Here is a 72,089-nt window from a genome sequence, read left to right on the forward strand (position 1 = left end):
ACCTGCCTCCCCACGAATTATCCTATCGTTTAGCAATGCGCAACAATACATTCATCCGTATGTTACATCATTCTCACCAGACCAGCAATGCCACCAATTGCTGGGTATGTGGCCGACTCACTCCCTATCAGAAGTACAAGGGAGCTCTGCCCCTCTTTCCTTATCCGTTCACACATTATGGTTCGTGTGGTGCATGGTTTACTTTAATGTATTCCCTAGATAGTAAGTCCAAGGTTTCCCAAGGCAATTGGATTTGGGGGAACCTGAATACAGTCATGAATAAAATATGTTTCCCCGACCAGGAAGGTCTTCCCCAAAGGACAGGGACCGATCTAGAAAACGAAGTGTATGGATTAGGTAATTTCACACTTAACTTCATGATCCTGAATGTGCAGTCTGAGACTAATTCGGACTTGCCGTCTATTACAGTTTTGCCAGTAAAAGGTGAATTATGCGTCAGAAATAATGGTTCAGTACATCTAGGACACAGTGACTGTAATACTGTGGTCGGATTCAGTGATAAAGGAAAGTCTACTTTCAAAGCCTCACGCCATTCTTATTTCATTTGTGGTCAGACAGCCTATGTACGTCTGCCATTAGATTGGGATGGGACGTGCTATATTGCATTCCTATTGCCACCTGTTTTCCTAGCCCCGCCTGATTATCATCGAAATCCACATCTTGTACACGTAAGACATAGAAGGGAGATCAAGACCCCGATTGTCGACCAGACTGAAACAACATTGGAGCAATATACAGATTTCAATAAAGGATTCTTTTTCTTTATAGGACCTGTCCAGAACAGTAAATTGATACGTAGATTAACACGAACATTGGAAGCAGTAGTGAATGAGACTACTTCTGCTTTAGGTAACCTGACCGAGGAGCAGTCGGCTATAAGACTTGTTGTTCTTCAAAATCGCCTTGTCCTTGACGTCATACTGGCCGATAGGGGCGGGGCTTGTAGAGTCATCGGATCTAGTTGTTGCGTTTTCATTCCAAATAACGCACCGTCAGTATACAAAGCCATCACAAGGCTTCATGAAATTGCTCACCTGATACACCAGAATCCAGGCTCCTGGACTTGGTCTGGTTGGTTCTGGAGTGTAATATCAGCTTGGGGATGGAAATTGTTATCATTCCTAGGAATTATATTGGTCATAGTATTCAGTTGTTGTCTCTGTCTGCAATGTGGGCCAGCGATTTGCGGCTTGTGCGCCACAGCTTGTATTCCCCGTCCAAGTACACGTTCCCGTTCCCGAATAAAGAAAGAAGAGCAAATGATACTTTACGAACAGATAGATGGTCTTATGAATATAGATATATCCTAAAGGGTGTAGTAGGGTCCAAGGAGGGAATGAGGTAATAGAAATTTTCAGGTAGCTAATGTGTCCCCCACTCGCACCCTATCCATGCACCCATGTTCCTTGTATGTTGTGTAACTTCTGTTCCGTACATGCTAGAAAGACGCATATGCATTTGCGTCCATCCTTAACATGTCAGCTATCCAGTCCTGCAAGAAAATCCCGTTAATTAGGCTTCTAGACCTATGGTGCCAACGTCTTTACATAGTGCACTTCTGAATCTCGCACACGTTTTTCTCCATGTTTCCTGGCCCAGTCGAGCTAGGCCCTTAAACGAGGCCCCAAGTCTCATCTCTCTTGTCTCCAAAAGCTGTATGCATCCCTGACCCCTGCCTTACTTCCTGCCAGCGAAGCGGTGCCCGGCTCGGCCTGGACTTGCCTGCCAAAATCGTATTTTGCCTACAAGTTATCTGCTCAGCCTCCTCGAAAACACATTCGAGTCTAGTGAAATAGGTAAACATATTCCCGGCTGCAGAGCAAAGGGCCCTGCCTTCCTGTCTCCATGCAAGTAAATTACTGCTCCCGTTACCATGGTAGGCCCATGGCCCCCGCACTCTACATGAAGATTCATATGCACGCACTAGCATTCAGTGATGAACGGCCTCTGCCCGAGAGACCTTTTCCTTCAGACACTACACCCTCCAAACATGAGATACCAGATATGTTATAGGTACAGGTTGCCCTGACATTCCAGACACCAGTCTCCTCCACTAGTGCTAAAGTCAAAGCCCCCAGTTCTCCCCAGTTCCACGTCATGCTCGGTTGCGCGCGCATTCAGGTCATAGGTTTCTGCTGATTCTGCAACTTTCTCTATGCATCCACCCACATGTGACGTTTCTTATGACGTTTCTCTGACATGTACAGTGCACGCCCATGTGTACGCCTTTTTACACGCCTCCTGTTACGCACATGTGTTCTTATCTCTCTCTTTTCACCTGTTACGCCTACTGTATTGGTTTCAATCGAACTGTTTTACTATATATAATGTGTAACTTTTTTAAATACTCATGGGGGCGCACCAAAATGAAAGTCCAAAAAGAATTTAGTAGAAAAATGTTCTTTATTTATCTTTGTCCAGCTAAAAAGTACATCAATAAAATATGTAGCGAGTTCAGCCAACGCGTTTCACTCCCTACCAAGAGAAATGCTAGTGTGATTACACAGGGAACTCTCAAACGCAACACAGCAAAAATATCTGCAGCGCCCTGAAGAAACTCCTTGGTAGGGAGTGAAACGCGTTGGCTGAACTCGCTACATATATTATTGATGTACTTTTTAGCTGGACAAAGATAAATAAAGAACATTTTTCTACTAAATTCTTTTTGGACTTTCATTTTGGTGCGCCCCCATGAGTATTTAAAAAAGTATTCAACTGATCTGGAGAGCACAGCGACGCCAAACAGCAGCTGGTGTCGGGGTTGGCAGCACAACAACAAATCTACTTGAACATTGACTCATTGGCACTGGAGTTTAGGTGCGGCACTCTAAGGCCCACTGCTGCTTTTTCGTATAAATATATATAATGTGTAATGTTAATAAAACGTTGAATGTCCCTTCCTGAACCTTAGTGGTGATGGAACATGATATCCAATCCTCGAGGATTTTCCATTAAAGCCCGTATGACTCAGATCCCACGGACTCTGCCTCTCATTTGAATGAGCTGTCTTTTATTAATAATTATATGGAAAAATGATACGGTAAAATTAATTTACCACAGCACAATGCAGAAGGGCCCCACGCAGATCGTGGAGATGCTGGGGGGCGGATCTTCGGTGCAAGGGCTGCTCAGTGGTGGGGGTTCTCAGTCCCCAAAGCACAACATCGAGGATGCCTCGGTTGCTGCACAGTCAGCTTTTCGAGTGTCTTCCAAGAGGTCCGGTCCCACGTCACTCGGTGCCTCCACGGGTCCCTTCTTTGCAGGGACTGTGGATCGGGCTGTGAGAGGTCTGGGAGTCTGGGTCTTGTCGGGCTCCGGGCTCGGGCTCCGGCGGGAGGCGGCGGCAAAGCAGATGTCGAGTTGCTGGTTGGTGCCTGTATTCACAGGGTGGCCACTCCTAGGCCACAAGGGAGATCCTCTTCAGTCTTCTGAGCAGCAGAATGTCGAAGTCCAGTCTTCTTCTTTATTTCAAGTTGATTCAGGATGATCTGCTGCACTGCTCCCACTCTTATTCCCAATCTGAGGGGTGGATCACCTACTAGGTCCCTCCTCTGGGAGGAACCAGGAAGGGGGGCGGTTACACCCCCTTTCCTTTGTCCAGCTCCTCGCCAGGCCTGGGTCTGGAAAGTCCCAGGACCGGTTTGGACTGGCCTATGCACGGGGACACCTTGTGTGCCCCGGGCATGTCTGATTCTATTCAGCCCTGTCCTACCCAATACACAAAACCCTGTCTGGGGTGGTGCTCGCATCTCCCAAGGCAGTAAACCCTTTGTCCAGGCCACCATCTGCCGAGTTTCGGTCAGCAGCAGGAGGCCAGACTCGTGTCTGTGGTGGCAGCATCCATTTTGTGATGCTGAGGCTCTGGTTAACTTTAACCGGGGTTAAGGCTACACACATGTCGTGTCCCTCTAGAAGGGTGGAATGCTATCCCCGTCGACAGAACTGTCGAGGGGATAGTATTCCAATTCGTATGACACCTTACTCGACATGTTTTGATAAAGCCAAACCAAAGATAGCATTTAACCGCGAGGATTATAATGCACTTAAGAGTATATGGTATGGCAATATCCCGGAACAGCTTAGGGAGTGGTTCCCGACAGCTGCAGACAGCTGCAGACAGGCTCAGCTCATGCTAGAGCACCTTCTCACATATTTCCAAGCACTCTGCCTCCAGGATTGACGAGGCCTTCCATAGGAGTGGCTGATAGGAACATATGTGTCCAGTTTAGGGTTAGGCACAGGCATACTGTACCTAAGTAAGAGGTGATTACACCAACTTACCCCAGCTGAGTGATCAGCCAGTTGTGTCAAATATGGAGGCCAGACCAGGGGTGGCACAATTCATGCTGCAGCCCCTGGTAGGCCTTGGAAACACCTATGCCCTGGGTACCTAGGGTACACTGTTACAGGGGCCAATAAGGTGAACCAGTTCCAATTCGTAATGCACCTAAAGTGCATTTGCAGTAATTTAGAGAGAGAACAGCAGGCTGTGGGTCTGATTAGCAGACCCACAGCCACATTGAGTCATAAACCAGTGAAGCAAAAAGCAAAAATGTGGGGTGACCATAGGATAGCAGACCCTACTCTCCTACATAACCCCCCCCAAACGCAGGGACATTAGACTAACCTTGACCAGTTGTGTCTTCATGTTCTAAGTGGAAGTACCTGGAGAGACCATCTGCGTTGCCATGGTCAGTCCCTGGGCGGTGCTCCACTGTAAAGTCCGTCCCCTGTAGGGAAATGGACCACCTGAGTAGTTTGGGGTTTTCACCCTTCATCTGATTAAGCCATAAGAGGGGCTTATGGTCGGTCTGAATCTTGAAGTGAGTGCCAAATAAGTATGGTCTCAACTTCTTCAGGGCCCACACCACAGCAAAGGCCTCCCTCTCAATAGCTGACCAACGCTTCTCTCTGGGGGTCAGCCTTCTGCTAATAAAAGCAATGGGCTGGTCCTGGACATCTACATTAAGCTGTGAAAGCACTGCTCCCACTCCCAACTCAGGAGCATCTGTTTGGACAATGAACTCTCTTGAGTAGTCAGGACTCTCAGGATAGGTGCAGAGCACATGGCCTTCTTCAGGTCATCAAATGCCTTTTGACAGTTTTCTGTCCACTGAAACTTTTTGGGCATCTTCTTAGATGTCAGATCATTAAGAGGAGTCACAATGGACCCATAGTTCTTAACAAACTTCCTGTAGTACCCAGTCAGGCCCAAGAAAGCTCTGAGTCTGGGTAGTTGGAGGGGACCAGTCCTTTATGGTCTGGATCTTACTCTCCAGTGGTTGAACTTGGCCTCCACCTACAAGGTGGTCCAGGTATACAACCTTGCTCTGCCCTATCTGGCACTTTGTTGCCTTGATAGTGAGGCCTGCCTTTTGCAGAGCCTCAAGCACTTCCTTCAGGTGGACCAGGTGATCCTCCCAGGTGGAGCTAAAGACAGCAATATCATCCAGATAAGCTGCACAAAAGTCATTCAACCCAGTGAGGACTTGATTCACCAACCTTTGGAAGGTGGCAGGTGCATTTTTCAAACCAAAGGGCATCACCACAAATTGATAATGCCCACTAGGGGTAGAAAATGCTGTCTTGGCTTTAGACTCCTCAGCTAACCTGATTTGCCAGTAGCCAGCTGTCAAGTCAAATGTGCTCAAATATTTGGCAGAAGCCAACTTGTCAATGAGCTCATCTGCCCTTGGAATAGGGTGTGCATCTGTCCTGGTGACAGCATTGAGTCCTCTGTAATCCACACAGAACCTCATCTCTCTCTTGCCATCTTTGGTGTGAGGTTTGGGGACCAGAACCACTGGGCTAGCCCAGGTGCTCTCTGAAGGCTCAATAACACCTAATTCCAGCATCTTTTGCACCTCAGTCTTTATACAGTCCCTGACGTGGTCAGGTTGCCTGTAAATCTTGCTCTTTACAGGAAGACTGTCACCAATGTCCACCACATGGGTACACCAGTTATTCTGACTGGGTGTCAATGAGAACATATGCCTGTATGCCTGTAGAACTTGTCTACAGTCATTTTGCTGATGTTCAGTGAGGCTGCCATCTAAGGCCACACCATCAACTGAGCCATCCTCAGGGTTCTGAGTGAGCAGGTCTGGGAGAGGGTCACTCTCTTCCTCCTGTCCCTCATCTGTAGCCATGAGCAAGCCCATGTCTTCCCTGTTGACATATGCCTTCAATCTGTTGACATGGAGCACCCTGTGGGGGCTCCTGGGAGTTCCTAGGTCCACCAAGTAGGTAACCTCTCCCTTCTTCTCCAGAATTGTATGGGGTCCAGACCATTTGTCTTGGAGTGCTGCTGGGGCCACTGGCTCCAACACCCATACCTTCTGTCCAGGCTGAAACTCAACAAGGACAGCCTTTTGGTCAGGCTAAGCTTTCTGTAATTCTTGGCTAGCCTCAAGGTTTTTGGATGCCTTTTCCATGTACTCTGCCATCCTGGAGCGGAGACCAAGTACATAGTCCACTATGTTTTGCTTAGGCTTTTTGAGAGGTAACTCCCATCCTTCCTTCACCAGACACAGGGGTCCTCTTACAGGGTGCCCAAACAACAATTCAAAGGGGCTGAAGCCAACCTCCTTTTGAGGGACCTCTCTTTAAGCAAACAAAAGGCAGGGCAGTAGGATATCCCATCTTCGCCTGAGCTTTTCAGGTAATCCTTTAATCATGCCCTTTAGGGTCTTGTTAAATCTCTCAACAAGCCCATTACATTGTGGATGATAAGGAGTGGTGAACTTGTAGTTGACACCACATTCCTTCCACATAGCTGTGAAATATCCTGACATGAAGTTGGCATCTCTATCAGATATTACCTCCTTAGGAAACCCCACTCTGGAGAAAACTCCAAGTAAGGCCCTGGCCACAACAGGAGCTGTTGTGGTCCTAAGTGGAATTGCCTCTGGGTACCTGGTGGCATGATCCAATACCACCAGTATGAATTTGTGCCCAGATGCTATAGGGGGATCGATTGGACCTACAATATCAATCCCCACTCTGTCAAAGGGAACCCCCACCACAGGTAGTGGTATCAGGGGGGCCTTTGTTGCTCCACCTGCTTTACCACTGGCTTGGCAGGTTTCACAGGAGCGACAAAACTCCTTGGTGTCTTCAGATATGTGGGGCCAGTGAAAGTGAGGGACAAGCCTGTCCCAGGTCTTATTCTGGCCTAAGTGTCCGGCTAGAGGAATATCATGGGCTAAGGTGAGAAGGAAACCCCTAAATTGCAGAGGTATAACCAACCTCCTGGTTGCACCATGCTTGGGGTCTCTACCCTCTGTGTAAAGGAGTCCTTCATCCCAATAAACTTTATGGGCACCTTGAGCATTCCCAGCAGCCTCAGCAGCAGCCTGCTGTCTGAGGGGTTCAAGAGAAGGACAGGCTAACTGAGCCTGCCCCAAGTCTGCCCTAGAAGGTCCCCCTGTCCCCAGAAACTCAACCTGATCAGGTTCAAGTTCTTCAGAGACAGTTCCTTCAGGGGTCTCAAGACCAGCTTCCTGTGAAGCTTGATCCTCACTTGCAGGCAGTTGGGAAGGCACAGCCTTAACCCTCCTGTTCTTCTTCTTGGAAGGTGCTTGGTCCATTGTTCCAGGATCCAAGACCTGAGGTTCAGAGAGGCACTTTTTGGCCTGTGACCTGGTCACAGCAAGGACATGTGATGATATCCCTAACATCTCTGCATGAGACCTGTACTCAACTTCTGACCATAGAGAGTTCTCCAGGTCATTGCCCAACAAACATTCCACTGGGAGATCAGCACTAACCACAACTCTTTTTAGGCCAGTTACCCCTCCCCAGGAAAAGTTAACAAGTGCCACACTATGTGTAGTAGTGACATTGCTGGCATTGGTCACCAGGTAATTATCACCTGGCATGTATTGTCCAGGGTCCACAAAGTGAGGTGTCACCATAGTGACACTGGCACATGTGTCCCTGTAAGCCTGAGCCACTTTGTTATTAATCAAAGGCGTCTGTCTGTATTTGCCCAGGTTACTGGGACTTATGTCAGGGGTCAAATCTATGTCCCCTTCACAAATCAGAACAGCCTGTGTAAGGGTTCTGACTAGGTCAGAATCTCCTTCAGTTCCCAAGGTGATACCCACTACCCCCTTGGTTTGTGGACCAGCACTGCTAGCTGTACTAGTGGGTGCAGTTGCCTTAGGGGCTGCAGTGCTGGGGGCTCTACCCTTTTTACACTCACTTGTCCAGTGAGAGGTGCTTTTACAAGTTTTACACCAGGGTTTCTTCTGACCTTCTTTCTTCTTCTTCTTGGAAGTTTGGGACCCACCCTCTGTATCATTTTGGGGCCCTTTTGAAGACTTCTGGTCTTTAGCTTTCTGCTCCCCACCCTTCTGGTCTGTTTTCTTCTGGTCACCACCCTGGTTCTGGTTCTGGTTCTTTTGCTTAACTCTGGTTCTTTCCCATTTATCTGCCCTATTTCCCAATTCTTGGGGAGAGGTCCAATCTGAGTCAACCAAATGTTGATGCAACTGCTGGTTCTGACAATTATTTAAAATTTGTTCTCTCATCAGCAAATTATACAATCCTTCATAGTCTGTAACCTTGCTTCCCAGCAACCATCCCTCCAGAGCCTTAGTGGCACACTCAACAAATTCAGACCAGTCCTGAGTCTGTGTCTTCTGGGTATCTCTGAACATTAACCTGTACTGTTCAGTGGTTAAGCCTAACCCATCAATCAGAGCACTCTTCAGGACCAGGTAGTTTCTAGAATCCCCATCACTAACTGTGAGGAGTCTGTCTCGGCCTCTACCTTCAAAGGAGAGCCACAAGATTGCTGCCCACTGCTCCTGAGGGATCTGCTGTACTCTGCAGGCTCTCTCCATTGCAGTGATCCATTTATGGATATCATCCCCAGCTTTGTAGGGGGGCACAATCTTACTCAGGTTTCTGTTATCAAAAGACCTGTCTTTATCCTTGTGGATATTGCTGCCACCAGTGGGTTCTATTACCCCACTCTCTCTAGGCTGTCTTGCTCTAGCAAGTTTCTCTTGGGCCAGGGCAACCTCTAACTCTTGTCTCTGGATCCTCAATTCAGCCTCTCTCATTTTGGCCTCATGTCCCCTTCTCTGAGGGCTAGTCATCTCCCTTCTGGAGTGACCATGAGAACCTCTAGAAGCATGGGAGTTGTTAGAGTCACCTGAGTGAGTCCTTCTCCTCCTAGGCTTCTGGTTAAGTCCACCTGGGGGTCTGAATAGGTTGTTACCTGATTCAGTCCCAAATAGGCTTAAGTTAGCCTGGTTCAGTCTACTGACCAGCACCTGACTATTTCTGTCATCATCCGACTCACTGCTCCCCCCTTCTGTCTCTTCTTCAAGTCAAGTCAAGTCAAGTCAAAGAATTTATATAGCGCACTACATACCCAGAGGGTCTCAAGGCGCTTAGGAAGGGGAGGAGGATTATTTGTCAAATATCCACGTTTTAAGTTGCTTTCTGAATGCTAGGTGGTTCTGGGTAAGGCGAAGGTAAGTAGGGAGTGAGTTCCATGTTTTAGCAGCCAGGTATGAGAAGGATCTGCCTCCCATGGTGGTCTTGTTGATGCGCGGTACGGTGGCGAGGGCTTGGCTGGAAGAACGTAGTTGGCGGGAGGGGGTGTAGAAGGACAGTCGTGAGTTGAGGCATTCTGGTCCGATGTCGTAGAGTGATTTGTGTGCGCGGGTTAGCAGTCGGAAAGTGATTCTCTTATTGACGGGTAGCCAGTGGAGGTCTTTCAGGTGACCAGAGATGTGTTCGTTGCGCGGGATGTCTAATATGATTCTGGCTGAGTTTTGGATTCGTTGGAGTTTCTTCTGGAGTTTAGCGGTAGTACCTGCGTAGAGGGTGTTTCCGTAGTCCAGTCGGCTCGTTACCAGAGCATGGGTGACTGTTTTCCTGGTGTCGGTGGGGATCCAGCGAAATGTTTTTTTGAGCATGCGAAGAATGTTGAAGCAGGATGAGGATACGGCGCTGACTTGTCTGTTCATTGAGAGTGAAGAATCCAGGATGACGCCTAGGTTCCGTGCGTGGTCTGTCGGGATGGGTGCTTTTCAAAGGGCTTCCGGCCACCAGGAGTCGTCCCATGCAGAGGGGGATGTACCTAATATGAGGACTTCTGTTTTATCTGAGTTCAGTTTCAGACGGCTGTGTTTCATCCATTCGGCAACTTCTTTCATTCCTTCGTGTAGGTTAGTTTTGGCGGTGCTGGGGTCATTGGTGAGAGAAAGGATTAGTTGAGTGTCATCCGCGTAAGAGATGATGTTGAGGTTGTGTTGGCGGGCGATGGTCGCGAGGGGGCTCATGTATACGTTGAAGAGGGTGGGGCTGAGTGAGGATCCTTGTGGTACGCCACAGATGACTTCAGTGGCCTCGGACTTGAATGGTGGAAGGCGGACTCTCTGGGTTCTTCCGGAGAGGAACGAGGTGATCCATTCAAGTGCTTTTCCTTGTATTCCGATGTTACTGAGGCGTTGTAAAAGGGTGCTGTGGCAGACTGTGTCGAAGGCTGCAGAGAGGTCGAGGAGGATGAGGGCGACTGTGTCTCCATTGTCCAGTAGAGTTCGAATGTCGTCTGTTGCTGCGATGAGGGCGGTCTCAGTGCTGTGTTTAGCTCGGAAGCCAGATTGTGAGGAGTCGAGGGATTTGTTGGCTTCGAGGAAAGCGGCGAGCTGGCTGTTGACAGCTTTCTCGATTACTTTTGCCGGGAATGGAAGGAGCGAGATGGGGCGGTAATTTTTGAGTTCGGTGGGGTCCGCTGTGGGTTTTTTCAGAAGGGCGGTGAGTTCAGCGTGTTTCCAGCTCTCAGGGAAGGTTGCGGAGTTGAAGGAGCAGTTGATGACGTCTCGGAGGTGCGGTGCTATGACGGAGTCTGCTTTGTTGAAGATGTGGTGAGGACATGGGTCTGTGGGGGATCCTGAGTGGATGGAGTTCATCAGGCGGATGGTGTCCTCAGTGGAGATTGGGTTCCAGTCGTTAAGGGTGTTCACGGGGGAGAATGTTCAGCATATGGTTGGGCGGGTTGGTCTCCGGGTTGGTTGTCGAAGCTGTTGTGGATGTCTGCAATCTTGTTGTGGAAGAATGAGGCTAGGGAGTCGCAGAGGGCTTGAAAGGGGGTTATGTCGTTGGAGTTGGCCGAGGGATTGGAAAATTCCTTGACGATGTTGAAAAGTTCCTTGCTGTTGTGGGCGTTGTTGTCAAGTCGATCCTTGAATGCTGTTTTCTTGGCCTTTCGGATTAGTTGGTGGTGTGTGCGGGTGGCGTTTTTGAAGGCGTCCTTGGTGCTAGTAGTTGGGTCTTTTTTCCAGGCCTTTTCAAGGGAGCGGCAGAGTTTCTTGGACTTCTTAAGATCATCGTTGAACCATGAGGCCTTCTTGTTGCCAGGTTTGCTTTGACGTTTTTTCAGTGGTGCTAAGGTGTCGGCGGTGTTGGATAACCATAGGGTGAAGTTAGCGGCGGCTTGGTCTGGGTTAGAAGAGTGGGCTGGGGTGTTTAGAAGGAGCGAAGAGGAGATCTGGTCGATGGTGATTTTGTTCCAGTTTCTTTGCAGAGTTGGTTGGAGGTGGTTGATGGGTTTTGGCTTGTTGAAGGTGAAGTGAACGCAGCTGTGGTCAGTCCAGAGGAGATCCGTAGTGTGGCTGAAGGAGACATGATTGCTGGAGGTGAAGATGGGGTCGAGTGTGTGACCTGCGATGTGGGTGGGGGAAGTGACCAGTTGTTTAAGTCCGAGGTTGGCAAGGTTGTCCAAGAGGGTGGTGGTGTTGCGGTCGTTGATCTTTTAAAGGTGAAAGTTGAGGTCTCCCAGAAGGATGTAGTCTTTGGAGGGGAGCGCGTGTGGAGTGATGAAGTCCGTGATGTCTTCACTGAATTTTGCGCGGGGTCCTGGTGGTCTGTAGAGGAGGGTGCCTCTGAGTGTGGTCTTGGGGTCGATGTGGATCTGGAAGTGAAGGTGTTCGGAGTTGGCGAGGTTGGCGTCAGAGCTGGTTGAGATGCGGATTGATTTCTTATGGACGATAGCGATTCCTCCTCCTGTGTGGCCGGTACGGTCCTTGCGAGTGATCTTATAGTCTTCAGGGATGGCAATGGTGATGTCAGGGGCGGAGGAGGCGTTCATCCAAGTTTCCGTTAGGCAGGCGACGTCTGGAGAGATGGTGTCTAGTAGATTCCATAGGTCAATGGCGTGTCTGTGGACCGAGCGGGTGTTGAGAAGGATGCATTGTAGGTGGTTGGGGTCGGGAGTCTGTGGTGTGGTCGTAGCGGAGATGTTGTCGGTGCCGCTGAATTTGCAGGAGTAGCAGGAGAAAGGTCCATGGGTGTGTCCGGGAGCGGCTTGGACGCAGTTGGGGGCGCGACCGGGGTTAAGGGCTAGGAGCGTGGTGACATCGTAGGTAATGCGGGCGGGGTGGGAGGGAGGGGGGCCAGGGGGTCTGGCGCTGGGCGCGGTCCAGGCGCGGACGGGCGTAGACGGGCTTACCTTTGGCGCACCTTCGGCGCGGATTGGGCGCGGTCGCTGCGCGTGAACGCTACGCGCGGGAACTACTGTCATATATGGATAGTGGAGGGGGAGGGGCGAGGGCGACTCAGCTGGGAGGCGGGGCGGGCTGACCAAGACAACAACAACCAACAAAATGGAGGAGGGGGGAGCACAACAGAGCACTTGGGGAGAAACGCGCTAACACAGCAGCAGAAATGTAAAATTACAAGCCAAAGCGCGTTATAAGCAAAGCGGCAGCCAGGCAGAGCTATATGACACAGAGAGGAGGCAAAATCCACAAAAGCGCTGCTTCAACGATACCAGTACACGCCAGGGAGCACTGGGAGCGACCACTCCGGCCAAAGCGAAGAGCGAGTCACAGCGCTTCCAGGTAGGGAGGCGCTGTTTGTATTCTGTGGGAGGGCGACTCAGCTCGGAGGCGGGGCGGGCTGACCAAGACAACAACAACCAACAAAATGGAGGAGGGGGGAGCACAACAGAGCGCTTGGGGAGAAACGCGCTAACACAGCAGCAGAAATGTAAAATTACAAGCCAAAGCGCGTTATAAGCAAAGCGGCAGCCAGGCAGAGCTATATGACACAGAGAGGAGGCAAAATCCACAAAAGCGCTGCTTCAACGATACCAGTACACGCCAGGGAGCACTGGGAGCGACCACTCCGGCCAAAGCGAGGAGCTCCAGTGATGGGGGCTTCCTCATCTACCAGGATGATAGGGACAGGGGTGTCTACAGTGTCATCCTCAGAAGGATGGCCTCCTTCAGCATCCCCTGTGGGGTTTGCCTTAGAGGTCTTTAGAGTCTCAGACTGATCCAAGATCTCTCTAAGGTGGTCTGTGGTAGGGGAAGGCCCTGTCCTCAGACCCCTTAAGACACAAAGCTGTCTTAATTCCTTAAAGGAAAAAATAGCAAATTTGGATGGCGCCCTTGGAGGGTCACTCTCAACAGGGATGTTCCCAGTGGAACCCTCTGCTCCAGACATTGCTCTAGTGTGGGTGGATGTGTTGCAATCTACCTACACTGGTGTTTACCTACTAAACCTATCTAGTAGTTGTAGTGAGGGTGTGCTACTCCCTTTGCTCTACAACAACTAAGTTCAGTAGAACTTAAGTATACTAGTCTTGTTTTATATGTACCTAGCAGGTACCTGTATGATCTTTCAAATGATAATCTCAAAGATTGTAATGGTAAAACAACAGCAAGCTCAGATCCCAATCCGCTGCTCACCAATGTGAGAAGTTGGCCTGGTATATAATGCTCACTAATTCTAGTGATCACTTTGTACCATGCCAAGCAACCCTTATGATGATTGGTTGTAATTCAACCTTGTAGACCAGTTATCCTAGTGGTAACGTGGACAAAGCAGTCTTAGGCTAAACTCTGAAAGGCATGTGAAGCCAGCTGTATTACCATACACAACCCCCTTGAATACCAAATGAAAGGGACACCACACAGATATATATTGAAAATATATATTGATTTATTAACTATAAAATCCCCTGGACTCTTTATGAGCACAGAAGCACAAGCGTTAAATCACAAGACAGTTTAAAATACACAAAAGTTGCACAATATGGATGAGCCCTAGGGGCCACCTAAACCATATACTAAGAAAGTGGTATAAGAGATACCAAATGGAAAGGGAACAGGCCTAGGGCCTTGGGAATCGCTGGAGCTATTCGAGACTAGCAATGATTAAGTCAGGAAAGGCCAGCGGGACTCGGGTGCAGTGTCTAAAGTGCACGCACTTTCCAATGTAAAGTCTATGGTTCGTAAAAAGTACAAAGTTAGATAGTTCGGAACCTTCCGAGTGACCTAGAACGTTGAAACTTAAGACACAGGCCCTTGCGATGTGTACCAGTGTAGGAACACCGGCGGAGCTGAGTTACCTCACCCACAAGAAGCGGGTGCACAGGGTCGAAGTAGTGCCGGGTTTCGTCACGCTGGTCGATGGTGCTTGGAGCTGAAGATGCTGCAGGCGGCTCGATGTGAAGAGTTCCGGTGGATCCAAGGGTGGATCTGAAAATGTGAAGACCTGAAAGCAGAGGGGACAATGTTCAAAGTCACTAGCCAGTGACTACCGTGGAACCAGATTGGAACCAGGCGATGTCGGGTGCAAACAGGCGTTGAGGTGTAGCTTCTCTCTGCAGCCACGTGGACACCGGGGGTTGAGGACGTCCAGGAGTTGGTCACGATCTGTCCCACGCAGGCTTCATGCTGTTGGCGGTGTCGGCGACCTGATTGGAGCAAACAGGCCTTGGCTAATGCAGGCCACGCAGGAATCGAAAGATGCTTAACACTCGGACCAGCAAGGTCAGAGCGAGTGCCCCTTTTCACAGGAGCTTGGGCAAGTCTGGAGCAACCAGACCCGCAGTGTAGTTTGTCGGTTTTGTCACCAAGATGGCCGCTGACCACGTGGCTAGTGGCCGGGATGGCGCGTCGAGTGGCACAATGCAGAAGGGCCCCACGCAGATCGTGGAGATGCTAGGGGGCTGATCTTCGGTGCAAGGGCTGCTCGGTGGTGGGGGTTCTCAGTCCCCAAAGCACAACGTCGAGGATGCCTCGGTTGCTGCGCAGTCAGCTTTTCGAGTGTCTTCCAAGAGGTCCGGTCCCACGTCACTCGGTGCCTCCACGGGTCCCTTCTTTGCAGGGACTGTGGATCGGGCTGTGAGAGGTCTTGGAGTCTGGGTCTTGTTAGGCTCTGGGCTCCGGCGGGAGGCGGCGGCAAAGCAGACGTCGAGTTGCTGGTTGGTGCCTGTATTCACAGGGTGGCCACTCCTAGGCCACAAGGGAGATTCTCTTCAGTCTTCTGAGCAGCAGAATGTCGAAGTCCAGTCTTCTTCTTTATTTCAAGTTGATTCAGGATGATGTGCTGTGCAATGGCACTGCTCCCACTCTTATTCCCAATGTGAGGGGTGGATCACCTAGTAGGTCCCTCCTCTGGGAGGAACCAGGAAGGGGGGCGGTTACACCCCCTTTCCTTTGTCCAGCTCCTCGCCAGCCCTGGGTCTGGAAAGTCCCAGGACCGGTTTGGACTGGCCTATGCACGGGGACACCTTGTGTGCCCCGGGCATGTCTGATTCTATTCAGCCCTGTCCTACCCAATACACAAAACCCTGTCTGGGGTGGTGCTCGCACCTCCCAAGGCAGGAAACCCTTTGTCCAGGCCACCATCTGCCGAGTTTCGGTCAGCAGCAGGAGGCCAGACTCGTGTCTTTGGTGGCAGCATCTATTTTGTGATGCTGAGGCTCTGGTTAACTTTAACCGGGGTTAAGGCTACACACATGTCGTGTCCCTCTAGAAGGGTGGAATGCTATCCCCGTCAACAGAACTGTCGAGGGGATAGTATTCCAATTCGTATGACACCTTACTCGACATGTTTTGATAAAGCCAAACCAAAGATAGCATTTAACCGCGAGGATTATAATGCACTTAAGAGTATATGGTATGGCAATATCCCGGAACAGCTTAGGGAGTGGTTCCCGACAGCTGCAGACAGGCTCAGCTCATGCTAGAGCACCATCTCACATATTTCCAAGCACTCTGCCTCCAGGATTGACGAGGCCTTCCATAGGAGTGGCTGATAGGAACATATGAGTCCAGTTTAGGGTTAGGCACAGGCATACTGTACCTAAGTAAGAGGTGATTACACCAACTTACCCCAGCTGAGTGATCAGCCAGTTGTGTCAAATATGGAGGCCAGGCCAGGGGTGGCACAATACATGCTGCAGCCCCTGGTAGGCCTTGGAAACACCTATGCCCTGGGTACCTAGGGTACACTGTTACAGGGGCCAATAAGGTGAACCAGTTCCAATTCGTAATGCACCTAAAGTGCATTTGCAGTAATTTAGAGAGAGAACAGCAGGCTGTGGGTCTGATTAGCAGGCCCACAGCCACATTAAGTCATAAACCAGTGAAGCAAAAAGCAAAAATATGGGGTGACCATAGGATAGCAGACCCTACTCTCCTACATTTGGTATAATACAAAGGCTATTTTTACACATAACCTTGTGTAGAGTTTCCTTTGTGGAGGGCCTTGGGTGTTGTTGCTGAGTGTGTGCGCAAACTCTTTACACATCGCTCCGGGATAAGCCTGACTGCTCGTGCCAAGCTACCAAGGGGGTGAGCAGGGGTTATGTGGGTGGGTGACTTTCCTTGCCCTGACGTAGAATGGTGGTTTCTGCCTGGCTTTGGTGCAAGCCTTAGCCAACCGGAAATCCCCATTTCTAACACTTAGTTTTTATGCATTGTGGCGTAGGGTAGCGCAGCAAGTCATCTTTCTGTGCTGCCCTGCGTCACAGGGAAAGGGCAGGAATGTGCCACGTTTCTCCAATGCAGTGCTTTCTTGTCCTTTCCCCTGTGCTGGTGCCATTTTGGCACTCTAGCATCAATGCAGGTACGCTTGCTCCCTGGTGCTAGTGTGTCCGTGTTGTAGGAATGATTGCTTTAGTGCAGAAAGGTGCACCTTCCTGCACAAAAATCAAGCCAGAGAGGCTTTTTTAACTCCATGGCTGCTAAGGCAATTCCCCTCCTGTGCTGGAGATTGCTCTATTTCATTGTTTTATGACGAGCTGGGCTCGTCATCAGTGTACGAGGAGGCTACACCATGACGAGCCCAGCTCGTCATGAGTGTGGAAGGGGTTAATATAGAAATGGAAAAAAATGAGAAATAAAGCTGTTCTTCCTTGCTGAGCCTCTCCTGGGGTGGTGTATCCTTTTGGGGCATTCCCAGGTTTGGTAGATTTGGGAATATGCGTAAAAAAACATGAGAGTTGCTTGGGAACATGCACTGCAATGCCCAAGCAACGCATACCTTGCTCAGAGGAATGCAATGCAGCCATTTGAACTGTGTTGCATTACTCCATATTTTTAAGCCATTCAAAGCCATGCTGAGTGGCTTTGCATGGTTTCAGAAATGTGACCTCGAGGTATGCATAACACGTATACCACTTTGCGTAATGCAAAGCTCTCATAAATATACCCCTCAACGTCTGCCGGATCGTACCATGTGTTGCATGAAGCTGGCTGCTGACGTTATGTTGATTCCATTGTGAGCTGATATTGGGGACATAAACACCTCTTGAGTAATGCCTATGCCTTAGTTACAGCGGTATCAGAGGAGAAGCTGGCTGGTGAGATAAAGGTATCTGGAATTTAAGCTCAAAGAAATTAAGACACATTTTGCCTCAGTGGGCTGCAAGAATCTTTGTAGAAAGAAAGATAAAACACCTGCTTTTAACATACTGACTTTTTATCCCTGGAGTAGCATTTTTTTCTTTTTCATGTCCCTGGAGCATATTTTGCAGGTTTTGTCGCTTGACCTGGTGGCACATTGTGAATTACCGCAGGTTGGGGCCTCCCGCTTGCACGTTTTGTAGATAGCGCATGAATACATCATCGGCAGACATTTTAATCCCACCTTTGGTCCTGGCCTGCATCAGTGATCACAGGCTTATCACTTGTCCTGATAGAAAACTCCCAACGGGCCCACACTGGTGCTGGCGCTTCCGCCTGCTTCCTTGTACTGCTGCAGAAACAGAGCTGCAGTTTCAGTAGCGCCGCAGAATCCCTATGATGGTGATTAGAGCTCTCATTTATGGTTTTTTTTGGCATAGGGCAGCACAGCAAGTCACCTTGTGTCGCTGCCCTCCCTCAAAGTGAAAGGGCATGAATGCACCGTATTTATCCAATAATGTGCTTTCCTGTCCTTTCGCCCTGCGCTAGTGCCGTTTTGATGACCTAGCGCCAATACAGGCACACTTATATCATTGGACAAGGGTGCCTGTGTTGTCGGTAGTATTGGTTTTGTGTAGGAAGGGGTACCTTCATGCACAAAAACAATCATGGGCAGCTTTTCCCTCTTTCTATGTGTGCAGCACACATGGAAAGAGATAAAAACAAGGAGAAATAACGTTATTTTTCGTTGTTACTCCTAACCTCGAGAGGCGTATGGTTTTGGCGCTTCTCCAGGTTTACATGATCTTGTAAATCCATGGGTGTTGCATGAGAAAACCCACTGCAATGCCTACAGAACGCCTCCCAAGTGCAGAGTAAAGCAACACTGTGATTTGGGCTCCCTTGCCTTACTCCATAACTATGAGGCCATGCCAAGGCACGCAGGATGGCTTTGTGTGGCCTCATAGATATGATGTCACGGTCTGTGCCACCGCAGCATTACAAAAGTAACACTCCTGCAGCACAAAGGTCTCATAAACATGCCCGAGATGAGAAGAGGACAGAGCAGAGTTTGCCTTCCATATTATCTGCATGAGAAGGATTCATTCTTTGAGAGAACTGCCTAGGTGACTCTCCCACAGTGCAACATATTACGAAGATGCCTGCAATGCACCTAAATTGGGGTGCAGTCCAATAGCAATGGGGTACAGTTTGGAATCAATTGTGAGGCCAGACATCATTTCTAGCTCCTCAGCTGTTTTTTATTTTCAGCATCACAGTGTAATTATTTCTGTAGTGCAAAGGAGAGATACACTTGATACAATGCTGCAAGGATTAACTGGAAAGTCACTAGAGAAGTTTATTTATTCTGAAATATGCAGAAAAGTGCACCAAATAGTGAGATCACTGTCTGATTCACTCGCATCCAACAGAAGTTGTCCTGCTATGTGTATGGAAGTGTATCCGTGTTAATGGGGTGAGCCTGGTAGGTCGCCTCCTTGTGTTCTCAGTAAAAAGATACAAATACAATGAGCCCAGTGCTGAATCACTGACAGAATATCGTCGAAAATATCGACATAAAAAATATCGGAGGTTTAATATTGACATAAAAAATATCGAAGTCTTATCTACATTAAAAATTAAGGTAAGTACAAAAATATCGAAAAAAAATATCGTTGTTAAAATATCGTTGTAAAAAAAAACTTTTTTATATTTAAAAATAATATCAAATTAAATAAATAATACATATAATGAAAAGAAACATAGCTAAAAATATATTTAAAATTATAAGTAATACATATTGGGGTGGATTCCAATTTGGGAAAAACCGCTCCGAATAGCCGTACGGAGGGTTTTTCCCATACTAATCGTACCCTGCAGCGTCCCCCGTACGTACGACGAAGTACGATTCGTACCAGGAGCTGTACTCCGTATGAATCGTACAGAGACCGTACAAATCAAATCCCCATACTAATGTCCCTTGGAGCCCGATGTACGCGACATCGGTATGGTTCGAGGCTGCTTTTTCCGACCCAGCAAGTACGATTCGTGTGGGGTACACACCATACACCGCTTTTTCTACGGGAGCCGAAAACATCCGGAGAAGCAGAGTTCACCTCGAAACAGGTACGGAACACCCCCTCCCTTCCCCGGGTACGTATCCCTGCGATCATGGGATGTATGCACCGTACCCCATGTTCGCTGGGTGTGCGGTGCGTAGGGGCCGAGATACCACCTGGTCGAACCATTATCACCGCTATTGACAGTTCAATGGAGAATGTGTCAAAGTATATTGACTTCTTCCTTCAAGATTTTGTCAAGTCTTTCGACTCCTATGTAAAAGATTCTTTCTGTTTCTTGCACAAAGTTGAGCAATTTTCCTGGGGTCCAAATATGCTATTGATGAATCTTGATGTGTCGGCCCTATACACCTCCATAAGACACTGTGACGGATTGAAAGCCATGGAATTTTATCTTAACAAATGCCCCCCCAGTTCAGTGGCTCATAACAGGATGCTACTGGACATGCCAAAGATGTGTTTGGAACAAAACATCTTCATCTTTAATGGTGCCATCTACCAGCAGGTCAGAGGTGTGGCGATGGGGGCCTGCTTCTCACCCAGCTACGCGTGTTTACACGTTGGGCTGTGGGAGGAGCAGGTCCTCTTTGACCAACACCAGGAAATTGTTACCAACAATATTTTACTGCACCTGCGTTACATAGATAATTTGTTCCTTGTTTGGAGGGGCACCTTTGAAAGTGCCTTGGCTTTTGTAGAGGTAATTAATAAGAACTATATCAATTTGAATTTTACCTCCAATATCTGTTCCAGGTCACTGTGTTTTTTAGATGTAGAGGTATTTGCTGAGAATAACAGCCTAGCCACCAGATTATATAGGAAACCCAGTGCTGGCAACACAGTATTGCATGCCAGTAGCCATCATCCAGCACATCTGATCCGGAGCATTCCCTTCGGGGAAATGCTTCGGATCAAAAGAATTTGCAGCACGGAGGTGGAATGTGCAGCTGCGCAAGAGGCAAGCAGACTACGCTTCTTAGCCAGAGGCTATTCAAACACAAGCCTACTTAAAGCTATTCAACTGACCAAATCTATTACTAGACAGGAGGCTATGATTCCGAAGGATAGGGTTAGGGCAAGGGTAGCTCAACCGGTGGACAAGGTCCCTGAAGTACCCTCCCGCATTATACTGACTTATAATCGTCAGCACGGGGAACTGAGGAAGATCCTTTACAAAAATTGGAACCTTGTCCAAAGTGATCCAAATATTGGACATAGAGTGAAGAATAAACCTTTGCTCACTTTTCGTAGATCACCCTCCATGGCTAAGACGCTAGTTCGGAACACCTTAGAGCCTCAATTGTCTACCACTTGGTTGTCTCTCAGCAAGGGTTTTGAAACATGCCCCCAATGTAAGGCCTGCCGCTATGGTAGTAACCGGACACATTACGGTAGTCCTTTTCGTCAGGATCCCATTGCCATCACCAAGAGGTTGACTTGTAGGACTGATTATGCCATATATGTGTTGGAGTGTCCGTGTGGGTTGAAATATGTGGGCAGTACCCGACTGCCTGCCCACAAGCGGATACTCCAACACATACGGGTCATTGTGGGACATGACCAGACCTATCCGGTTGCCAGGCACTTTGAAGCCAAACATCTAGGCAGGCCTGATCAGCTCCAGTATTTTGTGATAGATACAGTAGAAGTATCAAGGAGAGGAGGGGACCGTGAGGGCAAACTCCGTCTCCTTGAGACTAGATATATATTGGAGCTGAACACAAAGAATCCTAATGGACTGAATGACAGGGAAGATCTGTATACCTGAATTTAGGATTTTCAGTAATTTGGCCTGTCCGGATAGAGATACCTACTGAATGGTTTTAGCTGATTTTATTAGGAATATGTGGCTTATGAGCATCTAGTAATCTATACACAAATTTGTGTCTTTTTAATTATCTGTTTTTCACATCATTTTTGGCACTTTAATCCTTTGAGCAGATATTTATTTATTGAATGGCCCACTTGGGCTTTATGCGTTTGAAATCAACTCAGTTAAAAAATTGTATCAGACAATGCTGGCATGGAAATATTTTTTAAATAATTGAGCTTTAAATTGTGTTTGCAATTTATTTGCAAAAGACAGAGGGACCATGGCATATTAGTTTGACCCTACAAAATACAATGCAAGGGCAGATTAGATTATTTTCCTATTTTCATTATGTTAGCCACTATGGTTTGTATAGGAAATCCTCTAAATACGCTACTACCCGTGATTTATTATCATGCAATCAATTTTAAACTTTTTACTGAGTTTATTGAAATACAGGTTGTTTTAAAATTTGAAAAAGGATTTATCTATTTATGTATTGGTCCAATTGACGCAAATTTGCACAATAATTCTTCCGTGTCTATTGCCTGCTGCTTCACACTGTCACTTTAAGTAGTCTGCTTCTGGGCTTGCAGTTTGTCATGTGATCAAGCCTCCTTTGGAGGCGAAACGCGTCATGCAGCAACTACAGGGTTCACTCGTCGTCATTTTGGACTTGGGCAGCGGCAGTCTGCAGTGTGGCGATTTTCCCCCCCCAAAAAAACAAAAAACAAAAATATATATATATATATATTTTTTTTTTATATATATATATTCAAGCTCGTCAGTCCCCCTCACAGCTTGCAAAAAGAAGACTTAAGCACTCCGGGTACGGCAACAGGGTTTATTCAACGCCTACGGCAGAGATGACAGACGCGTTTCAGACAACAGTCCTTCCTCAGTGTTAGTGACACGCTGCTCGCGGTTCATTTTTGTAAAAGCCCTCACTGAAACTGAGAGCAGACACAATTTCAGTGCATGCACATTCTGTTAGAAACACTGGTAAAACGTGGCAGCCGTTTTACATATTCTTAAATGCAATCATGTAAATAACATTTTTCATCCGGCTGATGCCTCAAGTCTGTGTATGCATATTATGTACAGTCTATGAAGGCTAATAACCACTGCCAGATAGCAATAAAATATCGCCGTATATCGGCATTGCACTGGCTAAGTTACCAAGGAAAAAGCGTTTCTCAAACATCAAACAGGTAACCCTTTGCACCATAAACTTAAACCGGGGGCAAATTACAATCCAGCCGTGTATCTGCATAGCTCCGGCATCACAAAGCATAATGTGTTCCGGAAATAAATTCACAAAAAATTCAATCGTGCTTCTAAAAGGCACAAAGTTAAGAGAGATACATAATCCATTAGTGTAAAGCAGAATAACAATTTTCATAATTCTTGTTTTTTAGGTATTCAATACTCACAATGTGAGTATACGTGTAAACATTTGAAAATGATAATGGAATAGAGAAAATTGAAAAGCAAAAGAAGAAAATGAAAGGCCTTATCTAGCAAAGACAAATTCGGAATCATATAAAGACATTTCATTACATCAATTTTGGATGTTTCGGACATGATCTATCACAGAAAAGACATAATTTAAGATGGAATTGAAGGATCATCTACCCAGGTGTACTGTTAGTTCTTCCCCTGTATTGAGCCCTGATGGATTTCTAGTTTGTAGGTCTATTATAAATCTAGACTCCAGTCTACGAAGACTCAACAATCTGTCTCCCCCTCTGGGATGCAGGGGCACATGATCGATGCCATAGTAACGCAGCAGTTCTCTGTTGCTGCCATGTACTTTGGCAAAGGGTCGAGCAACCGGGTAGGTTATGTCCTTGTTGGTGATTGCCCTTTGGTGTTCCAATATACGGAGTTTTACGTTGTTAATTGTACTCCCAATATAATGTAATCCGCATGGGCAGACCAAACAATACACTACATATGGGGTCGTGCAAGTGATGAATTTGTTAATCATTCTAGGTTTGCCAAGACCCGGAACATTGTACATTAATATCCGTCTGCTATTCTCACAGGCTTGACATTTTCCACAAGGAAAAAACCCCCTCATGTCTTTCAGAGTACCACCAGATTCAGATTGGAGCGGCATGAGGTAACTTTGTACAAGATTATCCTTTATTGACTTGGATTTCCTAAACGTCAACAAGGGTTTTGCTGGAACATCACTCCCTATTATGGGATCCGTACGGAGTATGTGCCAGTTTCTTGTAAGAATTTGTCATAGTTTGTTTGCCTCATCAGAATAGGTGGTAATCATATGGAATTTGGTGTTCAAATCGGATCACTGAAATAATATCGACCTCACAAATATCGAGTTGACAAAATATCGTTGACAAAATATCGATGGACAAAATATCGACTGGCTATCTTTAAACAGGTAAGTACAAAAATATCGACTCTAAAATATCGAGTTACTAAAATATAGACTGTAAAAAATATCGTTTTTTTTTTAAATGTCTTTAAATTAAGTTAATACTAATGTAGTAATATATATATTTAGTCTAAACTTACTTTAAATTATTAAAATAATGTTATATTAATAAATATTTATTTTAAAAAAAAAATATCAAAAAAAATAATACATATATATTTATATCATTTTTTTTATATTAAATAAACATATCTAATAATTTTACCGTAGCATAGCAAAATAGTTAACAATTATTGTAACAACTGTAGTGAATTCTACTATAGCTAAAGCGTTGGATAGCGTAGGGGTAAAATTTACTATTCCCACTCCAGTGGGTGCAACAGTAGGGAAAGCGCTGGATAGCGTAGGGGTAAAAATTACTATTCCCACTCCAGTGGGTGCAACAGTAGGGAAAGCATTGGATAGCGTAGGGGTTAAAATTACTATTCCCACTCCAGTGGGTGCTACAGTAGGGAAAGCGTTGGATAGCGTAGGGGTTACAATTACTATTCCCACTCCAGTGGGTGCAACAGTAGGGAAAGCGTTGGACAGCGTAGGGGTTAAAATTACTATTCCCACTCCAGTGGGTGCAACAGTAGGGAAAGCGTTGGATAGCGTAGAGGTTAAAATAACTATTCCCACTCCAAAGAGTGCAAAAGTAGGGAAAGCGTTGGATAGCTTAGGGGTTAAAATTACTATTCCCACTCCAGTGGGTGCAAAAGTAGGGAAAGCGCTGGATAGCGTAGGGGTAAAAATTACTATTCCCACTCCAGTGGGTGCAACAGTAGGGAAAGCGTTGGATAGCGTAGGGGTTAAAATTACTATTCCCACTCCAGTGGGTGCTACAGTAGGGAAAGCGTTGGATAGCGTAGGGGTTAAAATTACTATTCCCACTCCAGTGGGTGCAACAGTAGGGAAAGTGTTGGACAGCGTAGGGGTTAAAATTACTATTCCCACTCCAGTGGGTGCAACAGTAGGGAAAGCGTTGGATAGCGTAGAGGTTAAAATAACTATTCCCACTCCAAAGAGTGCAAAAGTAGGGAAAGCGTTGGATAGCGTAGGGGTTAAAATTACTATTCCCACTCCAGTGGGTGCAAAAGTAGGGAAAGCGTTGGATAGGGTAGGGGTTAAAATTACTATTCCCACTCCAGTGGGTGCAACAGTAGGGAAAGCGTTGGATAGCGGAGGGGTTAAAATTACTATTCCCACTCCAAAGAGTGCAACATTAGGGAAAGCGTTGGATAGCGTATGGGTTACAGTTACTATTCCCACTCCAAAGAGTGCAACAGTAGGGAAAGTGTTGGATAGCGTAGGGGTTAAAATTACTATTCCCACTCCAGTGGGTGCAACATTAGGGAAAGCGTTGGATAGCGTAGGGGTTAAAATTACTATTCCCACTCCAGTGGGTGCAACATTTGGGAAAGTGTTGGATAGCGTAGGGGTTAAAATTACTATTCCCACTCCAGTGGGTGCAACATTAGGGAAAGCGTTGGATAGCGTAGGGGTTAAAATTACTATTCCCACTCCAGTGGGTGCAACAGTAGGGAAAGCGTTGGATAGCGTAGGGGTTAAAATTACTATTCCAACTCCAGTGGGTGCAACAGTAAGGAAAGCGTTGGAAAGCGTAGGTGTAAAAATTACAATTCACACTCCAGAGAATACAACATTAGGGAAAGTAAATCTTTCATATATAAATCAAAAATCTAACAAGAAATATCTAATAATAATTCATACAAATTCAATAAAAATGGTATGTAATAGAATAAATAATAATTAACATTTAATAATTAACAATAATTCTTTTAATTATTCACCTATTAATACAAATTAATTAAACATAAACAATTAATTTTTTAATAATGAAAAATTATTTCACTATTATTTCCAAATAAATAACCTGTATTTTATTTTATTATTTAATTAATTATTAATATATTACTTTCCACCCTATGCCCCTATAAACTCACAACCCGCTACTGAAATTAAATTAGTAAAATTCACATGATAACCAATTAATCAATTAATATAAAATAATTAACAATTATTATTAAATTAACTAACACATATAAATTCATTAACAATTAATTACTAATTACTATCAATAAATATATTTACATATTTAATTATTTTTAATTAAATTACTTCCCACCCTATTCCCCTATAATCCCACAACCCACTACTGCATTAAATTAGTAAAATTTACATAATTACCAATTAATCAATTATTAATAATTATTTTGCAATTACTATTAAATTAATTGACACATATAAATTAATTAACAATTAATTACAAATTAATATCAATTAATAAATTTACATATTTAATTAATTATAATTAAATTACTTCCCACCCTATTCCCCTATAAACCCACAACCCGCTACAGAATTACATTACGCAATAATTATAAAAACTAAAATCATTTAATAAAATTATTTATAACATAAATACACACTTTTCACTTATATTATTACATAAAAATACACTATAAAATATTATATATTATTAAAAAATTGATATTTTTGCTATCTATATTTATTACAGTCGATATTACTTCACTTACCTTAAAAACGATATTTTTGTAGTCTATATTCTGTCCAGTCGATATTTTGTCCAGTCTATATTATTTACTCGATATTATGTCCAAACTATATTTTGGACTCGATATTATGTCTGTGCACCGTTCAAATCTGACTCATCACTGATCTTGGAAGTTTGTGCTAGTAGATGTTTCCTTGGAATTCTCAATACTCTCTTGAAAGTATCATCCAACAGAGCTTGATCATATCCTCTAACCAAAAATCTAGCTACACATTCCTTGGCTGCTAAGATGAAATCAGCTTCCAAGGAGCAATTTCGTCTTAGTCTTAGCAGTTCCCTGTAGGGGATGCTACGAATCAGACTAGGGGGGTGGCTGCTTCCAGCATGTAATATGCTGTTGCCGGCTGTCGGCTTTCTATATAGAGTCGTCTCCAGCCTGCCTTTGTGGACAAAATATATATATATATTTTTCAACGATTTGGTTCAGCGTATGGATTCTGCACGCATTCCACACAGCGAGGCCCATCTGTGGGCTTGAAAAGTTACCAACTGAACATTAGCGCAACGTGAGGCACTACAAGTCCCATAAGTCCCATCTAGGGCGTGCTTCTAAGCAAGAAGGGGTGTGGTGCCTCAAGCGCTCCTTCATAACTGCCAAAGCCTTTGAAGAGAAGTGGGAACACTTCGAAACGCGTCAGGTATCCAGGGCAGTTTGAACAGTCAAAGGATATCGTGGTGCTGGAGACGTGCTTACCATTTAGGGCTCCTTGTGTGCAGCTGAGGTCCGGGTGCTCCTTTGTACGTTGGGTACCTCGGAGCTCGAATACAAATATATATGTAAATATATATATATATATTTATCTATATATAATGTTCACAGAAAAAAAATAAGTTAAAGTGGCATTAATCAGGTGAAAATAGCAATTGCAACATACAGTTTTAAATTAACAAAATAATTTAAATTTACTAGCTATATTCATATCAAATAAATATAAATTGAGTTCTTGCCATGCACAGTGTTGTGAACACTAATGTAATTTCAGATGTTGCAATTAAGTTATCAATAATGTCAGAACATGCCATGGGTGATGTAATATAGGAAGTAATTAGCAGCGCATGGTGAGGGTGCAAGTTCTACTTATTTCAGGGCACTAATTATAGTTGTTTTTTTCTGTGAATTTTTATCTATTTTTACCATGAAGTAAGATGTCCTTTGCCATGGTGGCGTAGGGTTTGGTGCAGGGACTTGCCTGTGGCAAGGCCCTTTGTCCTACCTCCATAGGTCCTTATCCCACCCACGCCTAATTATGGCCTGATTTAGATCTTGAGGTATGTTACTCCATCACAACGGTGACGGATAGCCTGTCCGCTGAAATATAAATTCCATAGGATATGATGGGATTTGCATTTAGGCGGACGAGATATCTATCACTGTTGTGATGGAGTAACCTATCCACTGAGATCTAAATCATTTATTTTATTTTATTTATTTATTTGAAAAGTTTTATATAGCGCTGGCCAGACCCGGAGGTATCAGAGCGCTTTACATGAGGATCAGCCAGTTACAGGTTACATAGTTACATCAATTAAATCAAAGAATCACGGAGGGAGGGGGAGGGAGGGAAACACCAAGGGGAAACAAGGAAAACAATGTCAGATGACCAGCTGGGTAGGTGACGGCCGAGTGGGTGAAACCAGGGCCAGAGTCCTCCATAGCTGCATATGACAGCTCCACCGGGAATCGGCCAAGGTTGCTCGTGCACCGAGGTAAGTACAAACAGTTTTGGTATCTGACCAGGGGACATCGTCAAAGGACCATCGAAAGTTCCATCAAAGTTCCACCGGGCATGGGCTATGTTGATACGGCTCTGTGCTATGCAGGAAAGCAGACTGCCTTTTATCCTTGAGAACTGTTAAGAAACAATGGAGTGCAGCTTGAAGCACTACAAAAACAATATTATTATGAATAATAATAATAACATTATAAAAACAAGAGCCAGTCTAACCCATGTATTTTAAACAATTTGGATGTAAGAAGTTTAGATTCCTGAAGAAAACAGGAGGTATTATATTCCATTTGGGAACTGATGCTAGAGGTGATGTTCATGATGCCACAGGCATAAAATGTATGATGTTCCTGAACGTGTGAACCTGTCCAACGCCTTCACTTGGGGCAAAAAGGTCCTAGGTCAGTCTGAGGAACTGCAGGTTACAGCCAATAGTTGCACAAGAGCTATCATAATCAAAAGAATCTAGTACAGGAATATCAAGTGTAGAGTCTTGTCCAGTTTTAGTTTAGCAGATCGAAGGACAACTACCCTGGTCTTTTCTATATCACCCTGGACTCAACTACACTCCATCCAGCTTGTGGTTTGAAGGAGGCAGTCCCCAAGCTTCTCTTTACTAACTTGGAGACACAGCTACGTGTCATCAGCACAGACTTGTAACCTGAACCCGGACATGAGAATTGGTAGATCTCACAAACATACAAAAAAGTACCAGGAGAGAAGGGGACCTGTAGCATCCAGCGCTGCACTTGGAAAGAAGAGGGTGGACTGGTAAAAGCTCCCATTTTTCCCAGACCTCAACCGCTCAAGAGTCTTGGATGAGGTTTTGGCTACCGTCACATTGATAGCTCTAGACCTCTCCATCTCTGACCCCAATAAAACCACGTCATGCAATAATATGAAGGGTATCATTTTAAGTAAGTCAAACCTACTGGCTTTGTCAAAGTGTAAGTGGGCTTATTGGCTATATCAAGAGGTCAGCACATCAGCATATACAACACAGAGCTATTGGTTTTGTCAAAAAATCACCAACACCCATAACTAAATATATATTTAATAAATTGACACATTGCAATGTTTAATATTAGTGATTATATTTTCAATAAAGTATTATTAAAATACCCAGGGAACACTGGGGCATGTGGCTTGCGGTCTGGCAAGCACCAAAATCCATATGTTATGCCCCAATTTGAGGGCAAGACTGGTACTAATTATAACACCCGACAAATTTCGTACACATGGGTATCTCTTGTTGAGTAGCTACGATATTAAACCTTGAATGCTTATGACGAGCTCAGCCCGTCATGAGGCACAGTAGAGCTGAGCTCATCATAACTGCCACGGACGGCCCACGCGGGGCTAATTCCCCGCCAGTGCGGGCGTTCTAAAGTAAGTGGGCGGAGTCGTGACGAGCTCAGCTCATCATGAGCACAGCTCCAATGTGCAGCATGATGAGCTGGGCTCATCACATGCACTGTGGCGCCGCGCGCAGCCCCTCCCTCCCGCCCCCACGGCGGGGGTAATAACCCTGCATGGAAGTGGTTAACGCACCAAGCCGACAGCCAACCGTAAAGTGGGCCTAAGGAAATTAATAAGGGTCCCCAATTCAATCCTATAGGATTGTAAATTATTATTTCCCAGGGCAATAGCCAAATAAGAATAGAAACAAATTAGAAGTTCCTGCCACCATGAGCAGCCTGATGAAGAGTAATGCCTTGCCAGGCCCCACACTAAGAGCAGTCGAACTTTGAAATGTCATTACTTATTCATGGTTTGTGATCCAGCAGAATTGGGTTTTGATGATCTAACACACTGATAAACTTTACCAGTGGTCTGCCTCACAAAACCGCACCGGGTCAAGAGTGATGTTATTTTCAATCCTCCTTTAAACATTGAGTGGGGTTGTGGTCACAGCTATTGCAATTATGCAGCCATGGAGGCCCAAATTATGTTGCACGATTGACATAAGCATGCATCAAGAAAAGGCATATTATGTGGCTTAGTGCAGATAATTTGTGACACTATTATGCTGTTACTTTGACATGCCTACATTTATTAATACTCTAAGGGCAACGGTGCACATCATTACTACTACTTTAATACCTGAATACAGGAGATGGATACTGAAAGGTCATTAGTTAACTTTTGCAAAAATCAAATTTTTGGTGAATTTTTTAAAAACATGGCTCTGGATAAACTAGCGATTATTTTTGGGTTATCCCTGCAATTTATGAGACAACTGATGGATTATGTGGCAAATGTGGCAATTCCTAAGTTAATGCAGACCCGCCACTTCAGGAAATTCCAGTGTCCCAGAGTAAAAAAATATCTGATCCAAGGTACTGGCTTCTTCTCCACCTTCATACAAGAGAATGCATGAGCCCAGTCCTGCAATCACACAACTAGATACCTATAGGTAGAAGGGCAATGTTCAAAGCACTCTTAATTGTCCACTGACCCTTCAAGGAAACACTGTCCTGTAAGTTAAATTCAAGCAATACACACCAAACAGAACACCGCGCTCCAGGACTGTACCACTTAACATCAAACCACCTAACCATACAAAATCTGTAGGAGGCACTGCTTTCTCAGTACAAGATGCCAAACTCTGGAACTCTCTGTCAGCTAGCGTTAGAAGCACCCAGGAGTATATACACTTCCGAAGACAGTTGAAAACTTGGCTATCTGCTAGCTTACAACCCAGAAAATGCAAACAGTTCAACCAGCAAATTGATTCATAATGCAGGTAAACGCAAAAGGGTTTCTCTGTGGTTCGCAGTGGTATTACATACTTATGTACTTCCATATATAACTGTTAAGGCCCACAATCATACTGAAACCATAATATGCAGCATTCAGCAACAAATTATATCTTATACCTATTAAATTCATGTCATGTCATGTAATATATATCTGCTTTGAGAGTTGTCAATCACCAGCACTGTATAGGGAAAATATATTCAAGAAATATAGAGGCATGGAACAACCAAAGAGATCTGTCACCCATTGTTGGACAATTTTGGAGGACAATAACATAGTCCATTCCCTGAAGGTTCCAAATAGCTATTCAAACTGACCACTTCTTTACATCTCACATATACACTAAAATATGGTATGGTGAAAAATTGCCCGTCCCTACAGATCCCTCCACTTTTCTCTCCCTTCAACTGTGCTAGCTCAGGACTACAACTATGCACAAAGTCCTAGGGTCTGATCTAGATCTCGGGGGATGGAATACTCTGTCACAAACGTGATGGCTATCCTGTCCACCATACAACCATCTCCATGGAATGTATTGGGACTGTAAGGGATATCCATCACGTTGTGATGAAGTATTCCCCTCCATCAAGATCTGAATCAGGCCCTTAGATTGGACAACCCATCACAGCAACCAGCTAAGTAGACTATATCATATGAAAAACCATAAAGGAACCTGCAGAGCTGCTCAAACCTCATAGTATACTGAAAAGCATAAAACTGCACATCTATCTCTTTTACTTCATCATCCAACACACTGCCATATGCTGCATTCTATAACACGTAACGGTGGGCGTAGTAGGCGTAGTGGGCCTACTTCGCCCTTTGCAAAGTAGGCGAAGCAGGCAACACTACGCCCACTCCTTGGGTGTAGCGAAGTTGCCCGCCTCCCTCCCGCCCTCCCTAAATACTTGAATTACCTTTTAAAAATGAAAAAAAAAAACACTTACCTTGTACGCTGCATCCCCCGGGGCTCCCTCTCGTAACCGCGCCACCGTCTTGGATACTAATGCGCATTTCTCACGAGAAATGCGCATGCGCGGGCGGCCGTGCCTGCGCAGAAGTATCCGAGTGGGCATAGTGTTGCCTGCTTCGCCTACTTTGCAAAGGGCGAAGTAGGCAACACTACACCCACTCCGTGGGCGTAGCGAAGTACTTAGCCCTGGGTTAATAACATGATAAACGCACCACACACAATATGGAAACATTTCTACATGATTTCAAAATAAAAACAACAGCATACAAGCACATACCGTACATGGCGAGCAAGCTGCTCATGTAGGCAAGCACTTCAGTGCCCCACATACAAGTAGTAAGCTCTACATAAATGCTGCAATACAATACAATGCAATTCTTTAAATTATAAAATCAAACAATCCTTGGGTCTTTTGAAAAGTATGTTTCAGGCCACAAAGTATAGCCATGGAAACAACCACATGAGGTTGTTGCACTCCAGCTGCAGCGCATACAGCTTGTGCAGAGCGTTTTAACAAAATGCAGTTAGCTCTACTGAGTGCCTTGGATTTAATGACCCGGGAGACTTTCCGTGGTTTTTGTAGTGTTACTGGTGTGCTGCTGTGCTCCCTGCAGATCTCTAGAACATTTAAAAAAAAGGAGTGGACGTTCCCATGCCCCTCCTTTGGGCATCAGCAAGATCTAAACTTATTATTTCAAAAACCCTTGCAGGGAATAAATTATAAATTATAGAGCGCTCTATGCAATGACTAGTGAATAACATGAGGGACTCCTGCCAATCATTGATGATTCTTTTTCTATTTATCTTTTGGATGTCCCAGTGACCACCTGGGACATCTAAAACACTACTAGATGTGGTGGACAGAATAAGGAGCCCCAAGGACTGCAGCTCCAGCCAGCTCCAGGTCATCACCCACTGTGGTGCTGGTGTAAAGCTAACATTTATTTTTAAAAGTAGGTGCACAGATGCCTACTCAGGACACACATAAAATATACCATTGTTAGAAGCCCCAAGGCCCCCACAGCCCCTGATGCCTCCCTAGCCAGAACCCGTCGTGTTGCTTGTGTAATGAGTATTTTTTGTTTCAAATAGGTCCCCAGGTGCCTACCTGGGGCACTGAGAAGCAACTTTAGCTGGTGGACCATGGAGAGAGCACTTAGACTATCATGCCCCCAAGCTGGCTATTCAGCCAGCATCCATTGTAGTCCTAGCAAGAGCTGGCGATCTGACTTTGCTCCCACAGGAGCATCTTTTTCTGCTCATGCCCTGGTGGGGTCAAAGCTGCGTTCCCTGCCCAGGACAGTGAGGGCATGAAATAAAGCTTTTGTTCCCTGCCCCGCGCTTCTGGACAGAGAACAGCAGTACCCCGGGTGATGGAGTCCATAGGACACTGCAACATAATTGTGGCACCAGGAGAAGGGGTCCCCGGGCCAATCCACGGCTTGAAAAGGAGGACCGACACCCACTCTCTAAAAAAAAAGTGCCCTTGGGGATATATTTCTCAGGGCCTTGAAAAGTCTTAGGGGAGGCATGACACAACCCCATCCTCTAATAAAATTAGACTCTGGGGGATGGGGTCTCTGGGGACTCAAAAAGATCAGGGAGTGGGGGTGCAATGAATGGGGTGCCAGGGGCCTATCAAAGACTATGGGAGTGATGCCACACACCCACTCCCAAACAAAATGAAATGTATTGACCCCTGTTAGATTTGGGGGTCTCTAGTTGGCACAAGTAGGTACATGTGACAAATAGGGACCCTTGCCTCTAGTCAGGGTAAGGGGGTATACTCCTAAAATAACCCCTGCTCACCCCCTTGGTAGCTTGGCATGCGCAGGCAGGCTTATCTCAGAGGAAGTATTTAAAGCATTTGTGAACACAATCAGTAATGAAGTGACAACACTAGAGATGGACACCACACAGGTTTTATATAAAAAAATAAGTATTCTTTATATAGACTTATCACAAGACCACAAACAACAAAAATCCACAATACTGTACTTAAAATGGTAGAATTCGCTTAGTTCTCTTTAGATCTTAAAATGCGATACTTTGAGTCAATGTACCTTAAGATGCGACATGCAGGGCTATGAAAGTGTTGCAAGAAAGGTGATGCGATAGTCCCTGGCTCACAAGGACGGTGGTGCGTTGAAGATCTAGTGCAAAGAAATAAAGATGGCGCTTTCTCCTTGATGCGACATGCTTCCCGGTGATGCGGCGGCGTCTGCTGCGATGACGATTCTCTCCCCCGGCGATACGGGATGCTTTACACGATGCGAGGCACCACAGACCCTTCGACGCACTTCCCAATGATGCCGCGGCATCTGCTGTGACGTGGATCCTCTCTCCTGGTGATGCGAGTTGCTTCCACAATGATGCAAACCGCGACAGGCCCTGCGACACTCTTCCCGGCGATGTGGCGGAGTTTGCTGCGACGTCAATCCTCTTCTCCGGCGATAAGCCGCGACAGGCCCTGCAACATGCTTCTTGGAGGTACGGCGGCGTCTGATGTGACGTTGATCCTCTACTCCTGTGACACGCTTCCCGGTGATGTGGTGGTGTTTGCTGCGACGTTGATCCTCTCCTCCGGCGATGCGAGGCGCTTCGTGTTGTGAAGCGGTAGCAGCAGTTCGGCGACACGCTTCTTGACCTTGAGTCGCGTTTCCAGCTCCTTGCGACACGCAAGTCACCAAAAAGTCCAACACAACTGCGGGCACTTCAGGAGAACTCTTGAGCAGCAGGTGGGTGAAGTCTAATGCCCCTGAGACTTCAGCAGGAGGCAAGCTCTGTTCCAAGCCCTTGGAGATCTTTACACAAGTTGATGAAAGTACACACAAAGTTCCTCTCTTTGGCACTCAGGCTACCACTGCAGGCCAATCCCCCAAGCAGCACTTCAGCTTAGGAATAGTACTTCCTCAGTTTCTTCAGGTTCCTCTCCTCAGCAAAGGTTTCCTCTTGTTTGTCCAAAAGTGATCTAACTTCTTGGGATCACGGTCCCAATACTTATACCCCAAAATCCTTTGTCCTCTGAGGGCAGAGGAGCCTTTGCCTAGTCCAAACCAGTTCTGGTCAGTCCTGGAGCACTCTGTTTACATGACTCCTTCTTTCCTTTCACAGTACAGGGCAGAGACATCAGACACACCACAGGAGGTGGAGCCAGCATTGTGGAGGGAAGGCACAGTCCTCTTCAGGTGCAAATCCTCCCTCCCATCTAGATGCAGATCTCTCTATCCACCACAGGGGTTACTAACCCTGTCTCCTGAAATCTCCCAGCCCTGTAACACAAACTCCAGACACGGAATACACAAGCTAGAAGAGGCAGGCTTGGATAGTTAGACTAGAAAATATCTACTTTCTAAAAGTGGTATTTTCAAACACAGAGGGGCCGATTCCGATTTCGGTCGGAAGGGCTCCGAACGATGGTCGGAGCCCTTCTAACCGAACCGGAACGTGTCGCACGGATTCCATTCCAACCGAGCCATTCTGATGGGCTCGGTCAGAAAGGAATCTGAGTCGGATTTCCGGATTGCGGACTCCGCCATCCGGAAATCCCTCAGTACTTCCCCAGCTGCCTCTATGCGACCGAGGGAGTACGATGGCAGTTTCTCACTGCCTTTTCGTGCCGGAAAGTCGGCTGTCGGAAACTGTCTTTGGGGGGCCCCCAGTAGGGCCCCCATTGGTGCGAGATTGCCGAATGGTGGCCTGGGGGCACCTATGGTGCCCCTCTGAGGATCCCTGCATGCGGTGGCAGGCACCGTGGGGTGCCGGCCACAGGGTGCAGGGATGAACTGCACCCTGCTTTTCACATTGCAAGCATGCTTTCCGCTCGGAATGCATGCTTGCTTTGTGAAGTATACGAGTGCGACCGAACCCTGTTCGGTTCCATCGTACTAGCAGGGCCATAACCGACGACAGCAGGTCAGTTGGTTACGGCTCCTGACCGATGTTGGATGGACTCAGGTCCGTCCGACATCGGCCCCAGAATGTTAAAGTCAACTTCACTAAAATATGCATGTTATCATCCTGAGTTCAGGCATACTAAACTCAAATTTCTACCATGTTCCCTGAGTCAGTTAGGATTATAAGATATAATCCAACTGCCCATTCTGGCCTACGGAGGACAGGTAGCCTTACAATAGTGAAAAACAAAAATGGCTGTAATTTACTATTAGGACATGCCACTCACACCAGGGCTTGTCCTACCTTATACCTACAATGCACCCTGCCCTTGGGCCTACCATAGGGGTGTCTGATATGAAGAAAAGGGAAGGTTTAGGGACGGGCAAGTGGGTGCATGTGCTCAGTCAACATGGCAGTACCAGACTGCACACAGGCTCTTCAATGGCAGACCTGAGACACACTTTTACAGGCTGCTTCTGTGGGTGGCACAACCAGTGCTGCAAGCCCACCAGCTGCATTTGGTTTACAAGCCCTGGGCACACTCAGTGCACTGTACTAGGGTCTGACAAGTAAAACAAATCAGCCAATCATGGAATCACTAGTCCATACATCAATTTACAAAAGGGAGAGCATATGCACTTTAGCACTGATCTGCAGTGGTAAAGTGCCCAGAGTCATAAAACAGCCAACAACAGGTCAGAAAAAGTACAGGAGGAAGGCAAAAAGTTCAGGGATGACCCTGCAAAAAGGGCCAAGTCCAGCAACGCCCCTGGCCATGACCTATCCCGGGGCAGGAGGCCAAGATTTTTTAAAGGCAGGAGCCCATTTTTTGATTGAAGTTGTGAATCTAAAGATTATTCATGGATCAAAGGTGCTGATAGAAAAAATTACCCCTTTAGCCTTGGGGGCCTACCACCAGGCCTGGGGGGTGGGGGGAGGGGGGAGGCTATCTCTTCCCTGAGCCCTAAAAATGCTGCTGTTATATTTTTGATGATGTGGTGCAGCTTACCTGATCTTATCTAAAGAGATGTCAGCTTTGCCGAACCTCCGCAGTGTGAATTATCGATCTATATTGAACTTTAATTTCTCAAGAACTACTAAAAAGATTTAAGCACACTTACTGGACCATAATCTATGTTTCTGTCAAATTCGGTGGAATTTTGTTCTGCAGTTTTTACTGTATCGCTATTAAATTTCCGTATGGGAAACTTAGGGGGTCATTAGGATGACGGGCAGAAAACCACCCCGACCGCCATGGAGGCGGAAACCAACCGCCCGCCTGCACTGCGGATACACCGGCGGCCACATTAGGATCAATCGCCACTAAAGACCGACCGTGGCGGTAATGGGCCAAGCAAAGCCGTCCGACGCGGGCGATGACGGCCAAAAATCCACTGCGGTGGTCGGAAAAGCTGCGGAAAAGCTACAACCCGCTGCAAGGACAGCGGACACACCGCACGGGAAATTATGATAACCCCGAGGGTGTCGCGGTCAGAACCGCTGTTACCGACTGCCGCGGTCGCACACAGGAGTGAATGGGAAAAATAGCGGAAGAGCTGCAGCATAGAAACCACGATTCAGAAAAGGGGGTGGTGATGAACAGAGTGTCTGAATTGAGCAGACCACTCTTACCCAGTCTAAAGATCAGGGCTTGATCCATCACCGTTATTTATCTCACTGCCCCATCCCAGCTCAGAACCTGGCTATATGCAAATCAGTCTGTCCCTGGCCCAGTGCATCATGGGAACAGGGCAGACTAAACTACCAAGCCAATTCTTCACCAGAAAGGAAACAAGCTACCGGGGACCGGTTTCTGGCATTTCAGCCGTCTTCGGCCCGGCTTGCTTGAATCCTGATGGAGCAGTGAGAAAGGGACTCATGTCTGAGTATACCCTGCCACACCTATAGTGGCCAAAATCGATTCAGAAAAGGGGGTGGTGATGAACAGAGTGTCTGAATTGAGCAGACCACTCTTACCCAGTCTAAAGATCAGGGCTTGATCCATCACCGTTATTTATCTCACTGCCCCATCCCAGCTCAGAACCTGGCTATATGCAAATCAGTCTGTCCCTGGCCCAGTGCATCATGGGAACAGGGCAGACTAAACTACCAAGCCAATTCTTCACCAGAAAGGAAACAAGCTACCGGGGACCGGTTTCTGGCATTTCAGCCGTCTTCGGCCCGGCTTGCTTGAATCCTGATGGAGCAGTGAGAAAGGGACTCATGTCTGAGTATACCCTGCCACACCTATAGTGGCCAAAATCGATTCAGAAAAGGGGGTGGTGATGAACAGAGTGTCTGAATTGAGCAGACCACTCTTACCCAGTCTAAAGATCAGGGCTTGATCCATCACCGTTATTTATCTCACTGCCCCATCCCAGCTCAGAACCTGGCTATATGCAAATCAGTCTGTCCCTGGCCCAGTGCATCATGGGAACAGGGCAGACTAAACTACCAAGCCAATTCTTCACCAGAAAGGAAACAAGCTACCGGGGACCGGTTTCTGGCATTTCAGCCGTCTTCGGCCCGGCTTGCTTGAATCCTGATGGAGCAGTGAGAAAGGGACTCATGTCTGAGTATACCCTGCCACACCTATAGTGGCCAAAATCGATTCAGAAAAGGGGGTGGTGATGAACAGAGTGTCTGAATTGAGCAGACCACTCTTACCCAGTCTAAAGATCAGGGCTTGATCCATCACCGTTATTTATCTCACTGCCCCATCCCAGCTCAGAACCTGGCTATATGCAAATCAGTCTGTCCCTGGCCCAGTGCATCATGGGAACAGGGCAGACTAAACTACCAAGCCAATTCTTCACCAGAAAGGAAACAAGCTACCGGGGACCGGTTTCTGGCATTTCAGCCGTCTTCGGCCCGGCTTGCTTGAATCCTGATGGAGCAGTGAGAAAGGGACTCATGTCTGAGTATACCCTGCCACACCTATAGTGGCCAAAATCGATTCAGAAACCACAGCGGACGGGACATGAAAAACATGGCGGATGAAGCCAAAACACCGCAGTGATGGCAAACAGTGCACAAATAAAATCAGCCATGACCCCCAAATACATAGCACACATACAAATAAAGCAAATAAAGCTAAAATTAAAATAAAAACCCTGGACAACTCCCACGACACACCTGACACCCAAAATCCACTTGGACACACCCACACAGCCGACTATAAAGCCACCCCCTTCACAAACCACAATCCTTTGCAACACTCCAGATTAGAAGGCCATACCCCACATCTAACAGGAGAGGCAAAAGAGCACAGCACACACACACACATCCACCACCACCATCACCACCACCTTTACACCAGGACAAATAATCACACAGTACACAACACACCTCACAACTCAACACCATACCCTTGTACCCACACCCCTGCACCCACAAACACCTCAACCACCACACACCATGACAACACAAAAAATGCAAAAATTCACTGAGAGTGAGTTGACAGTCATGGTCAATGAGATTGTAAGAGTAGAGCCACAACTGTTTGGTAGCCTGGTCCAACAGACATCATTAGCCACAAGGACACAAATGTGGGAAAGGATAGTCCAAAGGGTGAATGCAGTAGGGACCACCTCAAGATCCAAGAAGGAGATCATGAAGCGGTGGCATGATCTCAAGAAGGTTTTCGAGGCACGGAGGAGTAAGAACTGGACGCTGGCGAACGTGACAGGCAGTGGCCCACCCATCTCACAGAAAACATTCACACCATGGGAGGTGAAGGTGCTTGCCATACTGCTTCCTGAGAGTCTCGCAGGAGTAGCCTGGGGAGCGGAGGCTGGTAAGTACAAACAAATGCCAAACAACACACTGAGAAGTACTTCCTTGCAATACCTAAACACCATTACACTGTCCACTCTCACACAACAGGTAGCTAGCCATCTTGCTCAGGAGGCCTGTATGGGGGAGGGAGGCCTGCACTACCACTCCCACCATGCCCCCTGTCCCACAGCTGAGCAGGAGAGAGGCCTCCCCACCCAGAAGCATGTGTTAGCCATTGCACTGTTCCTTTCACCTAACAGGTAGGTAGCTATCTTTCTTGTGATGTCTGTCTGTTGGAGGGAGGCCTGCACTACCACTCCCACCATGACCCCTGTCGCACAGCTGAGCAGGAGAGAGGCCTCCCCACCCAGAAGCATTTGTTAGCCATTGCACTCTTGCCTTCACCTAACAGGTAGGTAGCTATCTTTCTTGTGATGTCTGTCTGTTGGAGGGAGGCCTGCACTACCACTCCCACCATGACCCCTGTCCCACAGCTGACCAGGAGAGAGGCCTCCCCACCCAGAAGCATGTGTTAGCCATTGCACTGTTCCCTTCCCCTAACAGGTAGGTAGCTATCTTTCTTGTGATATCTGTCTGTTGGAGGGAGGCCTGCACTACCACTACCACCATGCCCCCTGTCCCACAGCTGAGCAGGAGAGAGGCCTCCCCACCCAGAAGCATGTGTTAGCCATTGCACTGTTTCCTTCACCTAACAGGTAGGTAGCTATCTTTCTTGTGATATCTGTCTGTGGGAGGTAAGCCTGCACTACCACTACCACCATGCCCCCTGTCCCACAGCTGAGCAGGATAGAGGCCTCCCTACCCAGAAGCACGTGTTAGCCATTGCACTGTTCCCTTCACCTAACAGGTAGGTAGCTATCTTTCTTGTGATGTCTGTCTGTTGGAGGGAGGCCTGCACTACCACTCCCACCATGCCCCCTGTCCCAGAGCTGAGCAGGAGAGAGGCCTCCCCACCCTGGAGCAAGTGTCAGCCATTGCACAGTTCAACAAACAGACTTACAAGTCGGTATCCATCTTGTATTGGAGCAAAGTCTGGGGGTGGGAGGCCCTACATCACCACTCCCAGCATGCCCCCTGTCCCACACTCCAGCAACATGGAGGCCTCCCCTACCCAGGAGAAAGTGTCAGCCATTGCACAGTTCAACAAACAGACTTAAAGGTCGGTATCCATCTTGTATCGGAGCACAGTCTGGGGGTGGTTGACCCTAAATCACCACTCCCAGTATGCCCCCTGTCCCACACTCCAGCAGCATGGAGGCCTCCCCCACCCAGGAGCAAGTATCAGCCATTGCACAGTTCAAAAAACAGACTTACAGGTCGGTATCCATCTTGCATTGGAGCACAGTCTGGGGGTGGGAGGCCCTAAATCACCACTCCCAGCATGCCCCCTGTCCCACACTCCAGCAGCATGGAGTCCTCCCCCACCCAGGAGCAAGTGTCAGCCATTGCACTGTTCTCCCTCACTTAACCGGTAGGTAGCTATCTTAACTCTTCCTGATGTGTGTGTGAGAGACCTGTATCCCGAAATGCAGCAACAATTGCATGCAATGCATTGACATCCAACATGTATGAGTAAATGATGTTTCTCTGCACTATGAAATTACACACAGTATTGCCATGAATTGTACTACTGGTTACTTCATATTTGTGTAGTGTACAGACTGTTGTATATATGCAGCTGACACAATACTTGCACAGTGCCCAACACTGTCCATTCCCCATCCACTCCACAGGTGATGAAGAACTCACTGCTGAGGACCACACCAACGGCCAGCAGAGCCAGTCTCCACCCCCGGCACATTAACTCTCAGATGTGTACTCCCAGGACAGTTTGGACGATGAGCTCCAGCACAGGGCCATCTGGTGTGCCACAGACCCAGAGGTCCCAGGCCCCCATCCTCCCCACCACCAGACCACGTCTGCTGCAACAACAGCGCAGCAGACCCCTGCTGTCATGGCCTCTGCCTCCACAGCAGCCACCACTGTCACCACCGCCACCGCAACTACAACTAGTACCACCTGGAGCACCCTCCCTGTCCCAGGGGATGACCAGCCCACAGCAACTACTGTGGAGGGCTGGGAGAGAGTGCGTGGACCGACAGTGGCCAGGCAAGAGGTCCGTGGCAGAAGAGCAGGTGGGAGGGCCAGGGCCACCACCAGACCTCGGGAGGAGTGGACACCATCCCTGGACCACTTCACCAGACTAGTGGAGGCATACCAAGAGGTCCAGGGATAAAGTGGCCGGTTGGATGAACTTTTAAGGGAGCTCATCCTGCTGATGAGGTCCATCGACAACCGCCTTGGACAGATGGTGGATCTCATGGGCCAGCAAGTGGTGTTGCAGAGGGACAGGCCTGTGTCCCAACCACCACCTCCGTCCCCTCCTGTTGTGCCGCAGGATGACAGTGCACCATCCTCCCCTGCGCCAACAGAGAGGGACGAGTCCCCTCACGCCACTGGCCATTCAGCAGGCCACCCACCGCCAAAAAGACCTAGGGTGCGTCCAAAGAAGAGCCTGGGAGTCTCCGGAGGCAAAGCACCTGACACACGCCAGTCACGGAGCCAGCCGTGATGACAACCCTCTTCCCTACTGCATTGATTGTTTGGACTGTCTTTACCCACATTTCCTTGGCAATGTCACCTGTCTGTTGGACTGGGTCACCACATCCATGTGGACTCTACTCTTGCATCCCAGCGAACAGGACTGTCAACTCACTACTCATTCCCCACTGTCATGTAAATATTCCCGCACAAATCACATGTTCACTGTCAAAATAAAATACCTGATGCACCAGATTTTGTGCTGTATCGTTTTTAGTGCAACATTTACAATGTAGAGAATGTCCATGATGTGTCCAAATGATGTACAGTATGTAGTGCAGGATTCGTCTTTAGCACCTAGGGAGACACAACAGAACAACAGTTACTGGTCTCATTGTGCCATCACAGGCAGCACACTAGACAAAGCATACACAAGACACCACAGGCATACTAGACAATGGGCTGCAAGTGTGAACAAATAGGGTCCAGCATACGTTCACATATGCAACGTCAATGTCACTTTTACCACACACAGGTGACTGAACGGGTGCCTGTCTTCTACATCCGCACCTAGCCCTTCACAACAACAGCAACCACGCCACACAATGTACACATTGTACCTCGTCACCCACCTTCAAGTGAAGTAGTGTTCGATGAGCTGCTGGCGCAGGTCTACTCCTTCATCCTCTCCACTGTCCTCATCACTAGACTCAGGTCCTTGAGCAGGTGGTGGCCTTGGTTCCTCACCATCGTCCAGGAGCAGGGGGATCCCCTTGTGGATGGCCAGGTTGTGCAGCATACAGCATGCCAAATCTATCTTGCATACCTTCCCAGGTGAGTGTGCCAGTGCACCTCCTGTCCTGTCAAGGCAGCAGAATCTAGACTTCAGCAGGCCAAAAGTCCATTCGATTACCCGTCAGGTCCTGCCTTGGGCGTCATTGTAGCGGATGTCAGCCGGGGTCCTGGAATTCATGAGGGGACTAAACAGCCATGGCCTACTGGGATATGCAGAGTCACCTGTGAATGACAAACACCCATTGCAATGTTGCACAACCAGAGTGCAGCAGGTAACACACAGCACACCATATCAGTAGGCATACTCACCCACAATCCAAGCATGCTTGGGATGCAGATTCTCCATCATCCGTGGCACCATGCTGTTCCTCATGATGTACGAATCATGCGCCGAGCCAGGGTACTTTGCACACACATGAGAAATGGTCATGTCCGCAAGGCACACCACCTGCACATTGATGGAATGATAATGTTTGCGGTTCCTATATATGTGCTCCATCGCCTGTGGTGCCACCAAACCTACATGGGTGCAATGCATGGCACCAACAACATGTTAGATGCACCCAAGTGGATAGAAGTCACCCTTCACGGCAGCCAATTCTCCTCCCCTAGGGAAATGGATGTAGCGATTCCGATACAGCATAATGGCAGCAAGAACATCCCTCAGCACTATGCTGAACATGGGCTGTGACATCCCTCCAGCACTAGCCATGGTCTCCTGGAAGGAACCTGTCGCAAAAAAGTGGAGTGCTGCCATCACCTTGTATGTGGGTGTGAATGCCGTAGGATAGTGATGGCGAGGCTGCAGGTGGGGCTCCAATAGATCACACAGGATCTTCAGTGTTGGTCTGTCCAGGTGGAATTTCCAAATTATTGCAATATTCTCCGTGTCCTCCAGCACTGTCAGGTGATGTCGGAGATTCGGCCTCCTCCTAGTTGAGAAGTAAAAATGAAAATGTCAGTAACAACCATCATGAGATGGCCATCAATGATGTAATGGAAAAACATCGACTGCCTGAGAGATGCATGGCACACCAGGTGACATGGCTGGCCTTTTGATACACATAGAGGGCACACCTCTCCACTGTCAATACACAAGTGTCACAAACACAACGGAGAATGTGAAAGCGCACATACTGGAGATGACAATTCACATGTTCAGGCAAGATGCAGCAACATCGGACAATGTTTTGGAAATTACCATATCTGTATCACACCTCAATGCATCATCTAAACTCTGCACACATCCATCAACACAATGATCACAGTATCAGGAAAACGTTCACTTGTGTGCATGAGCTGTTGTGAATGCACCAGTCTGATACAATACAATGCAGTGGCACAAGCCTTGTCAAGGATATCACTGACCCACAACAAATGGGTTTGTACCACATCATGAACACCAACTCAAGAGTGTCAAGCATCATCAGCCATGAAATGCATAAGAAACATGGCAGGGACCACAGACCAAGGTGTGTCACACTGAACGTGAGTCCACCTGTAGATGACAGGGAAGTATGGCATTGTGTGTACAATGATGTGCCCTTCACCATGTTGCTGCTGTGTACTGATACAGTGTTCAGGTTTGACATAACCATTAATGGTTATGAAAATCGCAGTACCTACCACCTGTCCCCGGCGGTGTGACACCAACACCACCCCCTTCACAAGTGCGGAAGCCATTGGCATATGAACATGTGTACAAGGCGGTGGACATGCTCCGCCAGCGCGTATGTGGTCATTGGATGATTTTGAATGATGCACCATCGCGGTAGCGCACCCCGGGCACCCGCTGTGCATCACCCCCACGGAGCATTGCCTACAGCCAATGGGAGCGATGATTGCGGTGGCATGATGCAGATTTGAAAAACGTGGAAGGTGTGCTCCGCCACCGCGGAGGCGGTCATTGGATGATTTTGAAAGAGGCAGACCTGGACAACCAATTGTGCTGCTTTGCAGCTTACAGACGGCGCCATGGAGCATTGCCTACAGCCAATGGGAACGATGATCGCGGTGGCATGATGCAGATTTGAAAAACGTGGAAGGTGTGCTCCGCCAGCACGTAGGCGGTCAGTGGATGATTTTGAATGATGCACCATCGCAGTAGCGCACCCCGGGCACCCGCGGTGCATCACCCCCATGGAGCATTGCCTACAGCGAATGGGAGCGATGATTGCGGTGGCATGATGCAGATTTGAAAAACGTGGAAGGTGTGCTCCGCCACCGCGGAGGCGGTCATTGGATGATTTTGAAAGAGGCAGACCTGGACAACCAATTGTGCTGCTTTGCAGCTTACAGACGACCCCATTGGGCTATAAGTTTGTGGGAGGGAGCCTCACATTTCCACTGCTAACAGAGCCTGCTGCCTGGGACCCTCTCCTGCTGCTGCCTCCTGAGCCTGCTGCCTGGGACCCTCTCCAGCTGCTGCCTCCTGAGCCTGCTGCCTGGGACCCTCTCCTGCTGCTGAATCCTGAGCCTGCTGCCTGGGACCTACTCCTGCTGCTGCCTCCTGAGCCTGCTGCTTGGAACCCACTCCTGCTGCTGCCTCCTGAGCCTGCTGCCTGGGACCCCTCACCACAGGTGTTCCATGTCCACAGGGATGGCAAGGACAGAGAAGATCTGGGCCAGTCCATTCACCAGCGAGGAGCTAGAGGTCCTTGTGGACGAGGTGCTGGCATAGTACCCAAGGCTGTTTGGTGGTCCCAATGTCGTGGTAAGTCACCATGAATTTAGCTGTTGGGCAGGGGGGTGTCAGACTGCTGCTGTTGTGCTGCTGCAGTATATGCCTGAGGGTGTGGGGTTGTGTCAAACACTGACAGACATGCTGTCTCCAGGGCGAGGGAGTGTGTGTGTCACAATGTCACTCTTTGCCATGCCTGCTCCTGTATGTGTGAGTGGGGAGTGTCACATTGTCAGCTAAACAGAGCCACTGAATGTTTGCCATGTAGGTGCCAGTACAGTCATTTCTTGTGTGAGTATTTCTGTGTACCCCTGTTGTCTGACTCAGTGTGATCCAGAGAGTCAGACCAGTGGCTGCCCACACATAAGAAAAACACCACCAGACTTACATGTTCCTTGCACCAGTTCCTTACCACTGAATATTACATATGCCACATCTGTGCCCTGTGTAATTGCAGGCTTACACACTTCTTTCGATGCATATCATGTTAATGCATCTTGCATTTGTGAGATTATTCTGTACCCTCTACACCCCAATGTGTGCATGCAATCACTTCTGTGTGGGCCATGCTAAGTGCTCTTGTGAGGGGGCCCCCTGTTTGAGAGGGAGGGAGGTTATAATAGGTCCTGAGTGTGCGTCTTGCTACTGTATTGATTGATGTTGGTACCTGACATTGTGGAACTGGTCATTAATACTTCTTTTCTCTCATACATGCAGCTCAATGTAAACCAGCGTAAGGCCGTGTTTAGGGCCATTGCGGCAAAGGTGCGAGCTCTGGGGGTATCCAACCGCCGACGCACACACTGCCACAAGAGGTGGGACGACATCAGTCGGCTTGCAAAAGTAGTGGCTGAGATGACATTGGGGATGCTACCACTCACAGGGCATTTGGCACGGCGCAGCATGACTCCAGTGATGGCACGCATCTTGGTAGTGACTCATCCAGACCTGGATGCACGTCTGAATGAGCATGGCAAGCAAGGCAGAGCTGGTGAGTATCTGGGGTGCGTGACTTTTGCTTGTAGTGGATGCATGTGTACAGTGCCTGTGGCAGTGTTGAGCCATGCGATGTGCGTGTGTTCCTGTGCTGTACTGTGTCACGTGAGTGGCTGCTGTGATGTGTGCTTGTATCAGGTACTGTGCCACCCTGGCCTTACTGAGCATATCCTCCCTGCTGTACTTTCCCATTGCTAGATGTGTTGGGATCCACATGGTCATTCAGCGTTGGGATGGTGTGGGTGAACTATTATGGGGTGAACAGCAGTGTCCACTTGCTGAGTGTAAATGTATGTATACCGACTTTGCCTGCACCATGATTGTTGGTGCTCCGACATCTGCAAATCATGTGCCCCAGATTACCACATGGTGCTTGCTATGGCCTACGTGGCATTGGGGACTGTGATGTCCTAATAGGTGTGTGTGTTGTCCTCTCCTGTTCCCTGAAGGTGTTAGTGGTAACAAGTGTTGTACCCTCATCATGTCCCAAGGTGTGGGCAGGCCAAGTTGTGTGTGTGGTACATTTGATCTACGGGCAGGGTGTAGTGCTGTGTGGCATCAACATGGCTCACTCATGGCAGATATTCAGCGTTGCAGGCACTGTTGTGGTCTATGTTGTGTGTTGCTGCAAAGTGATTGCAGGGGGTGGTGGTTACCATGTAGATTTGGGCCTCTACTGTAGTGCATTGTCTTGAACTTGTGTGACCAGATGATGACACTTACACAACCCTGTATCTCTCTCTGTCATGCAGATTCGCAAGAGACCACGGAGGAACATGAGCCCAAACCCAGTGGTGCCGAGAGTAGCACTACAGCTGCAGCGGAGGCCAGTGATACAGAGCCCACCAGCCCATCTGAGGGAGACAGAAGTATGCAGGAGGAATCCGTGGCTGAGACACAGAGTAGCACTTCATCTGATGGCAGCAGGGATGCATCCATGCTTGCAGGCATAGGGGATGGGGAGTCTGTATCATCATCTACCACCCAGCGGCCAGTGCCCAGCCTCCCATCCACTTCTTCTGTGCTGCCCGTATCTGTGTCACTAAGAGGGGGCGGGTCACATTCACACCTGGCACCGCTGCCCCTGCACCTGTCCCCCCTGCTGTCTTCACTGCAGAGTGTGTAGAGCTCCTGCGCCAGCTCTGTGTGGGCCAGACCACCCTGCTCAATGCCTTCAGTGACCATGACAAGAAATTAGGCCAGGTGGTTGCATACATGGAGGGCATACACTCTGACGTGGGTGGGCTACACCGTACAGTCCAGGCAATGTCATCCACAGTGACGTCAGCCCTTCAACAGGCACATACACCCATTGCAGCTCAGGTGCCCTTTATCCACCCCCCAGTCAGTGGCCACATCAGGTGACAGTGACCACTGTTTGTATGTGTTACAAAAAAGATACAGCACAAGGAGCACACAACAAACACAACCAAGGCACTCCCGCCCACAGACACCATCCCAACTGAATAGCAGGGCCACCCCACAATGCACGGACAAGAGCCAGTCAGGGAAGATCAAGGCCGGGCGATCAATGAGGCAGACATCAGGCTCACATGCTGCAGAGGCATCACCGGCAAAAGACTCTCCTGTCACTGAAACTTCACACAGACCTACACATGCAGTGTCTGTGTCCATTGAGGAGGTGTTGCATATCAGGGGTACACCTAGGATGAGCACAGGGACACATCCACCCACCACATCTACCCCAATTACGAGTCCATTGAAGCAGGTGTTAGAAGGCACTGTAGAGACCACCCCTGGCACAAAGGCGAAGCAGGGCACTGTAGACACCACCCCTGGCAAAAAGGCAAAGCAGGGCACTGTACACACCACCCCTGGCACAAAGGCAAAGCAGGGCACTGTAGACACCAGCCCTGGCACAAAGGCAAATCAGGGCACTGTAGACACCACCCCTGGCAAAAAGGCAAAGCAGGGCACTGTAGACACCACCCCTGGCACAAAGGCAAAGCAGGGCACTGTAGACACCACCCCTGGCAAAAAGACAATGCAGGGCACTTTAGACACCGCCCCTGGCACAAAGGCAAAGCAGGGCACTGTAGGTGGTACACCAGGAACGGAGGGGAAGGAGGTCCTGAGGCGTAGCCAGACCAAGCATTCCGCAGGATCAAGCACATCACCAGAGGTAGTGCCAGTGTATGCACCTGATGTGGGACAATTGGTGTGTGTGCCTGTTGGGCCATCAACACTTCCCATCAGCCCCAAGAAAGGGAAGCCAATTCATATTCCCAAAAAGTGGAAGGGCACCCCTCTAACCTCTCCCACCCACACTGTGGCAGATGTCTGCATGACTCCACCTCCACGTGCCACTATGCCACCTGGTCCACACAGCCCTCCAGATTGCCAATCCACTGTTAGCCACACATCACCTGGGGCTCTGTCACCCCAGTTAAGTGGGCCTGCTGTCACCGACACACAATCAGGTCCAAGTCTGCATGACTTCCAGGAGAAAGTTGACATCCCCCTCATGCGCCTGCGCCTCATACAGGTGTGCTAGTCCCGACCATTGTTTACTAGCATGGACACTGGGCCTGTTGCTCTTCTGTGTTGTGCTCTCACCTGTGCCTTGGACACTGGAATGTTGCTCTGCTGTGTTGGCCTCTCACCTGTGCCTTGGACACTGGCCCTGTTGCTCTGCTGTGTCGGTACACAGACAAAATATCGATTTTTAAATATCGATATGCAAAAATATCGAAGTTTAAATATCGATATACAAAAATATCGAAGGTAAGTAATATCGACAGTCTAAATATCGATATTGGTATGATATCAGTAATATCGAAGTTGTAAATATCGATGTTAATAATATCGAAATTAATAACTTTGATGTTACTAATATCAATTTTTAAATAAATTTAGTGTATATTATATTGTATTTATTATTTTTTATTATTTATTTTTAATGTTATTTTATTAAATATTGTCTTTTACTACTGTAGCGGGTTGTGGGTTTATAGGGGAATAGGGTGGGAAGTAATTTAATTATGTTAAATTAATTATTAATTATTAGGAATTATTAATTAATTAATTGAGAATTAATTTTAAATTATTTTTAATTAATTTATTAATTGATAAATATGTTCTGTAGCGGGTTATGGGTTTATAGGGGAATAGGGTGGGAAGTAATTTAATAATAATTAATTAATTGATATATGTTTGTACATATTTTAATTAATAATTAATTGGTAATTAATTTCTATTAATTACTTAATTAATTATTATAATTTTTTGCATATTTATAATGATTAATTAGTTGGTAATTAATTATTATTAATTATTTAATTAAATTAAATATAGTAATTTTTATATATAATTTATTGTTATTCTTAATTAATTAATTGTGCAAAATAATATTAATTTTTAAATTAAATTAATTACAGCAAATGTGCTAATATATTTACTTTATTGTTATTGTTAATTAATAATTAATTGGTAATTAAATAATATTAATTAATTTTGGGTACAGGGGTATTTTTAGGGTTCAGGGTCAGTTTTCAGTTCATGGGTACAGGGGTATTTTTAGGGTTCAGGGTCAGTTTTCAGTTTTTGGGTAAAGGGGTATTTTTAGGGTTCAGGGTCAGTTTTCAGTTCATGGGTACAGGGGTATTTTTAGGGTTCAGGGTCAGTTTTCAGTTCATGGGTAAAGGGGTATTTTTAGGGTTCAGGGTCAGTTTTCAGTTCATGGGTAAAGGGGTATTTTTAGGGTTCAGGGTCAGTTTTCAGTTTTTGGGTAAAGGGGTATTTTTAGGGTTCAGGGTCAGTTTTCAGTTTTTGGGTAAAGGGGTATTTTTAGGGTTCAGGGTCAGTTTTCAGTTTTTGGGTAAAGGGGTATTTTTAGGGTTCAGGGTCAGTTTTCAGTTTTTGGGTAAAGGGGTATTTTTAGGGTTCAGGGTCAGTTTTCAGTTCATGGGTAAAGGGGTATTTTTAGGGTTCTGGGTCAGTTTTGGGTTTTTGGGGTACAGTCGTACAGGGTAAAAATTAAATAAATTTAAATTAAATCAATTAAGTGAAATTACAAAATATAAAATTACATTAAATTATTACGTTTTTAATTTATTTTAAATGTATATGTATTAGTTTTAATTTTTTAATTATGTTTTAATATTTGTATTTAATATTTGTAACATTATATGTATTTTATAATTATTTTAACATTATTATTAATACATTTAAAAAAACGATATTTTTAATTTCGATATTTTTGTACTACGATATTATTTTTTCGATATTTTTGTACTTACCTTGTTAGGGATAGGATTCCGATATTTTTGACTTCGATATTTTTGTCCCGATATTTTTGTATGTCGATATTTTTGATTTCGATATTTAGTCAGACATTCGCTGTGTCGTGCTCTCACCTGTGCCTTGGACACTGGCCCTGTTGCTCTGCTGTGTCGTGCTCTCACCTGTGCCTTGGACACTGGCCCTGTTGCTCTGCTGTGTTGGCCTCTCCCCTGACATGGACACTGGCCCTGTTGCTCTGCTGTGTCGTGCTCTCACCTGTGCCTTGGACACTGGCCCTGTTGCTCTGCTGTGTTGGCCTCTCCCCTGCCATGGACACTGGCCCTGTTGCTCTGCTGTGTTGGCCTCGCCCCTGTGATGGACACTGGCCCTGTTGCTCTGCTGTGTCGTGCTCTCACCTGTGCCTTGGACACTGGCCCTGTTGCTCTGCTGTGTCGTGCTCCCACCTGTGTCTTGGACACTGGCCCTGTTGCTCTGCTGTGTTAGACCTCCCCTGCCATGGACACTGGCCCTGTTGCTCTGCTGTGTTGGTCTCTCCCCTGCCATGGACACTGGCCCTGTTGCTCTGCTGTGTCGGGCTCTCACCTGTGCTTTGGACACTGGCCCTGTTGCTCTGCTGTGTTGGCCTCTCCCCTGGACACTGGCCCTGTTGCTCTGCTGTGTCGTGCTCTCACCTGTGCCTTGGACACTGGCCCTGTTGCTCTGCTGTGCTGGTCTCTCCCCTGTGCTATGGACACTGGCCTTCCTGTTTGTGTTTCACCTGCATATGGTATTTAGCATTTTTGCATCATTTTGAGCCTTGCTGTTATGTACTATTGTTGTACCGCTGCATCTGTGCAATATGTGAATAAATACTGTTACTTCTGGTGTGTGTTTTGTCGGTGTCCTTGCTCATTTCAGTTCGGTTTCTGTTCGCATTTGATTGCCTGTGCACCATGCTCCATGTCTCACTTCAACATTGCAAGCCTCTTTACAGCCATCATAATTTTGGGCAGGGGTGACAGGGTCTTAAGTCCATTCTGAGCCTGGAAATTGTGTGATCTGTGATGGCTATTTTACCAGGCATGCAGCCATCTTGTTAGTGATTTGAAGTTGTTGCCTACACTGTTCACATGTCTGGCTGGGGGACACTGCCAGCACAGGGTGTGATGCTGTGCAAATGTATCAAAGCTGGCTGGGATATGTAATGAAGTATGTGTGTGGATTGCTTTCTGTGTGCCCAGCCTTGTATGTGTATGGTCATCTTGTGTTGGGCCATGGTCCTGGTGCCATGGCCTACATGAGATGCGTGGTGTTGGGTGTAGCAGAGGGGTGCAGTGTGAAGGGTGTGAGTTTGTAGTGGATGTGTGTGTGCCCCTGTGTTGTGTGAGACACACATGTGTCACCCAGGAGTTGTATGCCTGTTGTTTGTTTTGTTCTGCCCTGGGTAGTGGATTGCATGCACTTGTGTGAGGTGTTTGTAGTGCACTGTGCTGTGTGTTGGTGTGTCCATGGTGTTGTGTGTGACTCCTCCTTGTTGTGTTTGTCAGTTTGGCGTGTACAAAGTGTGTGAGTTGCACATCAGTGTTGTGTTTGATTGATCCTCCATGTGTCTTGGGTGTTTTTGTGTGAACTGTGTGGCCCTGCAGCTCCACACTGGCATTGTGTTTGTGTTTGTCATGCATTGCAGGCACATGGTGGTTTTGGCACTCCTGCATGGCATGGTGTGTGTGGTTTTAGGCCTTCCCCTATGTGTGCCATTTGTGCCTGCCCATTGTGGGTGTTACATCCCTCTATCTGGGTGTGGTACACCCCTTACATGTCTGCTACTGAAATGCAGGCTGTTTGACTTAGATGTCAGCTTTCTCCTTGGTTTCCATGTGTGTGTACCTACCCATTACTTCATGTGTGGGCTTGTGCTTTGTGTGCAGTTCTTGGGCCATAGGTGTTGTTCCACTCTGGACATTGCCCCAATGGTTTATGTTTGCTGTCCTTGTGCTATTGGTCATTCTGTAGTGGTCATGTGCACTTCAGCTGTGTGTGCTGGCCAGTGCTCTGGTGGAGATGGCTGTGCTCTTGTAACCCTGAGTGGTGCATGTGTAGTTGTTGTGTTGGATGTGTGTATGTAGGGTGTGGTATTGCTTCAGTTCCTGGGTGTGGTGTTGTATTTGTGCAGTGCTGATTTGTGGTGTGTGGTGTGGTTGTGTCAATCATGCCTGTTCTGCAGACAATGCTTGTCGTGCATGCGGTGCTGTGTGTATGTGGCCTTGGCATTGCCTGATGTGCATCCCCTGATGTCTTCTGGTGTTTGTTGATTGTGGTTTCATGTGCATCTGTGATGGGTTTGATGTGGCTGTGTGTGTTGGTCCACATGCACTTCGTGTGTGATTTGTGTTATGGTGTGTGTGTTTTGTTCCTGAGTGATGTTGTTGTGTACTCCTGTTGTGTGCGTTCTCCCATTGATTTTTCCCAGTTTGGCTGACAGGGTATGTGTGTTTCTGTTGGAGTTCAGTATGTGTTCCTGTATTGTTTGTGTGTTGTTCTTGTGCAGGCATCGGTTGAGTCATCCCTGTGTGTGTGTTGTGTTTGTGGCTACACCCAGGGTGTGTGTTTGTTTGTGTGTGTGTGTGTGTGTGTTCTGGCAAGGATTGTGAGCCTTGAGTGTGTGTGGCAGTGGTGTTGTGTGTTCCTTGTCTGCCACTCCTGCAGTGGCTATCTCCCTGGTTGTGTGTTGTGTGGTGCAGGGAGTGTGTGTTGTGCATGTTGTTGCAGTGCTTGTTGGTGTGCATGGGAGTGCACGGGATGGGCACCTGGCCTGTGGGTTGATTGGGTGTGTTGTTATGTGGTTGGGGGCTGTGTGTCCCTGTGGTGTTTGTGCCCTGCCCATGCCTTGGATTGGCCTGCCTTCTGCATAGTGCGCATGTGTTGACCGCGGCGGTGACGTGACCTGGACCGGGACGTTGCAGCTGGTTGGCGGTCGATGTGTGTCCCGGATGCTGAGGGGTGCCTTGTTGTGAGGTGGGTGATGTGTGGTTGCCCAAATGGATGTGTTGTGTCCTCCAGCAGGTTGTCTGTGTTGTGATTGGACCCTGTGTCGGCCTGTGTGTTGCATATGTGAATTGGCGTACCTGCGGCGGCGTCCGCGGCGGCCCATCTGACGATAGTGTTGTAGGAGGAACATCACCGGATGCATATGGAGGGCTCGGTTCAATGCGGTCAGGACCGGGTATCGGCTATCTTGCTCCGCTGTCGAGTTTCTGCCTGCTCAGGCTGGGCGGTGTCTCCGCTGCAGTTCGTCTGCTTGTTTGGGCCATCCTAATTTGTCGAGCGGGGCGGACGTCATTCGGCACGGCGGAGAGTCTTGATTGGCTCCCGCCGCCGCGGTGGCAGGCGCACTTTGATGGCGGTGCGCGTCGCTCCGCGGTGGATGGGAAATTAACTATGTCTACCTATCGTGGTGGGCGTGGCCAAGCAGCATGGCCGACAGGACGTGAGCTCCACCAGCTCCGTCCCGAAGACCGAATAAATCCTTTTATTTCTCCTGCCCGGACCCTCTCGACCCCGAGAAAGCGTGTCGGAGAGGCGGTGGAAGTCCCGCCGAGCTCCTGTGCCTCGGGGAACGGACCCGTGGTCGGCAATCCGCCGAGACCTACGGCCTGGCTGATCCTGAAGGCGGCGCCGGCGTGCTCTCTTACGCGGCGCCACGGCTTTGGCCTACTCACTGGGCCGGACGGCGGAGGAAGCGAGCGGTGACCCCAGTCTCGCTGCGCCATCGGATACCCACCGGCTGCCTGCTTGGGATCCCCGTCCCGGAATCGGACGACTGCGGCGCCGGAGGACTGAGGCTCTACTGAGATGCGGTGAGGAGGGGAGCGGGACGAAGGTGCCGTCCATCTTGCGCGGCCTCGCTGGGCTGGAGTGCGGAGGGCCCCCCCCCTCTTTGTTTAATAGCGCTGCACGCCCGGACAGCGGAGCGCCTTTATCTGGGAGTGGGGGCTGTGGGACTCATCTGACCTGGCCCCCCCCTTGTGGGGGCCCTGAACTGCTGTGTGTCTGCCGGGGTCCGACTACAGTGACTCTGCCACTCCTGTACCCCCTCCCGCTGGGCAGTATCCTGTGCCCGAAGCAGATCGAGATCCCCGCCACTTGTGGGACGTCGGGGGAGCTCACGGAGAGGGGTTGCTAGGCCCGTGGACGAACACCGCCCCTCCCCCGGCGATCCGCCATTTTGGAGCTGGTCCTGGGCGGCCCCTTGGGATCAGTGGCGGCTGATAGAGGAGTGCATCTGTGCCCCGCTCTGCCCTGCTCTGTGGAAGAGGTGGACTCGTGACACTGCGCTCTGGTGGCACCTACTCTGTGACCTGCATCGCCTACTGTGGACTTGGTCTTGTAGACCCGTACATTGCTTGCCCGGTTCCTTCAGCGCTGTGGTGGCGCATACTCTGCCCTGCTTGGGTGGCTTCAGGGTGGGCCCCATTGAGATCGTCGACCCCTGGCGCAGCGGATATGACGGGCCGGACTGGCCGTGGCCCTAAGGCTACCCAACCCAACACGATCACGCAGTACACTACCCCTCGTCTGCCGCCGCAGAGAATTACGCGCCAAACGGGCGCTGGAGATGGGGATGGGGAGTCGCCAGAGCCGTCCAGAGCGGAACTTCTTAAAGCTATACAGGGGTCACACACTGCCCTGGAACGCCAGATTGAGACGGTGTCCGTGGATGTGAACCTCTTAAGGACTGACCTTCGCAAAGTGGCGGATAAAGTCTCGGACGCGGAGGGCAACATCACTCAGCTGCAAGGGGAGGTAGCGTCCCTACAGAAGTCACTCTCTCAACTCGCCTCTACTACCCGAGCATTGGAGAGACGTGCTGAGGATGCAGAAGGTAGGGCGCGCCGAAGTAACATACGAGTCCTGGGGGTCCCGGAACGGCTGGAGGCGGGTAACCCTGAACGATTCCTGGAGACTTGGATCCGTGAGCGTCTCTGTCCGAGTGGCTTGTCCAACGTCTTTATTGTGGAGCAGGCCCACAGGGCCCAGGTGCCCCCTCCGCGTCCTGGAGAGGCCCCTAGAGCCCTCATCGCAAAAATCCTGAACTTTAAAGACCGACACTGCATCCTTAAGGCGGCGAGAGAATCGGGGCCCCACATGATTGAAAACAGTTGAATCTCCATTTACCCCGACTACACCCAGCAGGTGCAGGAGCAAAGGAAGTCCTACTTGGGGGTCAAACAGAAGTTGCGCGACATGCAGCTACAATATATGCTTTTATACCCCGCTAAGCTTAAGGTGCTCTCCCAGGGCCGGGTACATTTCTTTGAGACGCCAGCGGAGGTATGGGAGTGGCTCGAGATCAGAGGAGATGATCTGCCCCCGGGTGAGCGAGGGGGATCGCGAGATGTATGGGGGACCAGGCCGCAAAGACGACGGTGTGGCAGGAGGAATCGCCGTTCTGGATCCCTTGGTCCTCCTGAGACTCGGCCCACGGTGGGCCCGGATGGGGCCATCCTGATGGAATACTCACCTGACGGGATTGAGGCACGTTTGCACAGTGAGGCTGCACCAGATGGCATTTTGGTACCGGACACATTGCAAGAGACGCCGGTGAACGTGGACTCTGCGGCCCCAGTGGTCCCGGAGACTGCCTTGCAGACCCTGGACTTGGAATGATCCTTCCCCTGCCTACACTGACTCTGCTGTGCGATTGCTGTTATTGTGTAGTTCCCTATAGCCCGGCAGCTCTTTAGATCTCTGCTCGTTCAGCATTAATGTTGCGAGTTATTGTTCTCTGCTTGGTACCTCGTACTTGGCGTCTGGGTTGAGTGTGCACCGAGTGCTGGGAGCTGCAAGTGTGGACTGCTCCTCCCGCATTGCTGACTTAGGGGGGAGAGCTGTCCGGGTCCGCATATCGGGTTTGTTGGGTCTTTCGGGGAGCTGGGAGGGGGGGTGGGTTGGGTTGTTCTGTTGTGTGTGAGTGTGAGTGGAGAGTGTTGAATGGGGTGGCTGTGCACGTCCTGACACTGGCGGGGGAAGGGCGGGGTGGCGTTTTTGGTTGTTGCTATCCTATTGCTCGTGGGTGGGGGGGTTGAGGTGGTTCCAGTCAAAAATTCCTATGTTGGGGTTGTTGGGGGGTGGGATTTTGGATGTGACAATGATGACACTGGCATTTGGCGCATGTTGACCCTGTTTGGCGGGGCGCTTGCTTTGTGTGATGCATTTTTGAACTTCTCTGTGGCGAGGGCCTACTGGCGACAGCCTAGGCTGTGTGTACACTGCTGCCCGGCTGGGCACGAATGGTGGTCATGGGGTTTAAATTCTTGACGTGGAATGTGCGTGGCCTGGGTACGTGCACTAAGAGACACAGGGTCCTCACCTTCCTAAAACGCCATGGGATTTCAGTTGCTTGTTTACAGGAAACCCACCTAGATGATGATGGTGCGCAGCGACTGGCCAAGAAATGGAGAGGCCAGCTATTTCATTCCTCCTACTCTACATACGCTCGGGGGGTCCTAATCTGGGTGGCCCCTGGGGTTCCATGCGCTGTCCAATATATTGATGCGGATGTGGAAGACAGGTACATATTGGCGAAGCTCAGATTGGACGATAAGGTCCTTCTGGTCTTTAACACGTACGCGCCGAACGTAGATGACCCGGCATTTTTCTCCCGGATGCAAGATCTGGTGGCTCCTAACCTTGACGCGCCCCTCCTTTGGTGCGGGGACTTTATCTGTGTGCTACATCATGAACTGGACCGTAATCCACCTCGGGCGGGAACTAAGCCCCGTATGACGGCATGTCTGCGGGACGTGATGCATAATATCGGGGCGATCGATGTCTGGCGCGCGTGTCACCCCACACAGAAGCTTTACACCTGCTATTCCCCGACCCATGGCACTCACAGTAGGCTAGATAGGGTGTTGGCGGCCAATCTCCCCTCCTCTCTCACGTTGACGGTCACACACCAGGCCCGATACCTATCGGATCATGCTCCGGTCACGTGCGTGGCGCAATGGCCTGACCAGACGGAATGTCCCCGCTCGTGGAGGCTGCCGACTGATCTACTCCAAGACCAGGTAGCCCGGGATCATGTAGCAACGTCCCTATCCGATTACCTGGAACTTAACTGGGCGGGAAGTGACTTGTCTTATTCCACTAAGTGGGAGGCACTGAAAGCGGTCGTCTGCGGTGCGTGCATGGGCCTGACGTATGGGGTCAGGAAACAACTGCTTTCAGACTTACAAACTGCGGAGGCTGAGCTCTTGCGCGTCCAGGCCCGCCCTGATCCAGACTCCTCAGATCAACGCGTGGAGGGCCTAGCCCTTGGGTCGATCCATGATATTCTCACGAGGCTCGATAGATTCACGCTGGGCCAATATAGACAGAGGCTGCATCGAGAGGGGGATAAATCTGGCCGTTTGTTGGCCTGGATACTTCGCCGGGAGTTTACGGCTGAGCGTATAGTAGCCCTGCGGGCGCCCGATGGCGGTATGGTCCACTCGGAAGCTGCTGTACTCACGGTTCTGCGGGACCACCTGCGGACTGTGTATGAGGCTGATCAGTCTATATCTGAGGAGGTTTACCACCTATACCTCGAAAACCTCGGCTTGCCGACCCTCCCAGAGGCAGCGGCGAAAGACCTCGATGTCAAACGGACGCTCGGTGAGATTTCTACGGCAATTGCCGCCCTCCCACGAGCTAAGACCCCTGGCGGGGATGGATTCCCTGCAGAGTTTTATCATGCATTCGGGCACACCCTGGCCACCCTCCTTTTACAGGTTTACAATGAAGCCTTACGCACGGGTGACCTCCCACCCACCTTGAATCAGGGTGAAGTTTGTATGATCCTGAAACCGGGTGGCGACAGCACGGACCCCGCCTCGTATCGTCCTATCACTTTGATTAACTCGGACGCGAAAATTCTGACCAAGCTGTTGGCCAATTGCCTTGCCCCGCACGTAGCTCAGCTCGTCCATCCAGACCAATGTGGCTTTGTCCCTGGTCGTAATGCTGCGATGAACCTGCGCCGCTTGAACCACATTTTGCACGAAGTCCGGGGGCGGGACACTCCCCATGTGCTGGTCTCCGTTGACCTGGCTAAAGCCTTTGATACAGTGCATTGGGGTTACCTGATGCACGTACTCGTCAAGATGGGATTTGGCCCCGGTGTTCGGGAGTGGATACGGGTCCTATATAGGACGCCCCGGGCCAGGGTGCGACTGGGTTCAGCCCGCTCTGATGAGTGGACGTTGGGGAAGGGTACCCGACAGGGTTGTCCATTGTTCCCCCTTCTATTTGCTCTCGCAATTGAGCCCCTGGCCATATCTGCCAGTAAGGAGCTACATGAATGGGGTATTGTGGTGGGAGACACTACTAATGTCATCTCCCTTTACAGCGACGATGCGCTTTTCTACCTGACCTCTCCGGTGGAGGCCCTCCCCGCTCTGTTGCGCCTCTTGGACCGCTTTGGTGCGGCCTCGGGACTGCGCATGAATGTTAATAAGTCCCTGGTGTTCCCGCTGACTCCTGAGGATCTCGCCCCGGCGGCGGATTCTTACTGTGCGGGCCTCCGGTGTGAACGTCTGGCGTTCCGGTACCTGGGCATTCAAGTGGCCGCTTCTGATGAGGCTCTCTTAACCCATAACATAGACAGGATTCTTGTGGCCCTCCGCAAGTCCGTTGTATTCTGGAATACGCTTCCTCTCTCCCTTATGGGCCGTCCAGCTGTTGCCAAGATGGTGATGCTCCCTAGGGTCCTGTACGTGCTGCAGAATACCCTATACCCGTTGCCCCCCCGGGTGTTCCGTACACTGAATTCGCTCCTTACGTCTCTTCTCTGGGCGGGTGGTCGCAGCAGAGTTGCGTTGCGCACGGTGACGCAGTGTTGGGATGCGGGAGGCCTCGAGGCCCCGAGATTTGATTTTTACTATCATGCTGCACAACTTCTCCCGGCGGCCAGATGGTTTGCTGACACCGAAAACTGGGAGTTAGCATTGTTGGCGGGAGTGGCCTCGGATAGGGTGCTACAGGAAGCTCTAATGCAGGGTCGGGGCGCCGATGACGCACTGCCCTATGTCGTCAGGCATACGGCTCACATTTGGCAGCAGTTCGTTGAGCGAGTTTTGCGGCGTGCGCCATTCCATAGGGAGCTCTCCCTTTGGATCCTGGCCCCAATACTCACGATGGAGGCGAATATGTCTTTTCGGGAGTGGCGCCTAGGTGGTTGCGAGACTCTTGCGGATCTCTATCCGGACGACTCGTTTGTGTCCTTTGAGAGAGCAGCGGACTCCTTTGGACTGCGTGAGGGCCAGTACCTGCATTATGGATGTCTCCGGGATGTGGCCAGGACGACATGGCCCCAATTCCCAGAAGCGCCCGAGCTCACTAACACCCTGGACATCAGCTTGTCCTGTGGCAGAGGTAGGAGATTAATTTCCCTTCTTTACTCAGCGATGCGCAGGGACTCGACTCCCCCATTGATGCCTGCTTGGAGGGCCTGGGAGGCGGACCTGGGGATTGAATTGGATCCGGCCCAGAGGAAGCGAATAGGGCTGTTGACTCGTAAAGTGTCCTGTAATGCGCGTTTTAAATTGATACATTTTAATTTTCTCCATCGCACATATATGACACCTTCCTCCCTCCACCGTATCTCCTCGGACAGAAGCCATAATTGCCCGAGGTGTAGTGCAGAACGGGCGGGATTCCTTCACCTGGCCTGGGAATGCCCCTTCGTTCATGACTTTTGGGTGGCGGTGGTAGCACACATTACCCGGATTACACACCTTACGATCCAGCTGGAACCGCTACACTGTCTGCTGGCCCTAATACCCAAGCCCAGGAAGAGGGGACTGTCCTACAAATTACTGCAACTCCTGTTGGTTCTGGCGAGGAGGCGGGTGGCCATTACTTGGATGGGACAGAGGGCGCCTGAAATCTCTAGTTGGTTGCGGGACGCTAGGGAATGGGCCTTGGCGGAGGAGACACATATGCAGAGCACACGCAAGGATGGGAAACTCCAGGATGACTTACTCGCTTGGAGGGCCATGTGTATCGAGGGGATGGAGGGGGACGACTCTGACGCTACTAGTGCGGAGCTGTTTTCCTCCGCTTCCTCGGAGTCTGATGATGGTGAGGAGGGGTCCGGGGCGGAATGTCATGAGGTAGTCTAGCAGTCCCCTGAGCCATGCCGATATTCCTTGTTGCATACACTTGCCTGTCATTGTGATTACCATCGACCACATTCTACTATGAAGACCGCTTTGCAGTGGGCCCTTGCCTACATCTCCTTCTGGGATTGCATCAATGCCACAAATGCCATTCATGGGGGGGGGGGTTATTGTTATTGTTATGTTGTTGTTTGGTTGGTACGGCATCATAAAAGAAAATTGGCGACGGTATTGATATTGATCACGGGATTCTGGGAGCACAAGAGCGTATTCCTTTCATTGTTTCGCAGGCTTAACGAGATGCCGCCCTGCCTCCGGGATGTGGGCCATACCTGGCTGTGTACCTCCTTTTTGGATCTGGCCTATCTGGTCCGTCTGTGTCAACTGCTCTGTTAACGGTATAAATTGTGCCTTTTTATTTTCCTCGCCTACAAAAATAAAGTTTAAAAAAAAAAAAACTATGTTTACCTATTGTAATGTGGCGGACGTGAGTTCCGCTGCTCGTGGGTGGAAAAAGCTGTTTTTCCACCCCGCCACCACCGTGGTGGTGCTACCGCCCGACATCCTAATGGACCCCTTAATGTGGAAAATGCGGTGAGGCAAAAGCACTTCTCTGATCTTGTCACAGTGTGTTAGATACATGTTGGGCTGCGGGGAGGTGACACTTTGGTTTCTTAAGCAACCTGGTATTGTATTACCTGAGGTTTGATTGCTGAGAAACTGGTAAAAATAAGAAGTAGTGTCCTAAGCACTGCTTGCTTCCTGCATTTTGTATGGCGCTATTGGCTATGGAGTCCAGAGATGAATCCTCAACTGCTGGGGGCAAAGTTGCATAAAAAGCAACAAATTTGCAGAGCTTGGAGGAGAGGCATAGTTTGAATATATCTAAAACAGACCTCCAGGATATGATTAATCCAGGTGATGTAGGCTGTTCTAAATGACACTCGTCTAAAAAACAAGAACTGTGACTATGATGATGATCAGGACAATACCCCTAAAGGAAAATACTTTCAGTCTTTTCAGATATATTATTACATATACGGAATGTGCTTAGATTAAATCCTAAACCTCTGGATAAAGAAGTGTTTTCTGAACAATATAGTACCACAGTGGTAGATGATCTTCCCCTACATGATGCCATAGTGGACATAAATGCCAAAGAATAGAGAGACATTGATAAACAAACAGTGGGGTAGCTATAGCTTTTGCTGCCCGGGCAGTCCCTCAGTTTGCCTCCCAGTGCCGGCCGCAGGTAAGAGCAGACTACCCCCCACCCCTCTTGCTACGCCATGTAAACAAAATATCTCACTATTCCTAAACAAACGATATGTGAATGACCAATTTGATCTCCATGCAGCTCAGTTTGAGTGGGCTGGATAATGATCGAGCCATTTCGCCCGTCCCCCTAGAATCATCAATATTGCTAGCATTGGGAACACTAGAAGTGGGGAGCCTAGGGGAAGTGATATTACTTCAGGATACTGCTCTGCGAACCTGCTAACCTGGACGGCGTAGCTGTGTGCTGAAGACTCCCTTCTTCAAACCCACGCCTTGCGGGAACCCGCTCCGCGGGTCCCGCTTCGGATCCCTTCACACCCCTGGACATTGCAGTGGGGTCTGTGCGAGGCAGCAGGGCTGCGAGCGTTACACCGGACTCACATTCCCAGGAGTCCCGGTGTCAGTGGCCGAGTCACTTGGCCCCGCTCTCCCTGACCGCCCCGCCCCACCTCCATCACCTGAAAAGGGGCGAGGACTCACCGTTCTGTGGGATACTGCTCTGCGAACCTGCTAACCTGGACGGCGTAGCTGTGTGCTGAAGACTCCCTTCTTCAAACCCACGCCTTGCGGAACACGCTCCGCGGGTCCCGCTTTGGATCCCTTCACACCCCTGGACATTGCAGTGGGGTCTGTGCGAGGCAGCAGGGCTGCGAGCGTTACACCGGACTCACATTCCCAGGAGTCCCGGTGTCAGTGGCCGAGTCACCTGGCCCCGCTCTCCCTGACCGCCCCACCCCACCTCCATCACTTCCATTGGTTGGACCAAGACCTACAAATAGTGGTGTACTACGCTGCGCGGGAGCGCGCGGGAGCGACCGGGGCGAAGACCGGGCAAAGAGCGGGCCGTTTGAGGCCGTTCGAGTACGGCAGAGTCCGGCCTAGGCCCACTACCCCTGGACGTCTAGAAAACCACCTAAAATGCCATTAAGATCAGGGAAGGAACGTACTGTTCAAATCAACACATCCAATGGCGTCGTTTCTGGTCCCCTGGACGCTTTTATCACACGGGCCACTGGTATCTTAGAAAAGGATATTGCCATGGTTGAGAAAAGGCTGTCAATAGACCTAATTAGTGGAAAACGATCCTCACTGGGGGCTTTAGCTACATCTATCTCCCCTGCACCCTCTGTACCCCATGCTGCCTTCAATTGTGTCCATACTACCTCTACGGACGCAATAGTCCATATAGAAAATTTTGGGGGTAGCCCGACAACAAGGGACAAAATAAAGGAAGAAAGGAATAGTATTAACGACTCCAAAGATACACAGGGGGTTGGGATGGAGGATAATGACTCCGTGATTAGTGAGGAGCAGGATCTTAGCCAGTTATCCGGAACTCCTCTCCTCAATCAGTCCAATATCTCTAATCCTGTTGAAAAGGTTAATCCACCTATTTCCAACTCTGGCCCCAATACTAAAAAGAGAAAACAGGATTCTAGAATGTCAGGGGAAAGAAATCTGAAACCCAATGAAGTAAATACAGTTCAAGGGGAATGGTGTCAGGGGTCCGAGCCTCATCCAAACTTGTTAAAACCCTCTGTGCCTAACAATATGTTATGCCCCTCACTCTTGGCTTTGGGTTCCTCAACCACATGTCCCATGTGCCTCAATAGCGATGAGGTTTTGCTGGCAAAAATGGAGGCCATGTTTAAAACACTACTCTTACCAGTCCTGGAGCGGACTAGGCTCATGACCTCTAAAATCGATAGCATGGAGGATTTGATCCAATCAAACCATACGATGCTACAAGCATTATGTGGCTCAAATAATAAGGGTACTGTTAACATACCAGCACCAAGTAAGGCACCCAGTAAGGTTACTAGTAAGAATATGGAAAACGACAAAAATTTCCCTAATAAAATAACAGGAATGAATAACACCACATCTAAAGGGGGTCAAAAAACTAATACTACCTTTACCACCTCTTCCAAATCAGGAGCTAGCTCTCAGACTCAGGTACTAAAGCCCCAAACGAAAACAGAGGCTAAACAAAATATGGTTGGGCGTCAAAATATGGGTCCCCCAATACAACTTAATTTAAATCGTCCTTCCCCAAGTACTTCAAGAACCCAAAATACTGCTTCCACCAATCACAGGGAGGGGGGGCGTAAAAGGCCAAACATTCCCAGTGTTGATCTTCCACCCGAAGCGGCCTTACACACCATCGTTCTGACAGGCGTAGCACCATTAAAACCAGGTTCAAGGGAATCTTATGGTGACCTTCGTAACAAAGTCACTTTTTGGCTAAACAAAAATCGCCCGCTACCCCCCTCCACCCCCACGGAGATATTGTATGTGAGGAGAGTAGATTGGGTTGGGCCGGAGGCAAAAGATCTAGAAGGAGACTGTATCCTTATATCATTCAAAAACTCATGGGTGGTAGATGCTATTAAACGAGAACCTAGATTTGCAAGGCAGGGGGATGTACAAACACTAGCTTTATCCTATTTTTACCCGCGCAGGCATATACCTTTTCAATCTTATCCTTTGTTTCGTAAAGGTCCTGCTGCGAGACATCCCCTGGCATTAACCCCGATTGACTGCCAGCGCCCCTTTCTCTTCAATTATTTTGGCCCCCTTTCTGGCTTGGAAGCTATAGATTGACTTAACGATCCCTCTAGTGAGTCTCTGGCTGGTAGTGTGATAGCCCAAGTGCCCATTGATTATAATATGGTGTGCCCAATCCAATTAACCAATCTAGAAGACGGGGAAGGAGGCCAAACATATCTGCCAATCAGCCCTAGACCACACGTAGTTACCCAGGGGTCCCTGACCGAGGAGAAAATTATTGCCCCTGTAGATTGTGTTAAGCACTTAGTGGTCAATGATGATATAGGGGTGTCTCATGGATCTGTACGGCCCCTACACCCTCTGTTGCCAGACAACTTGAACGACCATCTGAAAATTTTGTCCTGGAACATAGCAGGTATTAAGGCGCGCCTTGCGTCTACAGATTGGTCAAATTTTATGGACAATTACGATATTATCCTGTTGCAGGAAACATGGGCAACTGAGCCTGTCCATAATTTGGGCTATATCAACTTTTTCAAACCCGCAACTAAAGGAGGTAAAGGGCGGGCCGCAGGTGGCTTGCTAATCTGGGTGAAACAATCCCTGGGTTTCTACCCAACGGAGTTCCCGGTGGAGAATCAGGATCTCCTATCCATTGTAATAAACAAAGGGAACAAGCAAGTTATGAACATTATTAACATTTATGCTAGAGGCCTTCCTGGCGGTCGAAGCCCACCCCTGTTGAACCTTGTTGATCATATGATAACGAAAATGGACGGAGGCATCACTACCATTCTTGCTGGCGATCTAAATTATATTTTACTGGACATGGAGCATTGGGCTCTGCTAATTGACATGGCAGTTTTAGAGCGCCCGGAAAATGATCATAACCCAATGTCCCTATCATTGAAGACACCGGATTTAAATAGACACGAGGAACCATCTGCAACCAATACAGGGGACGTCCAACTTACCAACGACAGGAGGAGACTGAAGTGGTCACGGGTTATGGAAGATGAGTGCTTACTTATTAATATCAATGATGTAGTGGGAAATGCACTTAATGAAATGTTGCAAATAGATATGTCGGGGGTGGATACTGGAGCAGCAAATAGTGTGATGGGTGTCCATATTAAGTGTTTTGGCAGCTTAAAAACAATGCTATCCAAACCATGTGGGAAGGTTGCTACTAAAACTAATCCTTTACCCCAAAAATGGTACAACAAGGACTGTAGAGAGGCACATACAGCTCTTATTTCTACCATTAAATCTCGGGACATGGTTGGAGTGAGAGCTGCTAGACTCCATTACAAAAAAACCCTTAGTAAAGCTAAACGGGAGTGGGAGGATGAGTTTTGGTCAGATCTTCTAGAGGCATTATCCTCTAATAACCAGAAAAGGTTTTGGGATCTGGTTAAATGGGGTAAAAACATAGACTCTTCTACCCCGGGAAATAATGTGCCACTTGAGGATTGGGTTTCATTTTACTCGGCCCAATTTAGAGCTGGGGACGATGAGACCACAAATTCCTTAGGTAATGCACTCATGCAGACCCCAGAAAGTGAAAAACTCACCTTTACGCTTGCTGAGGTTGAGCTGGCATTGGCACTTACTCTCCGAGGTAAGGCCCCCGGTATGGACCTGATCCCGGCTGATCTTTTTAAATCTAATCCCACTTTGTGGCTCCCGTATATTACTAGAATAGCTAATACTTTGGCTCTTGGAGCAACAGTCCCGAAATCCTTGAAAGGAGCCGAAATTGTTCCAGTCTATAAAAAGGGTGATAAATCCATTCCAGCAAACTACCGCCCTATCAGCTTAATCGATTCGATTCAAAAGATAGTGGCGCGTATGGTTTTGGGACGGGTCCAGGGTTGGATAGAAATGGAGAATATTCTGTCCCCCATGCAGGTGGGCTTCAGATCGGGAATGAGCACCATAGATCAGGTTTTCAGATTCTGCCTGATCTATTGGAAGGAGGTTTGGTTAGGTGGTGGTAACATCTATGCTGCATTCATCGATCTGAAGTCCGCCTTTGATCTAGTGCCCAGGGACAGGCTATGGGGTGTGCTGGAAAATTTGGGGTGCCCACCAGAATTATTGGACCTTATTATAAGACTCCATGAGGACAACTTTGCGAGGGTGAGGTGGGGGGGTCAGGGACAAGTGACAGAAACATTCCCCGTAACCCGAGGTGTTCGCCAGGGGTGTGTCCTGGCCCCTACCCTCTTCCTCCTTTTTATCGATCAAGTTGTTAAATTCTTCTTGGATACCCCCACTGATGCACCAATGCTGGCAGGGATGAGGTTCCCGTTACTCATCTACGCAGATGACACTCTAATCCTCTCAAAAACACGCAGCGGACTACAGCGGGCTTTGGACCGCTTTGAGGAGTTCTGTGCCATCAACAATTTGGTAGTCAACGTGGGGAAAACAAAATTTATGGTCTTTACAAAAAACCACTCATTCCGGAGTTCAGTGAAGATGAATGGAGTAAACCTTGAACAGGTTGATACCATGACCTATCTAGGGGTCACCCTTGATAGCTGCTTAAGATGGAAAGATCAGATCAATATGCAACATCTTAAACTTGCCAGGCTGACTGGTTGTCTCGTTAAAGAGCAGAAGGAATCAATCACTAAACGGGTCCTGCCGGCCCTTAAGATTTATGATGTAAAAATCTCTACAGCCATCTTATATGGCGCGGATCTATGGGGCCATATGGATTTGTCTAATCTGTACAAAACTCAATGTAGATTCCTTCGAAACCTAGTGGGCCTTCCACAGTCTACACCCTTGCTCCCCCTCTGTTTGGATCTTGGTTCCCCCCCTATCAATGAGATGGCAAGATTTAGGTTAGTGGCATTGTGGAGACGAATATGGACATCCCCAGACCTATCCCTCTTTGCAAAAGAACTGTCGGAAGTTAGGTCTATCAGGGGTTCTGGGAAAATACCATGGTTCTCTGCTGTAAAAACAATTCTGATAGACATGGGTTTGGAACATCTCTGGTCATCCCCACAATCTAACTCTTTCCCACCCAAAGATGAATTCAAATCTCTATATTGGGCCACTATCCGCCTAAAAAGAGTGCTGCTGTCCAACAAAAACGGCCTTACAGGCAGGTTTTTAACATTCAAAATTGACCTACTGAGAGAGCCATACTGGGATGTTATATCTCGACCGCTGGATAAGAAACTGTACCATCAGTTTAGAGTGGGCGCTTTGCCATTAAACATCTTTCTGAACAAACGATCCATAGGGATATCACCTCACTGTACTTGCTGCTCAGGTCATATTGAATCAGAAGGCCAGTTCCTTTTTGCCTGCCCTAGGTACGGAGCACCTCGAAAAAAATGGCTAAGACCCTTGTTTCAAAACTTACCATTCAAAACAGCGATGGAAGCCATACAGGTGCTCAAGACCAACACTTCAGAACTCTTTGTGGTAGCTTTGGCAAAGTATTTGGGATGGGCTTGGCTTCTTAGGCTAAAAAACCGTACGCCTTAGCGCCAAGTACAAAGGTTGTTCTGTAATTGGCCATAATCTGTTTAGCTTGAGTATGTAACTGCTAAACCACCCTACGACTATGTCTATCTGCATTCATTGTTCGCAATATTGAACTGCAATCCTGACCTTTTTAATGCAATGTTTTTCTTTAATTTTATATAAAATATTCAGGTCTCTTTATTCATCAATTGAAATTTAATCCTGTTTTATCCATCTGTTACGAATGTTCTTTTGTTTGTACACCTATGTATTTTGTGAGTGCTTAAATATTTTCTATTGCATTGACTTTCTCTGGATATTTTAACTGAACCAGTTATATTCATTTGTATTTTAATGTGTCTTTTATGATTTGCTAATAATCGAAATAAAGACTTTAAAACCTGAACCTGATATTACTTCAGATTACAGTTTACTGGGGGATGACATGCAGCAATCTACGTTTCCTAGAGATAGGTGGTTGTGGTACCTAGGCAGGCCGCTTTGTAGATTGTATCCTAGCCACCTTGGGACAGCCTGAGCATGGAACTTTATTATGTCATCATGAGTGTAGTGCTCAGGTGAGAGAAGGTTGATTTATATGTTATGAGAGTTGCCAAAGGAAACTGCTGGCTGCCTGTTGGATGGGATCTTCTTTCCTGATTACAGTAACTTGGAATTGGCAATCACTTGCTTCCTGTCACTAAATTATACAACATACTTCAATTGCCTCAGTGGTGTCAGGTATATGTCCTCCACATGATGCAGAGTAGAATTAGTAATGTAGATGATTATACTACCTTATCAGGCAGACGCCCCACCACCACTCCCACGTCTCAAACCTGTATCTGTAAACACACAAATAAACAAAGCAGGTCAGCATTGTCTAACCTACCACTTCATAGCCACTGCTGACTGCTGATACAACTGCAGAGGTTGTAAATAATTCAGAACGTGTGTTCAGTGCCTTAAAGCACAGCAGCTGCCTCTCAGGAGAGCTGCAGGTCAGGGTGAGATTTATCACAGGTTAGGAAACATTTAACAGGGAAATGCTATTAGCTGCGGTTGCCAGGAGCGGAGTGCGTGCAGTGGCTGCAGGTTAACGGGAGGTCAGCTTTGCTGCCATAGAGATTGTTCAGTATTGGGGTCAACCGTGTCGGCTCTGGTATTGCTCACCTGAGCCAAGTCAAGTCAAGTCAAGTCATAAAATTTGTATAGCGCACTACATACCCAGAGGGTTTCAAGGCGCTTAGGATGGGGAGGAGGATTATTTGTCAAATATCCACGTTTTAAGCTGCTTTCTGAACGCTAGGTGATTCTGGGTGAGGCGCAGGTAAGCGGGGAGTGAGTTCCATGTTTTGGCAGCCAGGTAAGAAAAGGATCTGCCTCCCATGGTGGTCTTGTTGATGCGAGGTACAGTGGCGAAGGCTTGGCTGGAAGAGCGTAGTTGGCGGGAGGGGGAGTAGAAGGACATTCGAGAGTTGAGGCAATCTGGTCCGATGTCGTAGAGTGATTTTTGTGCGTGGGTAAGCAGTCGGAAAGTGATCCTCTTATTGACGGGTAGCCAGTGGAGGTCTTTAAGGTGACCAGAGATGTGTTCATTGCGTGGGATGTCTAATATGAGCCTGGCTGAGGCGTTTTGGATTCGTTGTAGTTTCTTCTGGAGTTTAGCGGTGGTACCTGCGTAGAGGGTGTTTCCGTAGTCCAGTCGGCTCGTGACTAGAGCGTGGGTGACTGTTTTCCTTGTTTCGGAGGGGATCCAGCGAAATGTTTTTCTGAGCATGCGAAGAATGTTGAAGCAGGAAGAGGATACGGCGCTGACTTGTCTGTTCATTGAGAGTGAAGAATCCAGGATGACGCCAAGGTTCCGTGCGTAGTCTGTCGGGATGGGTGCTTTTCCGAGGGCTTCCGGCCACCAGGAGTCGTCCCATGCAGAGGGGGATGTGCCTAAGATGAGGACTTCTGTTTTGTCTGAGTTCAGTTTTAGACGGCTTTGTTTCATCCATTCGGCGACTTCTTTCATTCCTTCGTGTAGGTTAGTTTTGGCGGTGCTGGGGTCCTTGGTGAGAGAAAGGATGAGTTGAGTGTCATCCGCGTAAGAGATGATGTTGAGGTTGTGTTGGCCGGCGATGGCCGCGAGGGGGCTCATGTATACGTTGAAGAGGGTGGGACTGAGTGAGGATCCTTGAGGTACGCCGCAGATGATTTCAGAGGCCTCGGACTTGAATGGTGGGAGGCGGACTCTCTGGGTTCTTCCGGTGAGGAACGAGGTGATCCATTCCAGTGCTTTTCCTTGGATTCCGATGTTTCTGAGGCGTTGTAAAAGGGTGCTGTGGCAGACTGTGTCGAAGGCTGCAGAGAGGTCGAGGAGGATGAGGGCGACTGTGTCTCCATTGTCCAGTAGAGTTCGAATGTCGTCTGTTGCTGCGATGAGGGCGGTCTCTGTGCTGTGTTTGGCTCGGAAGCCAGATTGTGAGGGGTCGAGTGATTTGTTGGCTTCGAGGAAGGCGGCGAGCTGGTTGTTGACGGCTTTCTCGATGACTTTGGCCGGGAATGGAAGAAGCGAGATGGGGCGGTAGTTTTTGAGTTCGGTGGGGTCCGCTGTGGGTTTTTTCAGAAGAGCGGTGAGTTCAGCGTGTTTCCAGTCTTCTGGGAAGGTAGCGGAGTTGAAGGAGCAGTTGATGACGTCTCGGAGGTGCGGAGCTATGACGGAGTCTGCTTTGTTGAAGATGTGGTGAGGGCATGGGTCTGTGGGGGATCCAGAGTGGATGGAATTCATCAGGCGGATGGTGTCCTCAGTGGAGATTGGGTTCCAGGCGTTAAGGGTATTACCGGGGGGTAGATGGTCAGCAGATGGTAGGGTGGGTTGGCTTCCGGGTTGGTTGTCAAAGCTGTTGTGGATGTCAGCAATCTTGTTGTGGAAAAAAGAGGCTAGGGAGTCGCAGAGGGTTTGAGAGGGGGTGATGTCGTTGGAGTTGGCCGAGGGGTTGGAAAATTCCTTGACGATGTTGAAGAGTTCCTTGCTGTTGTGGGCGTTGTTGTCAAGTCGGTCCTTGAATGCTGTTTTCTTGGCTTTTCGGATCAGTTGGTGGTGAGTACGGGTGGCGCTTTTGAAGGCGTCCTTGTTGCTGGTGGATGGGTCTTTTTTCCAGGCCTTTTCGAGGGAGCGGCACAGTTTCTTGGACTTCTTGAGATCATCGTTGAACCAAGAGGCCTTCTTGTAGCCAAGTTTGTGTTGACGTTTTTTCAGTGGTGCTAAGGTGTCGGCGGTGTTGGATAACCAAAGGGTGAGGTTGGAGGCGGCTTCGTTGGCGTTAGAAGAGAGGGCTGGGGAGGTTCGAAGGAGCGATGTGGAGATCTGATCCGTGGTGATTTTGTTCCAGTTTCTTTGTAGAGTTGGTTGGAGGTGGATGATGGGTTTCGGCTTGTTGTAGGTGAAGTGAACGCAGCTGTGGTCAGTCCAGAGGAGATCCGTAGTGTGGCTGAAGGAGACATGGTTGCTGGAGGTGAAGATGGGGTCGAGTGTGTGACCTGCGATGTGGGTGGGGGAAGTGACCAGTTGTTTAAGTCCGAGGTTGGCGAGGTTGTCTAAGAGGGTGGCGGTGTTGCGGTCGTTGATCTTTTCAAGGTG

This window comes from Lissotriton vulgaris, chromosome 11, assembly GCF_964263255.1.
Source record: "Lissotriton vulgaris chromosome 11, aLisVul1.2, whole genome shotgun sequence".
Lineage (NCBI taxonomy): Eukaryota > Metazoa > Chordata > Amphibia > Caudata > Salamandridae > Lissotriton > Lissotriton vulgaris.